General features: G+C 57.2%; 1 protein-coding gene and 1 long non-coding RNA gene across 18 annotated transcripts; one reads left to right on the plus strand and one right to left on the minus strand.

Annotated features, from left to right (window-relative positions):
- The first annotated feature begins 6478 nt into the window (after nt 1-6478).
- Nucleotides 6479-43465, plus strand: ADGRB2 (adhesion G protein-coupled receptor B2). 17 transcript variants are annotated; one of them, XM_055254877.2, is made up of 31 exons: nt 6485-6626; nt 13707-14523; nt 25830-25913; nt 26204-26368; nt 27551-27715; nt 28318-28482; nt 28568-28735; nt 28810-28911; nt 29056-29162; nt 29998-30192; nt 30361-30429; nt 30505-30613; nt 30897-31224; nt 31596-31701; nt 31903-31946; nt 32207-32333; nt 32776-32879; nt 33005-33107; nt 33813-33963; nt 34146-34215; nt 34643-34709; nt 34871-34956; nt 35255-35353; nt 37402-37573; nt 37933-38028; nt 38392-38431; nt 39121-39740; nt 41948-41983; nt 42301-42399; nt 42500-42556; nt 42977-43465. In XM_055254877.2, exons 2-31 carry the CDS (start codon nt 13722-13724, stop codon nt 43160-43162), a joined length of 4722 nt encoding a protein of 1573 aa, XP_055110852.1. In that variant the 5' UTR covers nt 6485-6626; nt 13707-13721; the 3' UTR covers nt 43163-43465. The 17 variants fall into 17 exon arrangements, with proteins under 17 accessions (XP_063481261.1, XP_063481263.1, XP_055110853.1 ...); XM_055254875.1 differs by lacking the exon at nt 6485-6626 and adding an exon at nt 13236-13317; XM_055254876.1 differs by lacking the exon at nt 6485-6626 and adding an exon at nt 13236-13317 and having other exon boundaries at nt 42304-42399.
- A 4799-nt stretch (nt 43466-48264) lies between these two features.
- Nucleotides 48265-55280, minus strand: LOC129469033 (uncharacterized). Its single transcript, XR_008652895.2, has 3 exons — nt 55202-55280; nt 49036-49403; nt 48265-48440 (listed from the first exon to the last, which is right to left on the minus strand). It is a non-coding gene; the product is annotated as an uncharacterized lncRNA (long non-coding RNA).
- Nucleotides 55281-60948: the final 5668 nt, after the last annotated feature.

Genomic DNA, 60948 nt, shown 5'->3' on the forward strand with positions numbered 1-60948 from the left:
CTCAGCAACTCTGATTGCCTCCCCCAAAACCTAGGTGTCCAGCCTCAGCCTCTTCTAGCAGGTGTCAAGCCCTGGGAGTCAGACCCCCACCGACCAAATCTCTCACCCCAAGGGAGCCGGTCTTCTTTGGGAGATCAACTCTAATCCCGAAATAAATTGTTTCAAAAGTTGGTGCTTGGTCTGTCCTCTGGGAGGTGGCAAGGAGGACCAGGCCAAGGCAGGATGAGGCAGAACCGAAGCAGGGCCTCTAGCAAACCCTGAATGGGGTAGAGGCCTGGCTCTTGTCTCAGTCTCTCTGTAAAGCAGCTTCCTCATCTGTGAAATGCGGGTGACCAGATCGATTGCAAGGGTTGTTCTGAGGGCTCATTTGAACAATAGGTGCAAAGCAGCTGGCACAGTGTCAGACCCACAGAGGGGCTTGGCTGGATGAGCCAGTGCCTCCAAACCTCTAGGTCCCTGCACCCCTGCCTGCTAAGCCCATGTGTCCTGTTTGGCACAAGCCCAGTTCAGCAGGATCCAGGTGGCACAGAGCCCAGGAGAGAGGACCTGGGGCATCCCAGGCAGTGGAACACACGGGCCCTCCCCCACTGCCAGCGTGCTCCATGCCTGCTGACAGTGTCCCAGCCCCTCCCTGAGGGATGCTCCTCACCCCCGCCCGTGGCAGGAAGCTGGGAGCAGCTCTTCTCAGGCGCCTCCGCCCCCTGAATATCCACCAGTCTCGGGTGTGGGTACAGGGTATGGTGCTGTCATCCCCGGCGGTCTGGAATGGCTGCCAGGGCTCGTTGACCTTAAGGCCTACAGCAGGGGAGTGTGGGATTAGAACTCAGGAAGAATTTACCAAGGGGGAGTGCCTGGGTTCCCTCCTGTGAGGGACTGTGTCTGACCTCAGTCTAGAGCCAGAGGTGATGGGACTAATAAATAAGCCAGACAGATACCCATTGGAGCAGAAAAATGGAGGGGGCTTGTGTCCTGGGGTTGTGTCAAGTGTGTATGTCTATGGACCAGCAACTGTGTCAGTGTGCAGATATGGCTTTATCTGTACATGAATGGTGTGTGTGTGTGTGTTTACACAGACATGGAAGGCTGAAAAAGAAGAGGAACTTCCAAATAAGGAGAAGAGGTGCTGCAGAGAAGTGGATCCAGATTCAGTTTCTCTGCAGGGATCCCCCACACACACTGTCCCCATCACACTGGCAAAACCTTGGCTCCTGCCTCCTTATCTGCAATGATCTCAGCAGAAAAGAGCTCCCGCTGGTACACTTCTCTCCCTTTTGGGGATATAGGGGCTGCTGGGAAGGTGTTAAGGTCAGGGCCCCAATTCCGAGTGATCTCTGTGTCCCCAAAACCTGGAACAGCCCATAGTCCTAGTAAGTCTGAAACGGGCCCACATTCATGCAGATGACGTCTACATACAGATGACATCTGGGCCTAGCACTGTGTGAGACACTTCTTCTTTTTCGTCTGATGTGACCCACATCAGCTCTGCTAAGTTGGAATCATTGTTTCCATTTTACAGAAGAGAAGACTGAGGCTTGGATATCATAAGTGATCTGCCCAAGGTCACACAACTGGTGAGGGACAGAGGCAGGAATCCAGATCTGTGTGGCTTCAGAGCCCGAAGTCTTCTGGTTCATCACATGGGAAACTGTGAACCAGTGTTTTACTGCACAAACATCAGTCAAGAGTCACAGATCGAAAGCTCTGTGAGGGCAAGATATCTGCCTGCCATTTCACCATTCATTCATTCAGCAAATATTTGGTGACTACTTACCTTGTACCTGGTGCTGGGTGCCACGGGCCCTAGCTGTGAATGGATGGACAAGGTCCCTGACTTCACGGAACTCACAGTCCAGGGGGGCAACAAGTTATATGTGTGTAAATAAACAACGTATTTTCAGAGCAATGAGTATTGCCAAGGAAATATAACAGGGGTATGGGATGAAGCAACTGGGGGTGGGGTAGGGCTATTTTAGAGGTGTGGTCAGGGCAGGCTCCCTGGAGGAAGTGACCTTGGAGCTGAGACCTTCTTGATAAGGAGTCAGCCGTGGGAATTGCTGGGGGAAGGGTTTGGAGTTTTCTAAGAGCAGCAAGGAGAACTGTGTGGCTGCAGCATGGTGTGGGGTGGGGGTAGGGGACTGGAGATGGGTCTGAGAGGCTGCTAAGGGCCAGGCTATGCAGGGTCTGGAAGGCCACATTGTCAAGTGCAGTGGGAAGCCACTAGCAGGCTTAAGAGGGGCCCTGATATACACTTTTAAAGAGATGGCTCAGTTCAGTGGGCTCCAGGAGAATGGACTGGGTGGGGGAGGTAGGAGTGGAAGCCCAGAAATTAAGTAAAGGAGAATCTGGGCACTGGATGATGGTGGCGTGGACTCCCCTGTTGGCAGTGGGGATGTAAAGAGTGGATAGATGTGGGATATTTTGGGAGGTAGAAGCAACAAGACTTGCTGATGGCCGGGATCCCAGTGCCTAGAACATAGTAGACTCAATAAATATTTGTTGAATAAATGAATAAAGGTGCCAGGCTCTATATACGCTTGTGTGCATCCTCTGGTATGAGGCACGTATGTAAAGATCACCCAAGACCCTAAAGGGCTGCTCTATCCTCTGCCCTAGGGGCCAGGGGCCAGAGAATGCAGGTGCTGCTCAAGGAGTTGCACACAAACCAGGCATTTCTGGGAAGATTTGGCTAGCGAGCAAGGCATCCTCCCTTCTTTCCCCATCTGCAGCAGCAAGAAAATGACAAACACCCAACCTGGGTTGCCCCAGGCTCCTAACCCCTTTGGCATCTGCAGCAGGAAGGATGGAAACTGGACATGAAGGATTTCCCACAGGCAGAGAGGGCCAGTCCACCTTTTCCAGGATGGCCTCCAGGATGAATGCCATTCAGAGCTCTCAGGTGTTGGTCACAGGAACTCTGGGGCAGAAGATTGTCACATGGATTTGGGTGTCTTTAGGGACAGGTTATGAGTGCCTGACAGGTGTATGGGGTAGGAGCGGGACTGGAAGGAGACCTCGGCACCCGCAGCTTTGGGTGGCCCTGGACGGTGCCTAGTTGAATGGCAGTGGTGAACAGGGCTGAGTGAGGGGTGCTCCTAGGTCCCACTGGCTGGAGGGAAACCTGCCTAGTCTCTGGGCCAAATAAATCACTGGGAAGGGAAGAAGAACATTTTCTCATCTGTTTAAAGGGCAACGAAGCATAGCAGCGGCCGGCCCAGCGGGAGGCAAGGCTGAGGCCAGGCGGGTGAGGTCAGGGGCAGCTCCCTTCCTCGACACACCATCCTCCCCTGAGCAGCCCCACTGGCTCAGCCTTGAGGGCTGTCTGCCTTCCAGCTGGGCCATTGGTGGTTGTTATTGTTGACAAAAATATTAATTAATTGGTAATAAAATAATTACTTACAAAGGCCCCTTCAGGGACATAACCCTTGCTAATCCATCTTTTATCTCACTGGATCCCAGGCTGAGATCATTTATACCATTTCCCAGGTAAGGAAATAGAGGCCCAGAAAGCTGAAGGGACTTTGTCAAGGTCACCTAGCATGGCAGGGTGATAGCAAGGCAGTTGCCCTTGTGGAGTGGGTCCCCATAATCCCATCAGAGGTTCCAGAGGGGGCCCCAATGGGGCTAAAGCGCTGAAGTCATTGTCTTTGGTCCAGCTTAGGGGGTTCAGAGGGATGTCCCTTTATTCTGCTCAAGCCCTCTGTGCTCAAGCTCTGGCCGGTGCCCCTTCCCACACCCAGTCTCTGCCCCAGGCTCCCTGGAGGCCCCTCCTGGGGCTAAGACTTGCTCTTCTCACCCCCGCCTGAGCATCAGAGAAGTAATTTATCTTCAACCAGCTGGATTTGAATATGGAAACGATTTGTAATTACTCCAAGTCCTCCTGGGCGGCATTATTACCAGAGTGAGTGTGGAAGGGCAGGGGCTCCTGGGAAAGGAGGTGGGGAAACCCTGATGTGGAGAGGTGCCTCCAGGGAGAGCCTTCCAGAGGTCAGCCCTAGTCTCGCCTGCTCACTCCTGCACAACCCCGGGGAGGTCCTGCCCTCCCCACACAGCTCCCACAGCCCCTTTGCCTTGCTGACCTCCCCACCTTGCCCTTAGTGAGCCCCCGGGTATGGGACGCCATCTCTGTCAGTCCCTCACCCTGTCTACCTATGCTTCCTTGGGCGTACATTTTTGTGGCTGATAGAAGGGGTCAAGGAGTCAGAGGGCTACCGAGGAACAGAGAGACAGACAAAAACGCTGCTGTCGATCTGGAGCCAGTCCCTCCCATCACCTCTCACCCAGCTGCGTCCTGGGGAAGGAGGAGGGGGGCCTCAGGGATCCAGCTGCATCACATTTGCAAGAGACCTGCCTAGGTTTCTCTGGGTGCCGGGTCTCTAATATGCTAATGATCATGAATATTCATAAAGAGGGAAGCAAGCTCCCTGTAGGAGAGGAGGGGGCTGGAGCTTTGGACAGGGTCCTGGAGATTTCTAAGCCCATGTCTCCACCATTTTCCCCACTTTTGCCCACCTCCTTGAAGCCCCAGTCTCAGCAACCCCATTGCCCCTCCCAGTGCCCATGTAAGGAGGGGGCCCGGATTTCCCACTGCCCTGGGGTGGCTTTCAACATGCTTTGCAGCTGGCAAGGCACGCCTGGCCTGGCAAACCCTAGGAGCCTTGCTTGCCAGTGCTAGGCCCAAGGCACAGACCTCCTTGGGCATCCGCAGGGAAAGGGAAGGTGCCGGCCCAGCCCTCCTCCCTGCCTCATAAGGCCTCATAAATTCTCTTAAGGTGACAGGTGAGATTCCTTCATCGCCCCTTATTACCTCCTTCCATTAAAGTCGATAATCTCTCACAATCACTCACAACAAATGTCACCGAGGCTGCTGGAGGTGGGAGGGACAGAAGGAGGGACAAGAGGGCGGTTCTCTGCCTCTTCCTGGTACTGCCCCTGGGAAGAGGTAGGCTTTTCTCTTCTTGCCCCATCTCGAGGGTGACACAACTTAAGGGGCATCAGTGGAGAGGTGGGGTTGGTATTTGCTGAAATGAGGACTTCTTTGCACTGAAAATTTGGCCCTTCCTGGCTAGTGAACCTTCAAAAAGTATGGTCCTGAAACCACCCCACCCTTATTGCAAAGCTGTCCCCTGCTGGTTTCTCCTCTGACCAAAGCCATGGGATTAACCTACTTGTGTTGGCTGCAATGGCGTGTCCCTGGTCGGCCTACCTTACTGATGGCAACATGCCCAGGCCACAGACTGCCTGACCAGAGCCCTGAACCATGGGCATCTCCCTGTGTACCGCCTGAACCATGAGGGCTCAGGCCCCACCCAACTGTTCCTGGGCTCAGTGCCAAGATGGGGAAGGGGTGGGTCTGTACATCTCTGCTGCTTCTACACAAACAGATGCAACATGGGGGCGCCCCTGGCACAGGGAAAGGCACTTGTGGGAATAGACAGGGACTCAGGAAAACATGTAACATACTGCACACGTGTAGCATCCCCGTGCGTAAGGACGTGCAACATTGCAGTTTACAGTATGCATCAAACATGTCACATTGCAGTATACATATGTGGCTGCTACATATGAGTTACCCACAGTCCTCAGCACACATGTGGCACCTGTAAGCTTGCATACATATAGCATCCCTGGGCACAGGAACAAGCAACATGCATTCAGGACTTGGGCACATGTTAATACACCGTGCATGTGTGTAGCACTTGCATGCAGCTACCCAGGCAACATGGCAGTGCACACTTAGGGCACCTGTATGCATATGCAAAGTTCAGCGCACATGACTGGCACCTGCATGCATAGGGACATGCAATATGCAATGCACATGGGAAGGTGAGCAAATACTTCAGCCCGCAGGGCCCAGGAGACCCTGGCAGCGCGACAAGCCTCCGGCGTGAGTGTAGCTGGAGGGGCGTCGCGGATCGCCTCATTCTGCGGTCCAGGAGGCAGCGGGCGGGGCGGGGGCTTACCCAGGGCTTCTCCCGCGCCGGCGCCTGGGGCCCAAGGCGGGGAGGTGGGGGGCGCGATCGGCTCGGCTGGCGCTGTTCCCCCTTTAACAGGAGGCGGCGCGCGTCGCCCCCGCCCCCCGCCCCCCGCCCCTTCTCCGCGGCTCCTCGCGCCCGGCCCGGCGCGCGCCCCCTCCCGGGCCCGGCCCGCGCAGGCGCCGCGTCCCGTCTCGGCCGTCACTCGGCCCGGCGCGCGCTGCGGGCAGCGGCCGGAGCGGCCGGAGGAACCGGGTTCGGCGGCAGCGGCGGCGGCGCTCAGAGACCGAGGAGGATGCGGCACCGGCTCTCAGAGCCCGGGGCTGCGGCCGCCGCCCGCAAATAGGAGGCGGCGCGCGGCGCGGGCGGTGCTCGGGGCGGGGGAGCTGGGGAGCGGGGGGCGGCGCGGCAAGGAGGCGGCGGCGGCGGCGGCAGGAGCCCGCGCCCGGCCCGGCGCCCGCCCGCCCGCCCCGCGCTGCTCCGCGGCGCCTTTTCTGCACCCGCCGCCCGGGAGAGCGGGAGCCTCGGCCCTCCGCGCGGCTGCAGCTACCTGCCCTGCGCCCGGCCCGGTCCCCGACTTAGGGATGGCAAACTTGCGCCCCGTGGCCGCCCCCGCCAGCGCCGGCCCCCGCTCCTGCTGCTGACGGCGCCCAGGTGAGTGCTCGGCCCCAGACCCCGACCTGGCCTCGCACCGAGCCCTGCCGGCGCGGTCCCGAGTTTCCGCACCGGCCCGGACTCGGGGCGCTCTCCTAACCCGTCTCTGCTGAATTCTCCCCCAGCCCGAACTGAGTTCGTTCAGCGTTCGCCCACCCCCATCTTCTGGGGAACTCCCAAACCTGCGGCCGAGGCCCCCTTAATCGCTGGTGAATCTCTAATCTCGGCCCCCCACCCCCCCCCCCCCAGCCTGGACAGACCCTCTTACCCATCTATGCTAAAGTCTCCCCCTCCAGAATTCTGACACAGACTGTGCTTGCTGTCTCGAGTCTTTCCCTATCTCGGCCTGGATCCGGGCAGTGCGCCCCCCACCTTTATTAGAGCCCCCCCATTAACCTGCAGCTCAACTGTGTCTCCCCTCTATCTCCCGTCACAGTCTGAATGCCGGACCCTGCTCCTCTCCTCCACTTCATCACTGCCCGGAGTCTCTTCTGTCCCCATCCATGTCTGCCCACAGTTTCTACCCACCCCCGGGCCTGTACCCCACCATGCTGCTTCTCTATTTCTGCCCCTAGTGCCCCCTCCCCCATATCTATCTGCCCGGAGTCCCGCCTTCCCTCGCCAATCTTGCTGCAAGTCCCCTCCCCTCAGGTTGGAATTGGGGCCGTGTCCCCCGTGTCTGCTCCGCGCCCCCTCCCCTCCAGCTGAGATCCCGACTGGACCCGCATCCCTGACTCCCGTGTGTCCATCTTTGGCCGGAGTCTATCTGTCCATCCCCCATCCCTATCCTCCCACCCCTGGTCATAGAGCCGGGCACCAGACGCACCCTCCCGCAGCCCCAGGGCCGGCATGATCCGGAGGGGGTTGTAGGCTGTGAAGTTGGGGGCCACTCCCGCAGTCAGCTTGGTCCGAGGGCACAGCCGGGGGAAGTCCTCTGCGCCGCGGCCCGTGCAGAGCGGGCGACGGGTCTGTTGCCCGCGGGGGGGAGGGGCGCCCGGGCCGAGAGATGCCGCCTGCCTGCCCGCCTCGCCAGCTGCCGGCCGGGCCCCTGGGCGTCCTCTGGCGCCCCCTGCCCGAAGCCCGAGACCCGCCACCCCTTCTCCCGCGGGCAACCCCGGGTTTCCGCAGCCACAGCATCAGCGGTGGCTGCAGGACTGACGCTGGGAAGTCCCTGGGGAGGAGATTGGTGGGCCAGGCCAGGTGCCTCCTCGTGCTAGCCATGCCCAAACACTCCTGGTTGTCAGGCCATATGTTCTGGGGGTGGGATGGGTTGGGGTGGGGTGGAGGGCTCACCCCAGCAGCAAGTCAAGAGTCCTTTGAGCCTTCACGCACAGACCAGCAGTATTGGCCGCGGGCTCCAGGACGCCTGGTTGGGCTTGTTTGTGCTTGGTCAGGTGTCGCCAGAGAGCCTCTACCCCATGGCATTTCCCATGGTGAGGGCTGGGGGCAAAGGTGGGCTCTGCCTGGCTTGCGCATGGAGTCAGTTGTGGGGGAATCCACCTGACCCTGGGACAGAGCAAGCACCTGGGGAGTATCCTCTGCACTGCTACTGGGGTGAGGGGCAGTGTGGACTCTGCGCAGGCTATGTCCTGGTGATGGTAGTGGGGAGGTTAGGGAGGGTCTCCTTTGGACCAAGATTGAGAGAAGAGATCTTCCCCTCTTCTTCCCTCTCTCCTCCTTCCGCTCTCTCTTCTGCCCCCTTTCTGTATCACTCTTCAAAAGGACATGTCTAGTCTGGGGTGTGCGTGCGTGGTCTGCATTTCTGTAACACAAAGTGAGGTTCCATCTGGTATCTGCCCCCATTCCTCCCTCCCTTCCCACCCCCAGGTAATGAAGCTGAGTAAGTAGTTAGGAACTCAGCTTTCGGTCAGACGACCTGTGTTCAAAAGCTGTGTGACATGGGCAAGCTACTTAATCTTTCTGAGCCTCAGCTGACCCTCTATAAAATGGGTCAGTGATCACTGCCTCATATAGCCGTTGGGAGAATGAAGTTAGGTTGTTTGTATAGAGTGTCTGGCACCTAGCAATGCTCAATGTTGATAGGGGTGTGGGGCCGTTTCTGTTCAAGGCCAAGGTCAGGCCCCTCTCCACTCCACTCCTAATCTCAAAGGAGAAAAATGAAAAACAGCTTCCAGTGCCTTCACTCCAACCCCTAGTATAATACAGACAGAAACACCTTTAGCCCCCAGTCCCCACTTTTCCCCCAAAGTATGGGTGCAGGGGGAGCCAGTGACTGTCAGTTTCCCTCATCTCCTCCCTGGTCCTGCAACTTCCCACTACATTTCTCTGGGATCAGCTCTGGCCAGAGGGATATTAGTGAAAGCCAGGCCATGGTCTCTGGGGTCTTGGTTCAAGTGTAGAGGCTGCAGAGGTGGCAGAGGTACAGAGAAGAAACCCCAGTCAGAGTCCCCGAAGGCAGGCAGCCTGTTGGGGGAGCCCAGGTGGGAAATCACTCAGCCACAGAAGAGCCTCTACTGACCCCAGGAGGTCAGACACCATCAGGAATTTCCCAGGGCCCTTTGCCTGGGGTCAGAGTTAGCAGGGCCACTGGGCCTGAGGGCCTGAGGAGTTTGAAGAAAACTGGCTTTAGCCTGAGTGGCTTGGGGGAAGGGAAGGTGGCGCGGAGGAAGGGGACTCGAACCTGTGATGGCTGGAAGTCCTCTGGGTGGTGTGGCCGGACCTGGGTCCCACTGGGGAGTGGCAGCCTCCTCATCACCCGCTTGCCCCGGCAGCCCTGACATTGGGGAACAAAAGCATTCGGTTCCTGTAGCAACGGCGGCTCCAGCTGCTGCAAAGTTCCGGGGAGGCGGGCGGAGGGCGGCTGAGTCACCGCCCCCTCCCCCGCCGCCCGCGCGGCACCGCCCCCAGGGGCCGAGGGCTGCCCCTTGTCCCCCTCCCAGTTCTGCCCGCGTTTTCCTCCTTAAGGAGGAACCCCCTCCCCTAAGAGAGCGACCCTCTCTGGCAGTCGGGGCGGGAGGGCTGCACAGAGGGGGTCGCTCCCTCCCCTCGGCCCAGTCCCCAGCTCCGGAGGCAGGATGGAGGGTGTGCGTCCCCCAGGGCGACAGAGCTCCGGGAGAGCGGCTCCTGAGGACCCTGTCCTCGGGTCCGAGCGCTGGCAGAGGACCCAAAGGCACTGAGTTGGGGGTCACCGCCTGCGTGGCGGCCTGGGCAGGTCGGGCGGCGAGCGCCCGGGAGGCGAAGGGTGAGTGACGGGCGGGCGAATTGGAGCTGCCAGGTGGATAAACGCGACGGATGTGCGCGTTGCCGCGCCCCTTCCCCCAGCCCGCCCCTCCCTCGCCACCCAGCGTGAATGGGAGTCATCCTGGGAATCTCAGACCGGCCCTGGGCCTGAGACACCCCTCTCCCGCTGCTCTGCCCCTTAGCCCACAGTCTTGCCTTGGCCCTTTCAGCTGCCGAAAGCCTTGCATTCCTTTATTGGTGCAGAAGGGAAGCTGGGGAGCCCTGAGGGGTGGAGAGAAAGGGGACTTGAGTGTGTTTGGGCAGACTGGGATTCTTGGGTTTGCTGGGGTCAGGGACTGTGGTGAAGGCAGCCCCCAGCCCCCTAGAGGAGGGGCCTTGGTAGGGTTAAAAGTGAGAGGGAGACTACTTCAGCCAGCTCCGCACCCATCTGAGGCAGGAGGCCTTTTGATCCTCCTCTCTATCAGCCACCTCTGGCCCAGGAAGTTCTTCCTCAGAGCTGACTTTGGTACCTCTCCTATCTAACTCTTGTGCAGGGATGGGTCTGTGGTCCTCCTGGGTTTGGAGGTAGCCAAGCCACTTATGGTTCAACCCAAAGAGCCTTCCCAGAGGCAGTGCCCTGTACCTCAGCAGGCGAGAGGGCAGCGTTTATGAGGTCCTGAAAAGACGGAGAGGAGACAGGGCTGCGGGCCACGCTCTGTGCTGGGAACTTGTTGGGAGGCTGATGAGGTGTCTACCATCCCCGGGGCAAGGCTCATGGTCTGCATTGCACAGAGAGGGAAACTGAGGCTCAGGGGGTTAATCATGACTAAGAGCCACTTGGGCTGCCTGTGAGGCGAGGATCATCCTTCTGGGTCCCCTTCCCGGGTGGCTCAGGGAGAGGCCTCTGGGTCGTCAGTGCCCCCAGGAGGACAGGCCTGGCTATACACAGGCAGGAGGGTCTTTCATGAACCAGTGGCTCTCTGTGACCCAGCTTGGAATTGGGTCTTTGCCTTATTTTGAATGGTGGGAAGTAATATAAAAAGGTGCCCCAAAAGGTCTTGTGTCACAGCCGGCACAGTGAGGGTCACGCATGTCCAGGACAAAATCCCAGAATGTGTGTGAAGGTGTCTGAAGGAGACTGAGGGGAGGAGAGGGTTGGGCTGGGTTAAAAGTGGCTCCGTTCTGGAGAAGCCAGCCTGTGGCTCTGAAGGATGTGGAGCTTGTGCTTCTTGACAGGGCGGGGCTGTGGAGTAGGGAGCAGCAGCCCAGGAGCGGGGTAGGGGAGGGAGGCCCAGCTTCCGACACTCAAAGGAAGGCCCCGAAGAGGAACCTGCCTGACACTTAGCTGTCTTATGCTGAGCCTCAGAGGGCCAGATACTCATGTATGTTCTCACTTGAGAATGCGTGTGCACCTCTGTGCACGTGTACAAGTGTGAGCCTCTATACCCCTGTGTGTGCGTGTTAACTCCTGAGTGCATGTGACAGCATGAATCTGTGGGTTTCACCTGTCTGTGTGCATGTCCGTGTACATATGTATCCGTTCGTATGCAGAACTCCTGTGAACATCTGTGCCCTCATGCTTTGGTGTGTGTGTCCTCAGGGCATAAGGGTGTTCAAACCCATGTGTGTTGGTGTGTGTGTGTGAGGGGAGGTTCCCTGAGCTGCTGTAAGTGGGGGAGGCGAGGCCGGTTATAATGAGCCCCCACCTCCCCTCCACTGAGCCGCAGCCATGGCCTGAATTTTGCAGCTTAAAAATAATTGGGGGCAGCAGGGGGATTGGATGTCACTCATCATCAGCCGCTGGCTTGGCTAGTGCCACAGCAGGTGGGGCGGGCTCAGCAGTTTGGGACAGGTATGATGTAGGGTGGGAAAGACCAGGGGTCTGATCCCTTTTTCAGCTCTGAGGAGGAGGGTGGGTGGGTCGGGGGAGAGGCACAGCCTGTCTGGCTTCCGCCGAATACCTCCATGTGGGTCTTGGGAGCAGGCTGCGGTGGCTCCTCTGCAGTGAGTAGGTCTGCCTGGAGCTACTCCACCATCTCCCCCAGCCCCTGTATGGCTGGGAGGGGCAGATGCTTGCTTGGGCCTGGCTTGGAGGTGCAGCATGAGGGGATGTGGGATCTGGGGCAGTGGAGAGCTCCATGGATGCTACACAGGGACTGGAAAGTTGGGGTTCTAAATCCTGTCCCCCCTCTGCCCGCTGTTTAGACTCCTGAAGACCCAAGGGGAAGTCTGTTTCCTGGGAGCAACTGTGTCTTGGGAGAATCTAGTCATACCTGTGAATTGTCCTGTGTTTCTGATTCAGTCCCCAGAGCTAATAGCTGGTCCATCTGGCCCGAAGCCTGAGCAGCAAGCATAGGGAAGGAGCAGAGGGTACTGGTGGAGGGAGACGGGCCTGGGCTGGGCCTCAGATCCTGGGCTTGAGTCCCCTCTGGCCACCTTTGTGTGATCTGGAGCGGGTTGTCTCCCTTTTCCTAGCCCCATCTTTTCTCCTCTGATGAGGACCAACTGGGCTCTAGGGACCCATGCAGTGCTGTGAGCTATCCTGTGGCATGGAGGAGGGAGGCCGTGTGGATTACTTGAGGGGTAGGATTGGAAGTGGGGCTGATTCAGACCACGCGCTAGGTTCCATTTTCTGGGCAATTGGGTACAGGCTGGGCAGGCTGTGGGTAGTGACACAGCCCTGGCCTGGTGGGTGGGAGGGCACCTGCAGCTCCCCCCATCCTCAGCCGCGCTCTGGCCTGACTGCTCTGTGTGTCTGTATGGGTCGGGCTTGGGTCCTAGGTGCCCACCCACACCTGCAGTACATTCACACCTGTTGGGAGCTCAGCTTAGGGCAGCACTTTAAGGGAAGGTAGAAATCAGCAAGCTCAGGTCCCCACTCTTAGGAACTGGAAGACCCATGAGCTGAATGAACTAGCCTTGGGGAAACAGTATAGGAGAGAGGTCATGACTGGCTGGTGGCTTCACAGGGTCTGTAGTGGGGCGGGGGGGCGCGGGGTAGCAGGTCCTGAACCAGGCCTTGGAAGATAATCCCATGGAGCTGGAGGGGAAGAGGGAAGTAAGAGGGGAATTTCTGCACCCATTTTACAGATGAGAAAACTGAGGCTCATGAGGGTCACCCAGCCAGCAGGTGGCTGGCTGGGTTGGGGCTCAAGCCCAATGTCCCCTTGCTCGGTGCCTCTCCCCCTTGTTCCAACCAGGAAATCCACAGCAGTGATACACGTGATGTCCACACTGACAGTGCCCTGCTGTGGGCATGGCTCAGGTTGTGCACGGTTCCTGGCACATTGACTGTAACTCCACCCCTTTCTCTCCCTCTCAGTAAAGCAAGTGAGTGAGAATGACATTGTTCCAGGAATAACCTCAAAATGCTCTAACTTATAAAAAAGCAAATCGTAATCAAACATCACCACTTTGACAATTACCGCAGGATTACGCGGTGACATGCCTCACAGCTGATCATGACACTCGGGGACGGAGAGCAACAGTTATGGAGAATACAGGTTGGATGGTGAGGCTGGGGCTGGATCTTTATGCCAGGCGAATATGCTTGTAGTTGATGGGCTGACTCGGAGGAAACAGAACGATGGCAACAACAGCTACTGTTTCTTCAGGGCTCACAAGATTCCAGGCACTCTCCAGAGTCCTTTCCCTTACTGATCTCATTTCACCCTTGTGGGAAACTTGTGAGATAGGTACTATCACTGGTCCATTTTACAGGTAAGGAAACTGAGGCTCAGAGAGGTCAAGTCCCTTGTCTAAGTTCACACAGGTGGACCCGGGTGACACTTCAAAGACCACGGTCTTAACTAGGAGGCTGACTCCTGCAGCTCACCGTAGGAGGTTCAGAGCCCACGCTGGCTGTGCCAGGGGCCCGCTGACCACTGTCTCTCTCCACAGGGCAAGGGACATAGGATGACCCCAGCCTGTCCCCTCTTACTGTCTGTGATTCTGTCCCTGCGCCTGGCCGCCGCCTTCGACCCCGCCCCCAGTGCCTGCTCTGCCCTGGCCTCGGGTGTGCTCTACGGGGCCTTCTCGCTGCAGGACCTCTTTCCTACCATCGCCTCGGGCTGCTCCTGGACCCTGGAGAACCCTGACCCCACCAAGTACTCCCTCTACCTGCGCTTCAACCGCCAGGAGCAGGTGTGCGCACACTTTGCCCCCCGCCTGCTGCCCCTGGACCACTACCTGGTCAACTTCACCTGCCTGCGGCCTAGCCCCGAGGAGGCGGTGGCCCAGGCTGAGTCAGAGTGGGGGCGGCCAGAAGAGGAGGAGGCGGAGGCGGCAGCGGGGTTGGAGCTGTGCAGCGGCTCGGGCCCCTTTACCTTCCTGCACTTCGACAAGAACTTCGTGCAGCTGTGCCTGTCGGCCGAGCCCTCCGAGGCCCCGCGCCTGCTGGCGCCCGCTGCCCTAGCCTTCCGCTTTGTCGAGGTCTTGCTCATCAACAACAACAACTCCAGCCAGTTCACCTGCGGCGTGCTCTGCCGCTGGAGTGAGGAGTGTGGCCGCGCTGCCGGCAGGGCCTGCGGCTTTGCTCAGCCAGGCTGCAGCTGCCCTGGAGAGGCGGGGGCCGGCTCCGCCACCACCACATCTCCAGGCCCTCCTGCTGCGCACACCCTGTCCAATGCCCTGGTGCCCGGGGGCCCAGCCCCACCTGCTGAGGCCGATTTGCACTCGGGAAGCAGCAATGACCTATTCACAACCGAGATGAGATATGGTGAGTCTGAGCAGGGCCTGGGTGGGGCGGGGTCTGCAGGGGCTGACAGTGTCTCTGGTGTCCATACTGGCAGATCCTCAGCCATGCATGTAGCTGTTCACTGATGTCACCCCTCTGCTGAGCCTTGTCCAAATGTTGCGGTCTCCAAAATGCATGGCAGTGAGACCTCACTCTTGAAGAGTTTGCAGACTGGCTAGATGAATGGGGGCACAGATCAGATAATGCAGGGTGATATATAAACCCAGGGAGGGACCTCCTAACTGGGCAGCCAGGGGAGGCTCCTTGAAGGAAGTAATGCAGTAACAGAGACCTGAAGGACAAGCAGAAGCGAGATGAGGGCATTCTAGGCAGAGGAAGAAGCACAAAGGCCCAAGGCTGGGAGTGATCGTGGCAGGCCCTGGCGCTGCAAGTTGACAAGTTTGCCTGGAGGCTGGAGTAGGCAGGGAGCAGGGATGCATTCCTGTCCACACAGGTCAGTGAGTTTTGGCAGTTGCCCCAGGGTCAGGGCAGAGAGAGGCAAGGAAGGGTGTCCCTGGGTGAAGAGGCCTGAGCTTCCAGGCTGCCTCGGAGGGCTGGGCTGGCTCAGCTCCCGGTGTCACTTGTCTCCCCCCTCAGGGCCCATGTCTTCTGGGACCGAGGCCGCCAGCTGCTAGAGCTTCCTGCTGACTGGGCAAAAGCTCTGCGAGCCCTTGAGTCCTGCCTGCTCCCGCTCCCACCCCAGCTCCCTCAGCCACGGCTGCCTTCTACAGACCCCGCTTCCTGCAGCTTCAAGGCCCTGAGGGCCTCAGCTGGATCCTGTGTGCCCGCCGAACAGTGCTGGGCCAGGGACTGACCGGGAGACCTGGAGGAAACAGGGACCGACCACATGGGGATGGGAAGGAGGCAGGTCTGGGGTCTGGTCTGCAGCTCTGGTACCGACAGGGAGGCCTCTCCTCTCTCTGGGCCTCAGTTTCCCCATTTGGGATAACAGGTGCTGGCCTATCCTCATGAGGATCAAGGATGCAGGGATAGAGGATGGAAAGGGCATCTGGATTTCACTGGGAGAGTGTTTACAAGGAGATGGGGTATCGTGTGAGGGCTGCTGGGAGTACTGGAGGAGTGTGGCCTGTCCCCAGCCCTGCTTTGCTGGCTAGAGCCCTGGAGTTGGCCTCTACCTTTGACTGTTACCTGGAGTTGATCCCTTTACTTTTGGTGGGCAGTGGTTTCTTTGTAGAATGGGGAGGTATCCCTGAATTAATTAGAGGGGGTAGTTATCTTGAAAGTAGCCTGACCCAGTACTTTGGATGGGGGCCTTCTTGGCTTCTCCAGTGAGACATCTGGCATCGTGCCCATCCACGGCAAGTGCCCAGTGGCCTTGCTGTGGCCTCTCTCCCAGGCTAGCTTGGCCTCTAACGGTGGTCAATGAAGCCGTCCGAGTGACAGCCGGGCCGCGGGTAGGTTACAGGCCCTGGAGGCTGGTCTGGGATTTGGTGCCTGTAGGAAGAAATTGAATTTCGCTTCTTTGTTGAACATTGGCGGAGAACGCCAGGCGTATATCAGGAGGTTTATGGCTCTTCCTGCATGGCCGCCACTGCCTGTCACTCTGTGGGGGTCTCCCCCATCGTGCTCAGCTGCAGGCGGGTTCTTTTGTCTGGCTTTCCCTGCGGTCCATCGGCCCAGTGATCTGCAGTGGACGGAGCAAGGCTCTGCCCTCACGGGCGGGCACCATCTGGGCAGGCTGCCATGTGGAGCACAGAGCCAGGAGCAGCCAGCTGGGCTTGGTTGAAGCCGGAAGCAGGAGTTGGTTGGTAGCTGGGGTGTCTTTGGGGATCGGAGAGGGCCGGCGATGGGAAAGGCACCATCATCAGAGCCTCTGCGGAGGTCTCTGGGGCTAGAGATGGGTGGAGATTGGATGCCTGATTATTCCTGGGCATGAGGCCAGGTGTCTCTCTGAGCAGGGAGCCCTGAGCTGGGGCTCCCAGCTGTTCCCAAGCCTGACCTCTGCTCTTGCTCCTTGTCCTACTTGGCATGTTTCCTTGGGGTTGCTTTTCAGGGAGGGCCCCTGTAGGGAGTTGGCATGGGATGATGTGGCATCAGCTGTCATAAGTGGGTTCACATGGCACACTGGTGCCCAGAGCTGGGCTGGCACAGCCCCTTCCCCTCCCTTGGCAGGCAGGAAGCTCTTCTATTCTGCCATCCCCTCCCTCCTGCCCAACCTTTCTGGTGTGAGACACAGCAGGCACATGACTGTTTGTTCCACGTGTCAGGGCATGTCTGAGGGTCCATGGCACTGTCTGTGCCTCGTGGCAGCACCACCTTTGCCAAGCCTTTGGCCCCCTCCATTCCTCCCCTTGTCTCCTCCCCACTGGGCTGCAGGAGAATGGACTGGCACCTGCAGCTGCCAGACTGAGAGCAAGATTCGTGGGGATGGTAGTGAACAGGAAGGGTGAGACCCTTGTCCTGGCCCCTCTCCCAGGCACCAGGGCAGGGAAGCTGTGTTCATCTTCTCTGGGACACCCCTGAGGAGGATCCACAGCAAGGCCTAGCAGGGTGGGCTTGGGCTGGTACCGGAAGAGCACTGGGCTGGGGGCTGGTGGGCAGTGACTGGGCGGTGTGCCTGGGACGCCTCAGAGCCGAGTGAGTTTGACAAGAGGGTACAGGCGCCTGTTAATTTCACGCAAACTGCCTTTGATAGATCTCTTGTTATTTTTGGTGAGTTGAGCCATAAATTTGTGCCATCTTGCTGCCGCAATCTGTTAAGTGGGGGGAAAGGAAGAAAAGAAAGGCAGGCAGGAAGGAGCTTGGTGGCGGACTGGCACAGAGGCTGGCTGAGGCCAGGGCTGGAAGGCGGGCCGCAGAGGTAGTGCCAGCTGTAGGGCTCAGCTCCTGACGGCCGGTGCCAGCCTGCAGTTCCTGCCCACTGACTCTCTGATCCTGAGGAGGCACTGGGCAGTGGGAATGGCTGTGCCCAGCGACACTTGGGAGAAAGAACCCCGCCTCATGCACGCCTCTTTCCTTGGCCACAATCCCTACCGCCCCTGTGGGCGCTGGCCTGCGCCTGGCTGCTTGTTGCAGGCTCACCCTCCCCACCATCAGGCTCCATCCTTGCGGTGTGGCCACCAGGTGAACCTGGGGTCTCCTGGGAGGCAAGAGTGGGCTCAAACCCCCACCTGCCACTGCTGCTCTGTGACTTGGACAAGGTGCTGCCCATCTTGGGGCGTCAGAACCCCCAGCTATCTGTGTGTCACCCCCAATCCAGCCCCCAGCAAATCCCCAGTGCTACCGAAACTCCTCAGCCTGGTGTTCAAGCCCCAGCCGGGACCTAGCTACCACCTGCTTGTCAGCCTTCTTTCAAATTCTCCCCCGCCCTTTCAACCAAGGCTACTCGAATGGTGTTTGCCCTTGGTTATCCAGAACTCCTGCATCCTTCTAAGCACTGCTCAAGCCCTGTCCCCTCTAGGAAGCTGCCTCTGCTTGCCCAGCCCTGTCCTAAGATTGGCATTTCCCTCCCAGCGCTCAGATCCTGCTGCTCTCTCTTGGCCATCCTGGTCTGGCAGCAGGAAGTGGGGGCCTTCCCTGCCTGTTGGGGGCCCAGGCAGTGAGGAGGCAGGGTGGGGGCGGGGAGACCCAGCACACATGGTGGTGGTATTTCCTGGAAGGTCCTTCCAGCCCAGATCTGTGCTGGTGGGGTTCTGTGTGCTCTACCATAGGGTGGGGAGCGGGGCCCGGACGTCCCCAGACATCTCAGCAGGGACTGAGTTCCAGCCAATCCCTCACACACATCTTCATGTCTTTATCAGAGTAGAGTTTGTGCCAGGCCTAGGGCTGGCTCTGAATGAGATAGGAGGTGAGCTAGGCACACTGTCTGCCCGCTGGTGGGGGAGAGAGAGCACTAACTAGGACAGCGGTGGTCAGGGCCACAGACTGAAGTCGCCCAGTCCGGGTTCAGTTTCGGACCTTCCCGCTGACTAGCTGAGTGACTGTTGATAAGTCCCTTCACTCCCACTTCATCACCTGTAAAGCGGGGGTAGTGAGAGCTATTCCACAGAGCTGTGGGGAGGGTTTAGTGAGAGGATGAGAGTAAGTGCTCAGTGACTGGCACACGGTAGATGCCTAACAAAGTAGTAGCTGGGTCATCATAATTTAGTGTAATAGGTATGACTGTGACCCTGCCAGATGTCAGAGGAAGAGGAAGAGTAAGGGATTAAACCACAAAGGGGAGGAAGGTAGTCTAAAGAAGGTGATTTGGAGTTGACTTTTAAGGAGTGAATAGGAATTCACTAGCCTGTGAAGTTTCTCTTTCAATTGTATCATTTTTTAAATTTACTATATTAAAAATAAGTTTCATATCCTAAATGGAAAGAGTTACCATTTATCTGAAATAGAAGATAACCAAAGAAACCACCACAGTGAAAACAAAATGCCGTTATTAACTTCCAGCTGGATGCTTTTCCTACCTCTCCATTTGTTAGAGAGAGGAATTAGCACACATTGGGGATGTGTTAAAGTCTGGAGCTGCACAGGCTTTATCTCTCATGCAGTTGGAAGGATTAAAGTGACCATGTAACTTATCATCTAAACTGTGACACATCTGAGGTTATGAAGGGGAAGAGGTGGGTACCATCAATTACATCAGGACAACAGGCACAAACCAGACTACCCCGTACAAACTGATGAAGAGACCTGGGAGAGCCTGACATCCTCAGTCCAGGATCCAGTGTCATTTAATGGCACATTTGTGAGCCGCCCCAAGTCATCTTCCGCCCCATGCTTTGGGGAAGCTCTCAGGAGGAAGGGCTTTCGAGGTAGAGGAAACAGCCTGTGCAAGGGCGTGGAGGTGTGAACCACCCTGGGGGTAGGAGCTATAAAGAGACTGGAGCTGCTGGATGGTAGCCCTGGTAGAGGGAGACGGGGCCAGGGCTTTGACTGCCATCCCAGGATACTGGGGCCTCATCGTCTTGGCCAAGGGCTTTATGGCAGCAAGAAACTGGGCGTCTTGGGGGAAGCAGGCTGAGTCAGACACAATCCCGGCTCTCGAGGAGCTTCTGGCCACATGGGGGAGGTGGCAGGGACCCAGCTATCTGTGGTGGGAGGCTGAGTAGATAGGTCAGCAGCCTGGGGAAGAAGGATTATTGTGGGGGAGGTCTGGCATTCTGGCTAGGTTCATGATCTCATAGGGGTACCCAGTTTCATTGGACTGCAGGGGCAGAGGCTGCACCTTTCAAAAGCCACCTCTTTCCCCCACTGTGCCCTGTGATTCTGATACTCCGTGGGGTGCAAGAAGCACTGCTGGGGATGGGGTGCCATGGAGAGGCATGACAGAGCGTGTGTCAAGGGGATCAGTCGGCTCCTGCTCAGGGCTCTGGGACCAGCCTCAGGAAGGAAGCAGGGAGCCCAGGGAAGGGGCGATTGCTTTGTAAGTCACAGTGCTCTCTCCCCGTGGAAGTGAGGATTGTTGTGGTTATTTTAACACATTCATACCATGGTAGGCTGAGGGCACAGGACTGTGTGGAGTTTGGGGGGCGGGGTCTGTGAAGCACAGCATAGCAGGTATCTGCAGTCCTGTGCAAGTGACAAAGAGCCTGTGCTCACCCTGCCTGCTGGCACCGGGGGTGAGGCAAGAGGGGCCTCTCTGTGGTTGGGGTGGAGGAACTCCCAGCAATATCTGGCCCATGTTTGCTGAATGCCTGTCTTCCCAGAAGCTAGGCCCTCTGAGCAACAGCGGCATGGGAGACTGAGACCCCTCCTCAGGCACCACAGGAGGGATGAGCCCAGGATCCTCACAGGTATAGAAGAAGGTGGCCTGGGGACTAGGCCGTAGAAAAGGGGACCAGCATATCCAAACCACTGTATTGTCAGTCTAGGAAGGCTTCCTGGAGGAGGTGGCAACTGACATGTAGATGATTTTGGCAGATTGCAATACAGGGAAGGATATTTCAAGGGCAGGGAATAGTGTTAGCAGATGTGTGGAGGGAGGAAAGCATTTGTACATTCTATGGATAATGAAAAGGGGTGACATCTCCTTTTCTTTCTTTCTTTTTTGTTCTTTTTCCCTTCCTTCCTTCCTTCCTTCCTTCCTTCCTTCCTTCCTTCCTTCCTTCCTTCCTTCCTTTCTCTCTCTCTCTCTCTCTTTCTGAGACAGGGCCTCCTCTGTCTTCCAGACTGGAGTGCAGTGGCACAATCATGGCTTACTGCAGCCTTGAACTCATGGCCTCAAACAATCCTCCCACCTCAGCTTCCCAAGTAGCTGGGACTACAGGCACATGCCACCAAACCTAGCTAAAATTTTTTTGTATTTCTTTGTAGAGATGGGGTTTCACCGTGTTTCCCAGGCTGGTCTTGAATTCCTGGGCTCAAACGATCTGCCCTCCTCGGCTTCCCAAAGTGCTGAGATGGCAGGCGTGAGCCACTTGGTTCAGCTGACATCTCCTTTTCATTGAGAGCGGATTGTGCTCCAGGCAGTTCACATCTCTGGTTTCACTGAATTCTCACAATGAACCTATGTGGTAGAAAGTGTCCTCCTTACCTTCAGAGAATCTGAAGCTCAGAGAGATGAGGTGTCTTGCCCAAGGGTACACAGCAAGACTGTGGCAGAACTGGGAATCAAACCCACGTGTGTCTGGCTCCAGAATCTGTGCCTTTTCCACAGGTCCACATGGCTTTGCAGTGTGCTTGGCTGCCCAGTGGGGTGTGGGAAGCAGTACTGGACAGGTCAGCAGGGGCTGGAGCATGCCAGGCTCAGAGTTTCACACTCTGGCTGTAGCAGTGGAGGAGCCACTGAAGATCTCCTCAGCTGGGGAGTGATGTGGTTGGGGCTGGGGTCCCCGAGGCTCACTTTGGAGGTTACACAGAGGAGAATCAGGCTCACTTCAGGGGAAAGGGGAACAGGGGTGCAAAGGAGCAATTAAACAGTAGCACGAAAACAGGATAAGAGGGGCAAGGACTAGGGGCTTAGATGGAGGTGGGGAGTGACTCGGAGTCCCATGCAAATTAGGGAAGGTGTCCCCGAGGAGGTCCAAGTTGAATGGCATTTTGTCAGAGCCGGTGCAGTACAGTGGAAAGAGCACGGCCTCTGGAGTCAGGCAGGCCTGGGTTTGAATCCCACCTCAGCCTCTCTCCAGTGTGAGACCTTGCAGCCTCCTTTCTCATTAGTAAAATGGGGGAAACCAGCCCTGATGAGGATGAAATGAGGTGATGCTGAGTGCACAGTGACTGGCATGTGGGAGTTGTTGAGTAAACATTGCCTTATTCAGAACAGAATAGTTATGAGGTCACCAGGTGGTCAAGTGGGGAAGTGTGTCCCAGGCAGCACATCTGTTTGTGCCCACGACTGGCAGCCCGATGGGAAAACCGATAGATTGCAGAACTGCAGGCCTTGGGGCACCTGATCCACAAGCCGCTGAGTTCACTGGGTGGAACACTGAGGAGTTCTTGGGGTACTCACGTCCCTTCTGGGGGCCCCTCCTTGTCCTCTTGGACCCTGCCTGGCTCAGCTTCCTCTTGGCTTGCCCTGTTCTGGCCTCAGGACTGGCTGGGGCCTGCACACAGTGTGTGCTGACTAAGTGTTTGTTTCAGTAAATGACACCTCTGCTCTTATCTGTCTTCTTCCCCCTCCACGGAGAACCAGCCTTCCCCTGTGTGGGAATGAATTGCTGGCCTCTCCTCTCCTCTGAGTGGGATGGGTGGGAATGGACGGGCAGGCAGGCAGTGTAGGGCCTGGCTGTGAGGCCTTGGGCTTGTACCTTCCCCTCTCTGGCCCAGTTCAGGAGGCTGGAAAAGGGATCCAAAAGCTGAACCTCGGACATGTTCTGATTTTCAAATAGGGTGGATTCTGGAAACCACTGACCCCAACCCCAACCCGCTTCACCCTCCCCCTCCTGTTACGTTGTGGGGCTGGCCAGCAGATGGTCCGTGAGTGGTTAGAAGAGGAGCAAGGACCACAGGAAGCAGTGTGAGTCCCCGACAAGAAGGTCAGGCTGGTCTCTCACGTGTCCGTGTTTGGTGAGCACTGGGTGCCAGACTGGTAGATGCCCCAGACATGATGATGGGCAGGAAGCCCACACAGGAGCTGGATGGGAGGACTCTCAGCTGGATTTGCACCTCCAAAGTGTTTGTGAATAAATAGGGGCCAGAGCCCTGTCTTTGAGCCTGTCTTAGTGGTCCCTTTGATGCAGGCTGGCATATCAAATCTGAATGCTGGTGCTGTGGGACGGAGCTGATACTTTGCATGGGGAGTCAAGATTACAAATGACCATTCCTCGTGAGCCCCATTGTGGGGGAAGCTGGGAACGATGTATTCATTGGTGCTTATTTCTTGGTATTTCGCTGGGCTGAGTTTTGTGCTGGCGTTCCCTGGGGGTCAACGGGCTTATGGCAGAGAGTGGGGGGTATTTCTGACAGTCAGAAGATGGACCTATCTGTGATGAAAGGGCACATAGAAGAGGGGGTGGCCAACTCTGCCTGGGGAGTTGACAATATGGAAGTCTCCATAGATGAGAGGTCATTTGAGGTGGCTTTTGAAGGTCAAGTAGGAGTTTTCTAGGCAAAGAGGGTGGGGAAACAAACAGGTAGGGATTTGAGAGGAGACGGTGGGCCTCTTGGACATGCCGAATTTGATGGTCAGGAGAGTTTCTCAGGAGGCAGGAGGATATCCAGGAATGCAGCACAGGAGAGGCAGGGCCTGGGGGTGATGATTTGGGAGCATTGGTTCAGAGGGGGCTAATTAAGCCTGGTGGGGAGCACGTGCAGTGAAAACAGGACAAAGCATGGACTCCTGATATGGGACACAGCAGGAAAATAGACCACTCAGGGAGGTGCGGACAGAGTAGCTAGAGAGGTGGGAGACCAGGAGATGCTTCCAGGGAGGACGAGTCAGCAGGACCAAATGCTGCTGAGGGGTCAGGTGAGACCAGGTCTGCAAAGTGTCCACAGGATTTAGCAACAAGGAGGGTGCTGATGACTTTATCAAGAGCACGTTCAGCAGAGAGATGTGGGCAGGAGCCAGACTGCAGTGGATTAACAGGGGAGGTGACATTTGAGGCAGGAAGTGAGTGTCAGGTGAAAAACCAGAGTGCCGGCTGCAGACCAGTCACTGATGGAGGAGGGAAGCCGAGGGTCAGAGGAGGGCCTCTCCGAGAGGGAAGGAGGCCTGGATCCGTTCCTAGGCTGCCGCAAGTGGGGAATGCTGACAGGGTGCTGATGAAAGGGGATAATGGGTGGAGCCCTCCTGAGAAGGCGGGAGGAGGAGGACGCAGGCCCAGGCCACAGGGCTGGCCTTTGTGGGGAGAAGGGCTGCAGGGAAGTTGGTCGTTGGAGAGGCTGGGCAAGATGTTGGGGGCTCCCGATGTCGAGGTCATCGCTGAGAGAGCGGGCAGAGATGAGCTTGAGGAGAGAGGACAAGGTGCAGTATGGCCACAGCAGGGAATGAGGAAGGAACGGAGCCAAGAAGGGCCACTGAGAAGTCCCGGGTGCCCAGCGGATGTGGAGCCCCTGAAGCTGTCACGGTGCCAGTTGGCACAGCCGTAGATTTCTTCAGCAGCCTGGGGGTGGGCGTGGAGAGGGTAGCTTGTCACAAGGCTCCAGGGCTGGGGACGGCTGAGCGGGCATGGCGGAAGGGCTGGGGGAGGGGATCGAGGAGCTGGCACGCCTGGCCCCGCCACCCCCTCTGTGGTCCCAAGAGAGGCAGGGGCCAAGTGGAACTGCAGATGCTATTCAGAGGGAGTAGGCTCGGGTGGCACATGAGGGGCTGGAAGGGGTGGAGGCTGTGAAGAGAAGGGAGATGATAAAAATAAACGAGAGTGACTGTCTTCTGAGCACTTGCCGTGTGCCAAGCAGGGTGCTGAGGGTTTCAGGGCCCTCCTGGCAGGGGGTCCTCACGTGAGTCCTGGGGGCGGAATATAATGAATGTTGTTCTCCAGAGGATAAAGCAGGGTCAGAGAGGTGAAGAGACGTGCCCGAGGCCACGCAGCTGGTCAATGTCCACACCCCATTTGGGATCCAGAGTTAACTCACTCCAGAGCTCTTCTGGGAGTCCAGGTTTCAGAGATGGAGAAATTTCAGGGACCATGTGGATCAGGCCCTGGGGCTGGTGACTGACGTGGAGGGAAAGGCCCCAGAGTGGATGAGACCAGAGGCTGGGCTGGGTGGCAGTTCCGAGCCCCCAGGCAGCGGATTTGCTCAGGGTGGCGGCTCCTCATGCTTGGTGAGAAAGAGCTTCCTCTCAGCTGCAGAGCCTGGGCTGGGCAGCAGGGGGCAGGAAGAGGCAGCCCTGGTGGGTCCCTTCACACTCAGTGCGCCTGTCCCGTGCTGCGGGCTTTTAGAGATAGGAAGGAGCCTGGAGGTGGGGGAGAGGAGCACCTAATAGTCTGGGGATAGCATGGGGCGAGCCCGTCCTCAAAGGCTCTTCCAGTCCCACCTCCTCACGTAGAGGCTGCTGGGCCTTTCCCTTCTGCGCCCATGTCTGCCCCTCCCTGACACCCGATTGTGGGAGAGGGCCCTGATGAGTTCATGTCTGTCCAGGAGGGCCAGGCTTTGGAGAATGGAAGCCACCAGGGCTGGTGGTAGTGCTTCCAAGGCCTAGCCCAGACACATAAATCAGGGCAGCTGAGAGCCTGGTGAGGCCAGGGTCAACGTAGCCTGGCCTCCTCGAGCACCTGCTGCTCTCCTGGCCTCAGGGCCAGCAGGAGAAAGGTCTGTTGGATGTGGGCACCTGCCCTAGGCCCCTTGGGTCTCAGAGGAGTGGGATTCTGACCTGTGCCTCCAGGTCACTCTCCAGTGCTGCTCGGGGAACATGAACTGTATCTCAGAGACAGGCTCGGGGCCAGGGTTGCAGCAGCTCAGCTTGGATGCTTTTTCAGCCCCTAGGAGTCAGTCCAACGGAGGAGCAAATGCAGCTGTGTGCTCTTGGACAAGGCACTTCCCCTGTCTAGCCCTCAGTTTCCTCATCTGTAAACAGAGATGATGGTTCTTCTTTCCAGTGAGAGGACTAAAGGAGAGGGGTATGGGCCGCACTTGGCACAGAAGCATTCCCAGAGCTCTTTCATGTGGGCAGCCATGCCCCTTCCATCTCCCCCACATCTGGCTGAGGCAAGAGGTGGAAAAGATGGCTGCGAGGCCAGGGCCTAGTCCTGTGTAGCCTTCTGAACCTCAGTGTCCTTGTCTGTGAAATAGTGGTGGTGGGGCAGAGGGCAGAATGTGATCCTGAGAGAGCATCATGCAGTTGGTTCCAGGCCCTCAGGCGGAGGGCAAGCAAGGCTGCCTTCACTGTGCCACTGTAACAGAACCTAGCTGGCCTTTGCTGAGCCCCTGCCGCCACCTCCGTGTTCCAGGTGAAGAGCCGGAAGAGGAACCGAAAGTGAAAACCCAGTGGCCAAGGTCTGCAGATGAGCCTGGGCTATACATGGCGCAGACAGGTAACTCGGGCCCGCCTCCCTTCCTCTGCGGCGGGGGCCCGGCTGTGTGTGTCTGGTGGTGTGTGTGCTTGGTGTGTGCCTGTCTGTCTCTGTCCTGCAGTTCAGTCGCGTCTGTGCCACATGAAGCTTGTGGGAAGGGCTGGGGGGCCTCCTGAAGAGCCTGTTACTTGGGGTCAGGGTAGGAGGAGCCCTCTGATGTCTGCCCCCACCTTACTGCCACTCCCCCTACCCCTATGAGACGGAGTGCTTAGGAGGTGCCCCCTGCCGCCGACGCTGTCCCTCTCTCGTAGGCGACCCGGCGGCTGAGGAGTGGTCCCCGTGGAGCGTGTGTTCCCTGACGTGTGGGCAGGGTCTGCAGGTGCGCACCCGCTCCTGCGTGTCCTCCCCCTATGGGACCCTGTGCAGCGGGCCCCTGCGGGAGACCCGGCCCTGCAACAATTCAGCCACCTGCCCAGGTAGGCCCGTCCTCCTCCCCACCCCATCTGCCTGCAGGGTTAGGTCCTGCCTGGGACTCGGGCAGATTAATCTCCAAAATGGTTGGTTGCCTCCTCCTTTCATTCAACAAATGTGGCTGTTCCCCACACCATGCCCAACTCTGCGCACCATGCCAGCCCGGTGCAGGGCACTGGGGGCACAGATGGATCAGACCAGGGCCCATGCTACTGGGCCCGTTTCTGGGCACATCATTCCCCCAGTGCCTGCATCCTGGTAACCAAGGCTCGTGTTTTTACCCGCTCCGCTCCGGCCATATTGGTAGCTTGCACACTTTCCCACCTCCCTGCATTTCCTGATTCTTGTCCTGTCCTTCCTCCCCGACCTTGGCTATTCAAATTCAGCCTGTCCTTCAAGATCTAAGACAAACGCCACTTCCCTGACCTTCCCCTCCCTCCTTTGGGCACCCCCTAAGGGAGCCTCCCCTAAGCCTCCCTCAGTTGAGTGTGTAGTTGTTAAAGAAATGCATGTGCTTGCTTGAGACAGCAAGGGCAGGGCAGTCTCAGCCAGTCCTGCTCCTTGCTCCCTGAGGGGGTGAAGTGGGGCCTAGGCCATGCCAGTGGTGCTGTGGATTTAGAGCAGGGCCTGCCTGGGAAGGGCTCTTGGTACCTGGGGGTGTGGCAGGAGTTTGCAAAGGCCTGGGGCAAAGCTGTGTTCCAGCGTGTGAGCTCGGTGTGTCGGTGTCCGTGTAGAGGTCCATGTTTATTTGTGTGTCTGTGCGCTTGGGGCTGGGAAGGGCGCTTCTCTTGCCCCCGGACTGCTGTGTTGTATTCAGGCTCTGGGTCTAGGGGTGGGTGGGGAGGGGTGGAATGGCATGGGTCCTGGGTCCTTTCCTGAATTTTCCTGTGCCCTCAGGGGAGGAGGACCCCTGGTTCGCCTCCTGTTGGTCCTGGCGTCCTTGTCCAGGCATCCACAGGGGCTGTCCTATGTGAATTAGGACCAGAAGGCTGTGACTTGCACATTCCTTCAAAGGGTCGCACCTTGGTGGGGCCCTGGGAGATCCCCCTGGCAACAGAACCCGGGGCAGAGCCAATGAGGAGCAGCCGCAGAGCTGCGGAGCTCCTGATTGGTGGGCGGATGGGCAGGCACTGGTGGTGGGTGGGGCCATGGTGCCGCCCAGCCACCGGCCACGTGCTTCCTTGCAGTGCACGGCGTGTGGGAGGAGTGGGGGTCCTGGAGCCTGTGCTCCCGCAGCTGCGGGCGGGGGTCCCGGAGCCGGATGCGGACCTGCGTGCCCCCCCAGCACGGCGGCAAGGCCTGCGAGGGTCCTGAGCTGCAGACTAAGCTCTGCAGTATGGCTGCCTGCCCGGGTCAGTAGCGCCCGTGGGCTTCCATGAGGGCGCTGCCCAGCCCGGTGGGGGGTCGGGAGACCTGGGGAGGCAGTCGGGTCCAGTGACCTGCCCCTGGGGGCCCCTTAAACTTTGACCAAGCATGGGGAGACTGGAGAAGTGTGCCTGCCTGTGTGCGAGGTGACCCCCTAGCCCTGACATGAGTTAGTACCCTGTGACGCCATCAAAAGGGGACAGCTCTTTCTCCAAGCCCTGGGCTGCCCTTGCATTTTGGTGCATGGCCAGCTGGACTGTGAGAGGACACAAAGCTGGGCTGAAGTGCTGGCAAAGATCAGAAGACACTCCTGCAGCCCCTTCCCTTAGCCAGAAGTGAGTTGTGCCTGGTGCTAAGAGGAGAGGTGTCCTGTATTTCTGGAGCTGGTGGCAGGCAGGCAGCATGAGGCCCAGGCACTATCTGCTCACTCCAGCCTCCCTCATAACCCCCTCCCCTCCCCACTCCAGTGGGTCTGGCCTGGCTCAAATCTGAATGCCTAGCAGGCTCTGGGTCTTCCTGTGGTGCTCCACAGCACCAGCCCTCACACATCCCGCTCAACAGCTTCCCCTGCTTGTGTCTCCCCATGCAGTGGAAGGCCAGTGGCTAGAATGGGGTCCCTGGGGCCCATGCTCCACGTCCTGTGCCAATGGGACCCAGCAGCGCAGCCGGAAGTGCAGCGTGGCGGGCCCAGCCTGGGCCACATGCACGGGTGCCCTCACTGACACCCGGGAGTGCAGCAACCTCGAGTGCCCGGGTGAGTGCTTGGCACAGGGGTGGCAAGTGGCAGCTCTGACCATGGGGGCACCTGGGCCCACTCATATGCCTCCCCTCTCCCACAGCCACTGATAGCAAGTGGGGGCCATGGAATGCATGGAGCCTGTGCTCTAAGACGTGTGACACAGGCTGGCAGCGCCGCTTCCGCATGTGCCAGGCCACGGGCACGCAGGGCTACCCCTGCGAGGGCACCGGAGAGGAGGTGAAGCCTTGTAGTGAGAAGAGGTGTCCAGGTACTGCCCTAATGACCCTGGGGGCTGGGGGCCCCATGTAGGGGCCCAGCTGAGCCTTACCCCTGCACCCACAGCTTTCCATGAGATGTGCAGGGATGAGTACGTGATGCTGATGACGTGGAAGAAGGCAGCTGCTGGCGAGATCATCTACAACAAGTGCCCCCCGAACGCCTCAGGTAAGGGGCGGGTGGCTTTCCCCACCACCACCACCCCTGCCATTCTTATTGCCCCCTTCTGCCCCCGCAGCCTCTCTGAGATATGGAGGAGTGTGGGTGAGAGCTCGGCCCCCGTGCCCAGACCTCTGTCCTATTGCCCTGCAGGGTCTGCCAGCCGCCGCTGTCTCCTCAGTGCCCAAGGCGTGGCGTACTGGGGGCTGCCCAGCTTTGCTCGCTGCATCTCCCACGAGTACCGCTACCTGTATCTGTCAGTGAGTGCACCCTGCTGGGCTGGGGCACAGCAGAATCTGTCTCAGACTCTGCTAGGGGGTGGAGGGAGCGTGATTCTCACTCGTTCCCACGTGCCTTGGCATATGCTGTGCCCACTTCTGCCTGGCTGTGCCTCTCCTTGTCTGGCAAACTCCTACTCATACCTCAAGGCCTGACTCTCAAGTGTCTTCCTTTGTCCTTGGTGCCTACCTCTGCGCTCCTGCAGAATGAGCCCCTCAGTCGTTAGGTGCTCATCCAAGTGTCTGTGTGTGCGGCTAGACTGGGGCCTCCCTGAATTTATTTTTGTGTCCCCAGCATCCAGCCCAGGGCCAGTCATGGGGTAAGAGTAGCGTCAGTGAATGTGTGTACATGTTTGACTGTAATTGGGTATTAATTGTGTGAATGCATTTAGAGCTTGTGTTGAGAGAGAGTGAGAGAAAGAGAGACAGTGTGTGTGTGTGTGTGTGTGTGTGTGTGTGTGTGTGTGCGCGCCCACACACACGCTCATTACACTCCAGAATGTACGTGACCCCTTTGGGATGGGGAGGTACCCTGTTCCCATACTGTGCTTATATCTTTTATATGTACATCTGAACACCTTTTTTCTCTAGGTGTTTCTATTTCGGTCTTTTTTAAAGTACCCTTTGGGATTCTCTCTCTCTTTATGAGTCTCTTTCTCGGACTCTGTCTCCCCTGTGTGCCCCTTTGAGCCTCTCTGACCTTTTCCCCCTTTCTCTCCCCGTGGATGCAAGCAGTGGGTGGACTGGAGTGGGATGGGCCAGGGTCTGGTTCCAGCTCCTGACACTTCAGTGACTGTGGCCCCCTCGTCACCTACAGCTTAGGGAGCACCTGGCCAAGGGGCAGCGCATGCTGGCGGGCGAGGGCATGTCGCAGGTGGTGCGCAGCCTGCAGGAGCTACTGGCCCGGCGCACCTACTATAGTGGGGACCTGCTCTTCTCTGTGGACATTCTGAGGAATGTCACTGACACCTTTAAGAGGGCCACCTACGTGCCCTCGGCTGATGATGTGCAGGTACTGCCTAGGCGGAAGGAGGGCGGAGGGTGGAGAAGGCCCAAACTGAAGCGGGAGGCCAGGCCCCTAGGCAGAGTCTGCTGTAGAGGCGGCAAGTGTGGCTATAGTGGGGGAAGCCCCCTGTCCCCTGGGGCTAGGACCCCCTGCCACTCATTGCTCTCTCCCCAGCGCTTCTTCCAGGTGGTGAGCTTCATGGTGGATGCAGAAAACAAGGAGAAGTGGGACGATGCTCAGCAGGTGCGGGGCACAGCTGCCAGCTTCTCCTCCCGTGACCCACCCTGCCTTGGACCCTTACACACTCTCTGTCCCTAGGTGTCCCCTGGCTCTGTGCACCTGCTCCGTGTCGTGGAGGACTTCATTCACCTGGTGGGCGATGCTCTTAAGGCCTTCCAGAGCTCTCTGATTGTCACAGATAATCTAGGTAGAAGGAGTCAGGCAAGGGAGGGGGTCCTGAACGTGCCAGAACTCAAGAGGTTCTGTCTTTACCTAACCCCGTATTTGTATCTTTCTCTCCACATTCTACCCTCTCCTTCATCTGTGTGTGGTCTGTTTCTCTGTGTACATCTGTCTGTGTTTGTACCAACTTCGGTGTCCACACCTACCTTTCCTGGTACATGTTTCCCCTACATCTGTCTCTTCCCCTGGTCTGCCACCCTTTGTCTCTGCCCGTCTGTCTGTCTCTGTCCACCCTCCTCCCACTGCAGTGATCAGCATTCAGCGAGAGCCCGTCTCAGCTGTGTCCAGTGACATCACGTTCCCCATGCGGGGCCGCCGGGGCATGAAGGACTGGGTGCGGCACTCAGAGGACCGCCTCTTCCTGCCCAAGGAGGTGCTCAGCCTCTCCTCCCCAGGGAAGCCAGCCACATCTGGGGCAGCAGGCAGCCCTGGCAGGGGGAGGGGCCCAGGAACGGTGCCTCCTGGCCCGGGTCACTCCCACCAGCGCCTCCTCCCAGCAGACCCCGATGAGTCCTCCTACTTTGTGATCGGTGCTGTACTCTACCGTACCCTTGGCCTCATCCTGCCGCCTCCCAGGTGAGTCCTGGGGATGGGTGGATGGGGCTGCTGAGGGTCCAGGAAGGCCCAGGTAAGGGGAGGAGGACTGAGCTAGTGCTGGCTGCAGAGAGATCCATGGCAGCCTCCTCCACCTTCAGGAACCCCCTTGCCTGGCTCTGGACACACGCTTCTCAAATGTAGCCGTGCTGCTCCCAGACGCTGGGCTGCCACCCAGGGGGTGATGGGCAGAGCTCTAGACCTCACCCGAAGTCCTGGACCCCACTGAGCTAGGACTTCCCCTGGGCCTTGGCTCCTTAGAAGCCTCTGCACACCCATCCAAAGTGGCTTCAGGGTTTCTGATTGGGGCTGGCACCTGCTGGCAGAAGCTGACTTCGGTACCTGTCCCCCAGGCCCCCACTGGCCGTCACATCCCGGGTGATGACAGTGACTGTGCGCCCCCCTACCCAGCCTCCAGCTGAGCCCCTCATTACTGTGGAGCTCTCCTACATCATCAATGTGAGTGGAGATCCTTGCAGAGACCCTGGGTGCACCTCAACCTGGGTGGCCAGAGGCCTGTCTGGTGGGCAGCACTCTGTCCCTGATGGTGGGCTGAACCTTGGACCTGTGTGGGAGTTGCTGTGGCCCCCACAGCATGGGCAGTGGTGGGGTGTGGTGAGCTTCCCTCCCTAGACTGCACTCATGTCTTCTGCTCCCCAGGGGACCACGGATCCCCGTTGTGCCAGCTGGGACTACTCCAGAGCGTGAGTTGGGTGGCTCCTCTGGGTGAGGAAGGGAGCAGCCCTAGGGCCCTTTGCCAGAAAGGGGTCTCCTGCCTGAAAGACAAGAGGGATTTTTGGTGCCATCCTAGCCTAAGGGGTCAAGAACGTATCCTGGGACTCCCTGCTGTTGCCTCGTGGATGTGGCCTTACTGTGGATTTAGCCTGTCCTTGGGCAGTGGCCAGGACTTGGGGCAGGGCCACGTAGCTGGCCTGGGGCTTACTGAATCTCTCCCCTACCCAAGAGATGCCAGCTCAGGAGACTGGGACACTGAAAATTGCCAGACCCTGGAGACCCAGGCAGCTCACACCCGCTGCCAGTGCCAGCACCTGTCCACCTTTGCTGTGCTGGCCCAGCCACCCAAGGACCTGGTGAGTGGAACAGAGGTGCCTGTGCTGGATAAGGGAGGAGGCCCTGGGCTTCCAGCAGCCATCAGTGATGGTGTTGGCAGGCGCCTGGGTAATCCTGAATGTGCATCTGCAGGTGCGCTTGTGGGATTGTACGTGGATGTCTGTGCCCCTGGGATTGTGCTCACAGCAATGATATTTGCCTGGGGGTATGCGGCAGTGGCCAGTTGTGTGTGTGTGTGCACATGTGTGTGTCTGGTTGTGTGTGGAAGAGTGCAGGTGACTGAGCATAAATATGTGTCCACATGGATACCCGGGTCTGTTCTGTGCATGCGTGAGTACGACAGCAAGAAGGTGTTGCCCTTCTGCCTGTGGGTATGCCAGTCTGCGGTAGAGGAGGGGACAGGGCACCCCTGCAGCTCCCGCCTCCCAGCAACCCATCTGACCGTCTGCCCATCTCCCCCAGACCCTGGAGCTGGCGGGTTCCCCCTCGGTCCCCCTGGTGATCGGCTGTGCGGTGTCGTGCATGGCACTGCTCACCCTGCTCGCCATCTATGCCGCCTTTTGGAGGTAGGTCTGACACCTGGCTCTTGTGGCTGGGAGGCGGGGGGGGGGGCAGGTACGGGAGGTGGCCAGCCACACCAGGTCGGGTGGGGCAGCCAGCGCCTCTGTCCCTGCCTGCTGTGCCCCGGCAGGTTCATAAAATCTGAACGCTCCATCATCTTGCTGAACTTCTGCCTGTCCATCTTGGCATCCAACATCCTGATCCTCGTGGGCCAGTCCCGGGTGCTGAGCAAGGCAGGTGCAGGCTTCCAGGGCTGCCAGGGGTGTGAGTGGGGTGGAGGGGTGAAGGTGGAGAGCGCAGTGTGTGTGTTTGCTTGTACGTCCATTAGTGGTGGTGTGTGTGCGCCCCATGTTGGGATTAGAGTGTGTATGAAATAGTGTGTGAGACCATATGTGAGGACATTGGAGAGGGGGTGTGTACTCAAGTGAGGAACTTCTGTGAACATCAGTAAACGTGTGTGTGAGCTGAGCGCTGGGTGTGTGTTGGGCAGGTGGCATTGGGCCTCCTTGTGTCTGTGAGTGTGTGGAAGCCTGAGTGAGGCCTCCTTTTGCCACCTACCTGTGGACGACCTGTGCAGACTGTTCCCTATGCCCCCTTGGCCTTCTCTGCACAGTGCCAGCACCATGTATGCCAGGCACGGGGCCTGCCCGGTTGTGACGTGGCAGGTACTCATGTCTGTCCCCCTCCCTGCCAGCCTCGTCTGTGCGTGGGCAGCCTGCCCACTCGCCTCCCTGGATGCCGAGTGCTGTGTGTGTGTCACCAGGCCCGTGTCGTGCTGTGTGTGGGTGCAGGAAGGCGGGGGTGCCTGGCAGGGCTCTGTGGGGGGCGGGGCTCAGGTGGGCGGCCGTGGCAGCGCCCAGCAGCGGGTGTGGGAAGCCCGGCGCCTCCTGCCCTGGCGGCTGCTCAGGGCCACTCCCTCCCGTTCCCTCTCCCTGCAGGGCGTGTGCACCATGACGGCTGCCTTCCTGCACTTCTTCTTTCTCTCCTCCTTTTGCTGGGTGCTTACCGAGGCCTGGCAGTCCTACCTGGCTGTCATTGGGCGGATGCGCACCCGCCTCGTTCGCAAGCGCTTCCTCTGCCTGGGCTGGGGTGAGCAGGGCCAGTGCTGGACTCTGCTGCTGGGCCTTGGTGGGCAGGGGCAGCAAGAGAAGTTCAGTTTTGGCCCTGGCCCAGCTCTCTGGGCACAGCGGTCAGCTGGGATGGGAGTCTGGGAGAACAAGGGGTCCCTGAAGACCAGCAACCGTCTCACTCTGGCGCCCCCGCTCCCCCAGGTCTGCCTGCCCTGGTGGTGGCCGTGTCTGTCGGCTTTACCCGAACGAAAGGATACGGTACATCCAGCTAGTACGTGGGCCTCCCGTGGTGGGTGGTAGTGGGTGGTGGATCTGTTAGGGAACTGGACTGGGCAGCTGGCTGAAATCCTAGTCCATGCCTGTTGTGGGTCTTTGGGCAAGTTCCTCCCCATTTCTGAGCTTCAGTTTCCCTGACTGAGGGAATGTGTTAGGACCGGGTAATCCCTAAGGGACTGTTTAGGTCAGGAGTCAGCCTTGCTTCATCCCCATGGGAGCACTGGGGGATGAGCCTAATGTTCTGGACTTTTGTTGGAGGGGAAACCGAGGCTCAGCAGGAGCCAGTGGCTCACTCTCACCGTCTGGGGCTCAGACGGCGCTGGCGATGAGGGCATGGCAGCCTGGGAGGACTGAGGGATGGTGTTTGGGGGTGGGGAGGGAGGCTGCTGGGTGTCTGACACCCTTCTTCTCCCCCACCCCAGCTGCTGGCTCTCCCTGGAGGGCGGCCTGCTCTACGCCTTTGTGGGCCCTGCAGCCGTCATTGTCCTGGTATGTGCCCGTTCAGCATCTTGGAAGGGGCATGGCCCCAGAGGGTCATCCTGTTTCTCCCTCTACCTCCTCCCTGCACTCCAGCTCCCACGTGGGGATTTCCCTGCCAGGAGGGCACCTGGTGATCCTGTCTCCCCCACTCCACTCTACTGGGCCCCCAGGTGAACATGCTCATCGGAATCATCGTCTTCAACAAGCTCATGGCACGCGATGGCATCTCCGACAAATCCAAGAAGCAGAGGGCCGGGTAAGGGGAGGGCCTCTGAGGCTTGGCCTTTCTGGAAATGGTGCAGGGAGGGAGGGACATGGGTGCTCTTGGAGACTCAGGGCTCGATGATGCGACCGGGGCTCCCCAACCTTGGTGCATCAAGGTTGCAGGCAAGGTGGGCACCCGGAGTGCTCAGCTGCAGCCCCTCACCCACCCTAACCCAGCTCTCTCTCTCTCGTCTGCCCTCCCCTCCCACCCCACTCGGGGCTCACTCTGCCCCGTCTCCCGGCTTCCCATGTGTTTCCCCCCCTTCTCCCATGTCTGTGCCGCCCCCGAGGTCGGAGCGGTGCCCCTGGGCCAGCCTGCTCCTCCCCTGCTCAGCGTGTGGAGCGGTCCCCAGCCCCCTGCTCAGCTCAGCCTCGGCCAGGAACGCCATGTTAGTCGTGCCCCCTGGGGGGCGGTGGGGGTGGGTGGGGCAAAGGAATTGGGGGGGGCAGTGCCCATGGTGGGGGGAGGAGGAGGGATATCAGCCCAGTGCCCTGGAAAGCTTGCCCTTTCCTGCCAGCCACCACACACTCTCAAGGGCTCGGCAAGAGGTGGCCAAGGCGATGAGGAGTGGATGTCTGTGCCTCCCACAGGTGCCCGGTTCCTTCGCCCACCCTTGGATCCCGCCCCTGCCCTTACTCCCAGCTAATGTTCTATCCTGTACGGCCCCACACCCCCAACCTACAGAGGCTCAGACAATCTTAAGCCTTAGAATTTTTGAGCTATAGAACCTTAGAATTAGAATGATAGAATCTTAGCATAAGACAATCAGGAGCTAAGAATGTTAGAATGAGTGAATCATCCAGTCTTATCATCTGTCATAGAATCTGAGACTTAGCATTTCAGAGGCATTGAATCTCACGCTCAATTGGAGACAGAGAATCACAGAGGTAGAGAATTATTTCACTGAGACCCCCGCCCTAGCATCTGAGAATCTTAAAATCCCAGCTATGCAAGGGTAAAACAAATCCACAAAGCCCTTAGGCCCAACCTCCCACCCAGGTCCGGAAATCCATCCGAGCCTCCATGCCCAGTGAGGTCCAGCTTTATCTTGCACACCTGCAGGGTCAGGGAGCTCAGGGCCTCTGGAGGCAGCTGGCACCGTCACCACGAAGCTCCTTCTGTCTTGGGCTGCCGTCTGCCTCCCTCACCCTGTCTGCACTAGCTGTTTCAATGCTTGGGCTTTGGAGTCGGTCAAGCTGTGTTTGTGTCCCAACTGTGCCTCTCCCTGCCCAGCTGGGCACACTCCAGTTTCCTCATCTGTAAATTGGGATAATAATCCCATGCCTGTTAATTGGAGTTGTTTTGATCATGATTTGAAGTAATATATGTAAAGTGTTCAGTGTAGGGCCTGGTAGAGAATTGGTGGTTAATCAGCGTAGCTTTTATTACTGTGATTAGACCCTCTCTTGGTCTTGGCTCCACCTCTGGGGGCTTCAGAGCCCATTGTGGCTGCCCCCTGCCAGGCTGAACAGCCCTGAACTGTACTTCCTAGGGCAGGTCTTGGCCCCCTGCCTATCTCTCTGCTTTGGCCTCCCCCAGCTGTCTCTGTGGAATGGTGCCACCCTCTGCCATGCCTAGAGCTGTGCCTGACTCTCCCACCGGGGGTGTTTGCAAAGGAGAGTGGGCTGAGTGTGGCACCTGGCCCGGGAGGGTATGTTGGCCCCGCTGTCCCTCATGTGCTATAGCAGGTTAGGGAGGAGTGGGAATGGCTTGGATGCCAGGCCCCATCTGCTTTTTTTCTGCCCTCCCCTGGCAGGGAGGCCAGGGAGGCCACAGAGGTGTAGGCCTGGCCCCGACCCCATCTTTTAGCCCCAGTTCTGATCCTTCTGCCCAAGGCTCTGAGCAGTCCCTGGGAGCCTGACGTCTTCTCTGTATGTGGGGGGAGTTTCTGCTTCACTGCTCCTGGCCCCCCGTCTTCTCCCTGAGGATTCGTGCTCTGGATGAGCCCCGTGTGCTCTGCCTGTTTGATCTTTCTGTCTGAGTGTCTCTGTCGCATGCGTCTCTCACTGTGGTTATTGTTGCTTTGTCCCTCCTCCAGTCCCCCTCCCCAGCCTACCCAGTTAGGCTCTGGGGATGCCGTCCAGGCCCCGTGCATTTTTAAAAAGCTCCTCAGGTGATTCTGTGCGTCTGTCTACCTTCTCTTCCCTCTCCCCGTCCCTTTCCACGGTCTGCGGCTCAGTCCCACTGTGTCTGCGTGTCCATCCCCACCTTCCTGGTCCCTGTGGTGACCCTGTAGTTCACTGCTTTCGGTCTCTGTCCTGTTTCTCTGGCTCGGCTCCTCAGCCCCTCTCTGCTTGGGGACATTCCTGAGGCCCTGGGGTTTGGGGCCCTCCCAGTCTTGGGCAGCTGAAGAGTTCCAGCTGAGTGGAGGCCTAGGCTCAAGCCATCCTGTCCCCTGGAGTGTCACTCTGATGGGCTCTGCCACTGTCCCCTCAGGGCCTCACTCTGGAGCTCCTGCGTGGTGCTGCCCCTGCTGGCGCTCACCTGGATGTCTGCCGTCCTGGCCATGACAGACCGCCGTTCCGTCCTCTTCCAGGCCCTCTTTGCTGTCTTCAACTCCGCGCAGGGCTTTGTCATCACTGCTGTGCACTGCTTCCTGCGCCGAGAGGTGGGGCTGGGCCTCTCCCGCCCCTGGGTGCCCACCACACCTGCCAGGCCCCTGGCTTCTCCTCACTGTGCAGACCGGGAGGATCGAGGCCCCGACCAGGGTGCTCCAGGCCCCATCTGGGCAGCCCTTACTGTGGAAGCTGATAGGCCTGGATACCCACAACTGCCTCTCATGCTTGTCCTTGGCCTCCTGGGTCCCCTCCTCCCCTTGCACCCTGCCCAGGTGTCATCACCTTCCCCAAGGTTGGATGTGTTGCCTTCCTTCTACACTTGCCTGGGCATCTGGGGTGGGAAGCACAGCCATCTGTGGTCGGGGGCCCTGCAGTGGCCTCAGGCCCAGCAGGCGCCCTCTGTCCCCAGGTCCAGGACGTGGTGAAGTGCCAGATGGGGGTGTGCCGGGCTGATGAGAGCGAAGACTCCCCTGACTCGTGTAAGAACGGGCAGCTGCAGATCCTGGTGAGTTAGGGGCCTGGGCAGGGCCTGGGCAGATTCTGGGCACCCCCCACCCCAGTCCTTCTGCCCTAGACCATTTACCTCTCCCATCCATGGCAGGGTTGGGACAGGGATTGGGTTTGATTCAGGCTCAGCCACTAACACCTGGGTGGCATTGGGCAAGTCCTTCCCCGACTCAGTTTTCCCAGCCATCAGGTGGGGCTGGGGTAGACCATGCCTGGGCTGTGCTGGGCCATGGGCTATGGGGCCATGGGCAGCCCTCAGGCAGGCAGAGTGGGCAAAGCTGGCTGGAGGGGCCTGAGCCTCCTCCCACCCTGATACATTAATCCTCCTTCTGCCCACCCGCCCCTCCCTTTCCGCCTATAGTCAGACTTTGAAAAGGACGTGGATCTGGCTTGTCAAACAGGTGAGTGTGCCGTGGCCGAGCTGAGAATGGCCCTGGGGTTGGAGAAGAAGGGGAGGCCCTGAGCCCCATCATGGGAGGCCCTGATGGAGTTCTGGCTGCTTGAGTCCAGCTTCGAAGTTAGACAGCCCTGAGTTGGACGCAAGGCTGCGAATGTCCCTTACTGTATGACCCTGGGCAAACAACCTGCCTCTCTAAGCCTCAGTTAACACACCTGTAAAGGAGAGAATACTGTCCTCCCAGGGCAGGTGGGAGGCTTAGGGGCATGAATTCGGGGACGTCGAGTTCCTAGCAGGACCCACGGCACAGAGTGTTACGTTATTGTATCATTTCCAGATTCTTAGCAGAATCTTTCCATTTCTGTCTCCTGGGGAGCTGATGCACAGGGAGGTGGGAAGACAAAGCCCTTCGACAGCCCTGGGGCCATGGGGTCGAAGTCGGGACATGCACCAGGACATTGGGAGCTGGGCCTTGCCTTTGTTTCTTGCCCTGTCTCACTGTGGGGACTGCAGTCGTTGTCTTCTTAACCCCTCTTGTATGTGAGAGATTACCAACCACCCAGCCCTCTCTCCAGGACCTGGTTTCCTTTCCTGTCCAAGCGCAGACGCTTGGCACCTCCCCCACCTGGGCAAGGGCGTCTGGAGGTTCCTTCTCCTCAGGACTCACCCCCTCCCTCCCACTCCTGCCCCCAGTTCTGTTCAAGGAGGTCAACACTTGCAACCCGTCCACCATCACGGGCACGCTATCCCGCCTGTCCCTGGATGAGGATGAGGAGCCCAAGTCCTGCCTCGTGGGCCCTGAGGGCAGCCTCAGCTTCTCGCCACTGCCTGGGAATATCCTGGTGCCCATGGCAGCCTCACCAGGGCTGGGGGAGCCTCCGCCCCCACAGGAGGCCAACCCTGTTTACATGTGTGGGGAGGGCGGCCTGCGGCAGCTGGACCTCACATGGCTGCGGCCCGCTGAACCAGGCTCTGAGGGGGACTACATGGTGCTGCCCCGGCGGACTTTGAGCCTGCAGCCTGGCGGTGGGGGTGGAGGTGGTGAGGATGCCCCCAGGGCCCGGCCCGAGGGGACCCCCCGGCGGGCTGCCAAGACAGTGGCCCACACTGAAGGCTACCCCAGCTTCCTGTCCGTGGACCACTCGGGCCTGGGGCTGGGCCCTGCCTATGGATCTCTCCAGAATCCCTATGGAATGACCTTCCAACCGCCACCGGCGACACCCAGCGCCCGCCAAGTGCCCGAGCCAGGGGAACGCAGCCGGACCATGCCTCGCACCGTGCCCGGCTCTACCATGAAGATGGGCTCCCTGGAGGTGAGGGGCTGTAGGGAATGGGGTGTGTGTCTGAGACTGTGTCAATCACAGGCTGCTGCCAGGAAGGGACAGCCTCAACCTCCCCAGAGCAGCCTCGTAAAAGTCACTGGGAGTGGGTACACCGAGCATTTCTCCCTGTTTCTGCTCACGGCAGCTCCGTGGTGTCTGTGAATCCTTCAGACAGGCTGGGACGCCACACGGTCGAAATGCACTTCTCAACTCGTTCGCACTTGCTTTAGGGCCTACTTGGGGGTTACTGGTTAGGATGAGTCCTCATTTCAGGAAACTGTGGCTCAGGCAACGTGCTACGCTGCTGGGGAAGCCACATCATGGGGTGTGAGCCTGGGCCTCTGCATCGTGCAGGTCTGAGTTCCAGTCTGGACTCTTGATTGGCAGTGAGATCAGTGAGCCTTCATTTTCTTGTGTGTAAAGTGGGGATAACATAGCAGTATCTTTGTAGAGTTGTTTTGAGGATTGAGTGATGTAAAACATTTATGTGGAGCAAGTAGACAGTGCTAGATAATTGGGGATTGCTGCTGTTAGCACCCCTGAAATCAGCTGCAGGTGCTGCCCACGGGCCTGTGATAACTGACCCTCTCTTCCTGAGAAAAGCAAACCCCTCTGGGTCCCTGCCTGTGTGTGTTCTGTGAGTGCTTCACCTTCACCTTCCCGCTGGCCGCCTCAGGTCTGCTCCGTGCCGAGGATCACTGGGAACAAACAGGCAGTAGTGGCCTGCTGTGGAACTCTAGAACGTTCTGCAACTTTACTGGAGTCACGAAGGGGGTGTGGTTAAGGAAAGGGGCAGGAGTTGTTCTTAGCCACAATTGGCTGTTCCTGCTCGGCCTCAGAAACCCACTCCCCATCCTCCACACGACGAAAATTAAGTTAGTAGCTAGGAGGGGGCTCACAAGTTGAGTTTTTCTCCCAAAATGTTTCTGGAACATTTGGTGCCTGCTCCTGCCACAGATGGCAAAAACAGGAAGGCGTAACAAAGACAACACGCAACGCCGCGTCGGAGAAGGGTGCGCGTGGCGTCATGGCGGGGTTTGTTCTGTGGACACCTGCCTGCCGGCCACTGATGAGGGCGGACATCAGGCTCCTTGTGTGGGAGGCAGCAGTAAATGCAGCAGCGCTTTGAGGGGTCAAGGATGACATCCAAAATTCTGGTGTAGGCAACTGTGACGGGTGGAGGAGCAGGTTTGGGCAGGGAATTACAAGTGTATTCCATTGGTGTGAGCTGCATGTGCCGTGCCTGTGGGGCATCAGACAGGGAGAGGTGTCGTGTTGCCCCCAGAAAGAGAGATGCGGCCGGGATGGGGAGGATACACGTGTGTGTGGTAAAGGCAGGAGAAGGTGCCAGGGCAGAGTGTGATTGCCTAGTATTAGAGAAGCCAGGGTGGGCAGCGGGGAGAAAGCAGGTAGGGAGAGGAGAGGAAAACCAGGAGAGTGAGTGCCATGGGCCCATGGTGGTGAGCATGCCCACAGGCCTGGGAGATCCAGATGGTGGTCCTAGCATCACCTTCGAAGACCTGGGAGCAATTCCTGTCACCTCCCTGGGTCTCAGTTTCCCCATCTGTAACCTGGGAAAGTTGGCCTTGGCTTCATTGGTTTCCCTGTGCCAACATTTTAAGACTCTCAGGCCTCTTTCTTGAGTAGCACTGGGTACAGTACAGCTTACTGGGGCCTTGAAAGTGGTCTGGGGCGAGGAGGGCCAGGAGAGGCATGAGGGGGCAGAGAGGCCAGGGAGGCAGCGCCTGGTTTGGCAGGAAAAGGGGCAGTGTGAGGTCAAAGGAAGGTTTCTGAAAGCCTGAATCCCTGTCTTTGCAGGACAAGTAGAGGGTTCCAAGGGGAGGGGTAGCCATGGCTGGCAGAGAGAATGGGGGCAAGATGGGGAAGGATGCAGGGTGGGCTCTAGGGCACAGAGAATGGGCATTGGCTCCGATTCCATGTGGGCATCTGGGCCTGTCATGTTGGAAGTCCACTGCATGCCATTTGACCCGTGTGTGTGTGTGTGTGTGTGTGTGTGTGTGTGTGTGTTCAGTGAGGCCTGAAAAGCTGCCCCATGAAGGTCCCCAACTTCTGGGCCTGGGCTGGGGGGAAGGTACAGCGGGCAGACCCCTGGGATGCCAGGCTTCCTGTCTCTAAAGCCCCTGCCTGTGGTAAAAAGCTTTCTTCTCCTCCATTGCCTCCTTGTTGCTCCTTCCCAGCGAAAGAAATTACGGTATTCAGACCTGGACTTTGAGGTAAGGGCCATGTGTGTGCCGGGCGGCGGGACATCTGGCTGTGGTGTCTGTCCCTGGAGGGCTCGCTCCTAAAAGTAGTCCGAGCTCTGTCGCAGAGCCTGTCCCCAGGAGCCCAAGCCCGTGGGTTCTGTGGGATCTTCCCATGATTCCCTCCCTGCCCAAGCCCATAGCACCTATGTGAAGAGAGAACTAGGTCTTGTCCCAGAGGAGCTGGCAGCAGGGAGGGATGTGGGGGGCTTGGGGTGCTGAGTGCCCTGGGTAGGGGGGATCATGGCGCTGCCCCGGGGAGCGACCCTCTGACGCCCTGTGGCCCCTAGAAGGTGATGCACACCCGGAAACGGCATTCAGAACTCTATCATGAGCTCAGCCAGAAGTTCCACACTTTCGACCGCTACCGCAGCCAGTCCACAGCCAAGGTGAGGCCTCCTCCCGTGGCTGCCCCTGCCCCGAAGCTCAGGGCCTGACCTAGTGCAGCGGCCCCTGGGGTTGGAGCCTGACCGGTGGCCCCCGTTGCAGAGGGAGAAGCGGTGGAGTGTGTCCTCGGGTGGGGCGGCCGAGCGGAGCGTGTGCACCGTGAGTCCCCCCGGGCTGGGTGGGGCGAGGTGGGCCTGAGGGACCCTTGCCCTCCCTGCCCTCCTGCCCCTCCCAGGCAACACCAGCCTGTCTCACCAAGGGTCTCCCCGACGGCATGGGCAACAGTCTGGGGCCACCTGGGGGTGGGGAAGGTGCTGCAGATGGCGAACAGGGGTGGAGGTCCTCCAGGATTGGGAGGGAGAGCGGTCAGCAGGAGACATGTCCTGGGGGCCACTGAGAACAGGGGTCAGGAGCCCCACCCCGGAACCAGGCAGGTCTGTATTTCAACTCTGCGTTGACACCTGATTGCTCCATAACTTTGGGCATTACCAGTCCTCTCTGGGCCTCCTCCGTTTGTTCGTCTGTACAATGGGTAAGGATATTGGCCCATCTCCACGGCCCCTCCTGCTCCCTCCACAGGACAAGCCCAGCCCCGGGGAGCGCCCCAGCTTGTCCCAACATCGGCGCCATCAGAGCTGGAGCACCTTCAAATCTATGACACTGGGCTCGCTGCCCCCCAAGCCCCGAGAACGGCTGACTCTGCACCGGGCAGCAGCCTGGGAGCCCACAGAACCACCGGATGGTGACTTCCAGACAGAGGTGTGAGTGCCACGCTGGACTGCCCACTGCATATAAATATATATATCTCTCTATTTTCACACTCCACTTTGGAACTACCCAGGAGCCAGCGCCCTCTCCCCTCTCCCGAGGGCTGGGCAGGGAGGCGCTGTGGACTCAGCCAGGCTGGGGGAGCGGGACACGGCTTGGCCTGGGGGCCCAGGGCCCTTCCTTGTTTCTCAGAGGCCCCTCAGCCAATGGAACCCCATCTTCAGTCCAGCCTGTCCATCCCTGTCCCGGGCTGGGGAGGGGGGAGGGGAACTTTGTTGGGAATAAACTTCACTCTGTGGATTTTGCTGCTGGGCTGTTTGCTTTCCTCAGGTCAAGGCCCAGCTCTGGGACCCCGACTTTGTTCCTGTCTCCTGGGTTGAACTCACTTGATCTCATCAGATTATGTGATGAGGTCGGGCCAGCCCTGCCTGGGAGGGGGCGGCCTAGGCTGTAGCCCCATCTTTGTCCCTGACTCTCCGGGTGACTCATCCTTTCCCCGATCTGGGCTGGGGGAAGCAGATTGGGAGTGTGGGAGGGAACCTCTTACCTCTGGCCTTTCCTGGTGGCTGTGATGGTCGTGGCTGCCATTCACTGGGGCACAGAGGCCTGACTGCCTGGGCTAGAACCAAGACAGAGCTTAGTGACCTTGGTTCCACATCTGTGAAATGGGGATGGTAACGGTGCCCACCTCACAGGGTTGTTACAGGGATGAAACAAATTCCTATTTATAAAGTGCTCAGCAAATACCTGGGACAGGATAAGCTCTCGAAGGGTTAGCTGTGACCACATGGCACCAGTCTCATGCAGTGCTCTAAGCTAGGAGCTTCACACACATGTCCCCTGGCCCCTCACAACAACCCTGTTGGAAGGTTTTAGGTTGCCCATTTTGTGGATAGGAAAATGAGGCCAGAGATGGGCAGTGCCCTGCTCAAGGCCACAGTCAGAGGCAGAGCTGGGACTTCAAACCCATGCTTGATGGAGGTGGGGCTTCAGCTCAGCTTCCTGGAACTTGACTATGGCTGCAGGGGAGCAGCAGGTGCTCGGTTGTGGTGGAGATGCAGGTGTTGGGCCGGGCCAGGGCTGGGGTGGGGTGCGGGAGCCAGGCTGGCTTGGTGCCAGGGGCTGGAGGCTCATGCTGAGTTGCATTCATTACATGCCTGAGTGAGCGGATCCTTGCTCAGTTTTCAGGCCCCCAGAAAGAGGGGGCACAGGATTACATGTGGAAACATCTTCTGGAGTCAGGCGGCAGCTGGAGCGGAGGCACAGTTAGCGGGGTCACAGGTCCTTGCTCGCCTGGTCATTTAGCAACATGGGCGCCTCTGGGCCCCTTCCCAGGGACTCGGAGACACAGACACAGGTCCCTGGAGAGCTGAGGGAGGGTTAGGTGCTGCAGCAGCCTAGGTGGGAGTGACAGAAGTGACTGGCTGCCAGGGTAGGGGGTATCACAGATAATGGCCTGCCCAGGGGTGCTGGAGGAGGGGTGGAGGCCTCTTCAGAGTTTTGCAGGCCTTGATGGCACAGGCTTGCTCTCGGTCTCATTCCAATCCTGCCTGCTGTGAGACCTGGTCAGAGGAGCCGTGCGGGCAGAGTCCACTCAGGACTGTGCTCCTAGACCCGTGGAGGTCCCTGCGACTCACTCCTCCGCCTCCCTCCCTTCGGGCAGCCCCAGCACTTAAGTGTACACAGAGTTCACTCAAGCACTACCTCATTTGATTCTTCAAGGTAGGTATCGTGACTGCCCCATTTTGGAGATGAGTAAATCGAGGCCTGGAGAGGGGACATGACTTGCCCAAGCTCCCACAGCCCAGCTTGTGACTGGGACTTGTGGCTGGGAGTGGCAGAATCCGATAGCAGCCAGCTTAGGCACCTGGGAGCTTTGTTCATCCAGGAACGCACTGCCGCAAGGACAGCAGTGGGCAAGTGCAGCTGGCCTTGGTGATGGGACCTGGGATCAGGAGTGCCACCGCATGTTTCATCCTCTCCTGGCATTCTCTCGAATGTGTGTCGGCTTCATTCTTTAAGGCCTCTTCCACCTGGGCCTGCCAGGCCTCCTCCTCCCGGCTCCATCACTCAGCATTGCCCCTAGAGGGGAAGAAACTTTCTCTCTTGAATTCCAATTAGAAAACCCCCAAGGAGGGAAGAGCTCTGGCTGGCCCCAGGCAGGAGGCTGGGGCACTGTGATTGGCAGTCCCATCAGGAGCCATGGGGGAGAGGGAGAGGGAGAGGGAGCAGGTCTCTGAGAAAGGGGGGCCTGTTCCTAAAAGGGGATTTGCACAAACAAAGCCCCCATCCCCGACTGTGTACCAGCAGACCCTACTCCACATTCCTTTGACCATCACCTAAAGTCCCTCTTAGTGCCTTGTCCTGTGCTTGCACCTCCCTCCTTCCTTGTCTTATGCTCCGCTGGTCACCACCTCTGGGGCCCCCTGGGGCTGAGGTGTGATGTGCACGTCCCTGCCCTCCTGTGCATTCTTGCTTTGCATCTGGTTGAACAGGAAGTTGAGTATTTACCTTGTTGATTCTGCTCAAACACAAACCACAGCTGCCTGCAGAGGCCTCTGCTGGCTTTGGGACCAGCCACTTAGCTTTCCTGGGGTGGGGGCTTTGTCCCTCCCTCGCCCTCAGTCCCTGCTCCCCCAGGCACTGACTTGCTGCGTGACCTTGGACAGGCCACTGGACCCTGTCTGACTTGGGTTTCCCTATCTGTAAAATGAGTTGGCCCGATCTCCCTTCCATTTGAGCTAATATCTAACAACCTGTCATTTCTTTCCTGGACTCAAATTTCTCACATCATTGCCCCCATTTTCTCTGCCTCCAGTCTCCAGCCCTTCATCCACATGGCCCAAGTGATCTTTCCAAAATGCAGATCTGGCCAGGCCACTGCTCAGATGCCTTCTGTGGATCCTGGAATTAGCCTAGAGTTCAAGGCCCTTGGTGATGTGGCCCTTGCCTCCCTCCTCTGGCCTATCTCTCTGACCTCCATGCCTGTGCATGCACCAGTCCTTCTGCCTGAAACTCCCTCCTCTTCACAGAGGGAAAACTCTCCTTCAGCCTTCCAGACTCAGCCCAAGTAGCCCCCTGTGTGATGCTGTCCCTGAACTCCCTGGCCCAGCAGTCAGCACTCGCTGGGCCCCCACAGGCCTTGGCATGCACTGTCACTACTGCACTGATCACACAGAACTGCTGTCATTTGTGTTGGCCTTGCTCTGGTTTGTGCACTCAGAGGCCCACATGAAGCAGGCATCAGTGAATCTTTAGTGGGTGAAGGGTGGAATACACAAATCTCCCCGAACATTGATTTCCTTATCTGCAAAATTGGGATAATGACAATCCCTACCCAGTCTTCCTCACTGGATATCCGGAGCATGACTTAAGATGATTCATGGGAAGCATTTTGTAGGTGTTAATCTACTCCTCCCACGGTTATTCCTTCCTCAACCCCAAGTGGGAAGCCAGCCCTGGATGCTGTCCAGGGTGCTGAAAGGGACTTGTCTTTTCCCAAAGGATGAGGAGACAAGGCTGAGAGGCCCACACAGGCTCAGCTGCAGCCTTTCCTTGCTTTCCAGACTGGCAGGGTCAAGGGTGAGCAGACCATCCCTACCTTCATGAGAACAGACCCTGGGAGATGTCCAATAAAAATACAATGTAAATGATACATGTAATTTAGAATTTTCTAGTAACCATTCTTTAAAAGTTTAAAAAGGTGAAATTCATTTTAATAATATATTTCATTCAATATATTAAAAAACGATCATTTCAACATATGATCAATATAAAAAATGACTGAGATATTTAACATTCTTTTTCTATATGGTCTTGGAAATCTTGTGTGTGTTTTATACATACAGTGCTACGGTGCATCTCAACTCAGTCTCACCACCTTCTGACTGCTCCGTACTCCCGTGAGGCTACCATGTCGGACAGCACAGCTCTAGGCAGAACAAAGGCAGTGACCTTGAGCAAGTGAACTCAGTGCCCTCTGTGAAAAGGAGGTACTTCCTCACAGCCTGCCTCATGGGGCCATGGAGAGGGCTTGAGGAGGTGATGGAGGGAAAGTTGCCAGCACAGTGCCCGCACAAGGGAGGTCCAAAGCCAGGGCTCCTGGCCTCCACATATCCTGGGGATACGGGTGGGCAGGGAGGAGGTGTTGGGGAAGTAGGGGAAGGTCCTGAGGAGACCTGTGGACTGGTATCAGGCCTCCCTCAGCAGCGCTGGGGGAAGGGTGCACCCTTACCCTTACCCTTACCCTCACCCTCACCCTCACCCTTACCCTCACCCTCACCCTCGCCCTCGCCCTCGCCCTCGCCCTCGCCCTCGCCCTCGCCCTCGCCCTCACTCTCACTCTCACTCTCACCCCTGCAGCCCCAGACTCTGGGAGAAGGGAAGCAAGTTGAGGCTAGACTGGAACAGACACGTTAAAACTCAATTGGGCTTAAGTCACTTCCATTAGGCACCAATTAAAAGGAAATTAGATGGCCTGAGGGAGGACCTGGGTGCGGGATGCTGCTGACTTCTGCTTCTCAGGACTCATTTCCCTTCAGGCTTCCTCATGCCCACCCTGGCACCTCATGGGGTCCTCCAGTTGGGGCTTTTCTAATCCAGCCCCCAGTACCCATCGTATTCCTCCCTCCACTCCTCCAAGGCCACTGACTCTGGGAAGACTTCCACCCTCTCAGGCCCTCAAAACACATGCTAAGTGTCCAAGGCAGAGGAGACTCCATCGAGGGTTTTGGCCTTTAAGGAGAGTGGGAAGCTAAGGAAGAGTGTTGAGCAGGGTACTGGCATGATCAGATTTCTATATCAACACGATTTCTCTTGAGTGGATGGAAAATGGATTGGTGAGGGCAGGGACACTGAAGAGTGAGGGTGGAGAGAGAGAGACCAGCAAGGAGATGATCTGCATGAAGGAGACTTCAGAGGGTGCTATGGAGGAGGAATGGCGTTTCTATCTATGTAGTGGTAGAATTGTCAGCACTCAGCACCTGGTGTGGATTGGGTATCAGAGAGGAGCCAAGAATGACACCTGGGCTTCTGTCTCACACACCTGGATGGATGACCGTGTCATTGGCATAGAGGTACAGGAAGAGGACCAGCTTTGGGGGAGACAGTCATTAATTTGGCCTTGGGCATTGTCTTAGTCCATTTTGTGCTGCTATAACAATACCTGAGACTGGGTCATTTATAAAGAACAGAGATTTATTTCTTGCAGTTCTGCAGGCTGGGAAGTCCAAGGTTATGGGGCTGTCATCTGGCAAGGTCTTTTTTGTTGCATCATCTTATGGCAGAAGGCAGAAGGGTGAGAGAGAGAGAGCAAGAGATTGAATTCAAAGACCCAGGCTCTTTTATAATCAGTTTTAATCCATTCATGAGGGTGGTGCCTTCATCACCTAAACACACCCCCCCATTGACCCCATCTCCCAACACTTGCGCTGGGGATTAAATTTCCAACACATGCTTTTTGGGGGACACATTCAAACCATAGCAGGCATGTTAACTTTGAGATGGTCAATGGGAGATGTCAAGTAGAAAGTAGGTAGTTGAACACACGGGGCTGGAACTCAGAATGAGGGGCTGGGCTGGAGTCATTACTATGGGAGGAACCAGCATTGAGGTGGGTTGTAGAGTGGGGTGGGAGGTGAACAAATCAAGGGACTAGAGACAGTTCTTAAAGTGGAGCTTTGAAAAGAGGGAGACTCCTTTGTTCAGGACAGGTGAATACAAGAGAAAAGAGGGAGAGAAAGCTCAGGGCTTACTGTAGTCTCTGAAGGTGAGTTAGCTGGAGAGGATAATGGGAGATCTCCATGAATAGAGAGGCTGTCCCTACCTCCTCCCCAAGATCCTACATAATGATCAGAAATAACCAGCCCTACCATCTTGGGAGGCCGGGTCCTGAGACCCAGTAACGGTTATCGTCACAGAGATGGATTCTGCTCATTTGTTCCACTTCAGGTTAGCCACAGTTCCTGGAAGTGGGAATGGGGTTGGGGGGACACTCAACAAGGCCTGGACTCCAAGACCTTCTGGGAGGATGGGACTCTGGACTCCAAGGGGAAGGTGGAGAAGCAGGCACGGTGCTCCAGGCTCCCTGAAGCCCTCACCCTTCTTCTCCTGAGCAGGCGGAAGCAAAGGTGAACCCCTCCTCTCCAGGCCTCAGCTTCCCTGTGGACCTGCTCCAGGCTGTTATGTCCCCATCCCCTGTGGTGGCATGGCAGAGCCTCAGCCATCAATCCAAGCATCCCTAGAGTCAACCAAGGAAGTCAATATTTAATTTGGGCACCATGTTAATGCCATCGATCGCCAGCGCCCCCCTCTTTCCTCAGGCTCATTTGTCACTCCCACTCACTGGGGGCGGGGTGGGGTGCAACCTAGTAGAGGCAGAGCTCAGCCTGGACTTGGCCTCGGAAAACTGGCCTGCATATGGAGGTGCTCCCCTGAGCCACCCAGCTTCCAATCCCCCGAGAATCACTGAGCTGCTTTGTCTGAGTTTCCTAAGCGCCGTCCCTGGGGAGGTCAGTGAAGTGGGGAGGTCAGTGAAGTGGGGAGGGGAGGTCAACTTTTCTCCCAGGCCCCCCATTGAGTCTAATTCCTTTCTGGGGCCATACATAGAGCAGGTGTGGTTGGGGGTTGACTGAGTGAAGGAGGGCTAGCACCTGTGACATAGGCCACTGGGAGAGAAGTGAGAGCAAATCTTGAGACCCAGCTTCTGGATCCTTCCTGGGTGCCCAGTTCTGTGTCTGTGTGATGCTGTGGAAGCCACATGGCGGCCCTGAGATGAGGTCCATCTCTAGGACCCAGAGAGGAGGCTGAGGGAGCATTGACCTTAGAGGTTTAGAGCTCAGCTGGGTAGTGAAAGAGGGACTGGGGGAAGGGCAGGTCCCATTTAAAGGCTTGGCTGGGTCCAACTTCCAGTTTGTTCCCATCAGTTCTGTGGATCCAGATAGGGGCCCCTCAGCATTCTTCCCCAGCCTGGCTCACCCAGGGAGGGAATGCCTCCAATCTGCTTCAGGGGCCAGACTTGGGTCCCAACTGCAACTCCATCTCCAACTTGCTGAGTGACCTTGGACAAGTTAAGTAACCTCTCTGAGCCTTAGATACCTCCTCTGAGAGGTCTCTTGGACCTTGGTCACTTTGTACTGTTTTTAGAGGGTCAGGGATGGACAGGAGCAAGCCTTGATGGTCCAAGGAGGGTTATTTCCCAGAGTTCTCACAATGAGCAGCTCCCAAAACCTGCTGACAGTGCTACTGCCTTCTTCCTACCTGTAGGGCTGCTTGCTGTCAATTAGGCCTGGGCCACAAGAGCACCCTTGGTCCTCCTTGTTATCCAGAGTGCACAAGCCAAGGCCATGTCACTGAGGGGATGGTTGGGCAAGCCTTGCCATCTAGCACTGGGTGACCAATGGGCAGACTTGAGTTCAGCTTGGGATGCCAGCAAGACAGTAACAACACGTGCACACACATATAAGCAGAAAGAAATTCTGAGGCCGGGTGCGGTGGCTCATGCCTGTAATCCCAGCACGTTGGGAGGCCGAGGCAGGTGGATCACCTGAGGTCAGGAGTTTGAGACCAGCCTGGCCAATATGGTGAAACCCCGTCTCTACTAAAAATACAAAAATTAGCTGGGTGTGGTGGCAGATGCCTGTAATCCCAGCTACTTGGGAGGCTGAGGCAGAAGAATTGCTTGAACCCGGGAGGCGGAGATCACGCCATTGCACTCTAGCCTCGGCAATAAGAGTGAAACTCCATCTCAAAAAAACAAACAAAAAAAAAAAAAGAAGAAGAAGTTCTGCTTCCATGAACTAATCCAGAATTTTGCAATTGAAAATCCAAAAGGAAGTGGTTTTCATTCCAACATGTGCATAAAGAAGTATGCTTCATGGATCAGTATTATTTCTATTGTGAATGATGTATGGGAGTGCCAGACTCTTCCCAATGGATGGCATGTAAATGTCTTAATCTGGCCCAGTTGACCTACTCTGAGCCATTGAGTCAAGCCTTGAGCCAGGAAAACTTGATTGGTCATTTATTTATCAGTAAGTGGTGTCTGATGTCAACCCCGTGCTGGGCCTTGGGATGGGCACCAACAAAGTAAAGATGAGGAAGGCATAGTCTCTAAGAAGGCTCCCAAGATGGAGGAGCTGGGGGAAGGGATGGATATTGTTTCCAGGGGCTTCCCATTGCTCTTTGACTAAAACAAAAGCTCTCACTGTGGCCCAGGAGGCTTGGCATGCTCTGGTCCCTGCCCATTGCTCTGTCCAAATGTCCTGCCAGTTGCTCTCACTGACTAAGCAGCTCCATGGCCTCCTCCCTGCTCCTCAAACACATTTCATGGATTCTCCCTTCCCAGGGCCTTTGTGTTTGCTGTGCCCTCAATTTGAAAGTCTCTTCCCTGGCTGTCTGCTTTGCGGCTCTCGTCTTTTGATGAGATGCCACCTCCTCAGAAATGCCTTCCTTGGCTACCCCTTTCCCCCACCAAGTCATTTTTTAAAAATCACATCACCTAATCCTTTCCACAGTATCATTTCTCCTGATCTGAGTTTGTATCACTTGTTTCCTACTTATTGTCTGTCTCCCCCACTGGACTGTGAGCCCCTGAGGGCAGAACAGGGTCATACATTCATACTGTTGCTGGGACAGGATAGGAACTGCATAGATATTGCTGAATGAATGAATGAGGAGACATTGGGAGGAGGCTGTCCAGGAAGCAATTAGAGCTGAAGGTCTAGTTCTCAGTGCCCTGCCGCAGGCAGACTGTCTGAGTCTGTGCCTGTGGTGGGGTGGGGAGGGCTTTGCTTGTGCAGGCCTGGGAAGGGGAGAGCCCCGTAGGACACCAGCCTCAGGGCATGCATATTGCAGAAGGCTCATTCCTTGAATATTAACTCACTGCCAGACTGGCATCCCTGACTGCTGCTGAATTTTTCACTGTCAGGGCCAGTGGTTGATGGGGGATGGGGGTTGGGAGGACGGCACATCCACGTCCAGAGGGCCACATGCACTTTTGTGTGACATTGTCACGTGCAGCTGTTTGGACAAGGGCTTGCTCCCAGGTGGCCATGCATGGATGCTATGGGCAGCTCTATGTCTGAGCATGTTCTGCCCTTAGCTGGCCTGCCGTGCACACAGGTGAGTTGTGTTTTACATGCTCTCATTTCCAAGCTCAATGGAGGGAAGAAAGGGCCCTTAGAGAACATTCAGTTCCACTCCTCCCATTGTGCAGAAAGGAAATCTGAGGCTCAGAAGGGAGAGGTTGCTCGAGGTCACACCATGAGTCCTTGGAGGATCAAGGCTAGAGCCCAGTGAGTAGTGAGCATTTATCGAGCGCCTGTGGTGTACCTGGCACCATGCTGGGCATGGGGGACTCACTCTACTAGAGAGGCTCACAGTCCAGGAAACCAGGCTTGGGGAAGAGGGAGACAGACATGGGCCTGAGCATCAGGCTGCAGAGCAGGAGAGGTTTCCTCTGCCTTCAGAAGAGGGTGTCAGGGAAGACAGGGCAACACTTGCACTGAGGTCTGAAGACTAATTGAAAGCTCAGCAGGCAGAGAAAGGGGAAAGGGCTCTCCAGGCAGAGGGCGCCTCATGGCATGAAACAACTTGGCAAGTTTGGGGAATTGCAAATAGTGCAGTTCAGCTGCAGAGGATGGGCTGCGGATATGGGGCAGTGAGATCACAGTGGCTTTGTGGGCCATCATCGGGGTTTGGATTTTATTCTGAAGCAGACTTAGGTTTTAGAAGGATTTCTGTAGCTACAGAGGAAAAGCGAATTCAACCGATACATTCTGAGCAGTCGATATATGCCAGGTACCACGCTGGTGCTGAGGATACAATTCTGAATAAGGCACATACAGTCTCAGCTCTGCAGTGTATTAAGAGACACACAGACAGGTGTAGTAGGGAGGAAGCTTGGCACGCAAACAAGAAATACCCCGTTTCTGTATTCACTTTAAACCAACTCGTCTGACTCACTCTAAACGCTTTCCTATGAGTTGGCAAAAAATTTAATCTCAGCCATCACTGAGGCTCCCTCCCACCTCTCCCACTGGCGTGTGTGAGGAGCTGCTGGCCCTCCCTGCACACGGCACAGAAGAGGTGCCTCCTGTCTTCAGTCTACATCGGTCACACAGAGATGCCCATTGTCCTAGTAGTCCACATGGTCCCTTGAGGCTCGGTGACTAAGCTGTTCCCCTGCTACTTTGGAGCACTGAAGCTGGTTCCCCAGTGTTTGCACTCCAGCCACCCCAGGTGCGTTACCACACATCCCCACAGCTCCTGTCACCTGTCAAGGGAGCTACCAGCTGTCAGGGGAGCTAGACATAGGTCCCTACCACCCAAAGGACCCCCAGCTTCTGCACCCTCTGCAGCTAGCTTCCACCTCTCATTTCTCTGTCCTCTTCTCCCCATCCCTTGGGAACACCTGGCACGCCTGCCTCCAGAAGTTATCTCTTTCCAAACTCAGGACGAGCCATCAGACTTCAAGCAGCTTTTTGCGTTCAGCCCTGCACAGTTCCCTGAGGCTAGAAAAATCAAAGGGCTTGGCTACCAGCTTGCAAGTGGGAGGGGAAACTACAGGAGAGCAAAGCAATTAATATCTCAATCAATTGTCCTGCCACGGGAGTGAACAAGCCATTAGAGACCCAGGCAGTGACTGCTCTGAGAGAGGCAGGCACATACTGGGGGTTGTGGGAGCTCAGACAAGGGGCACCTAACTAAGACCTGGGGTTCAGGAAAGGCCTCCCAAGAAGGGGAGTCTCTGCCAGACTAAGCCCTGAAGACAGCAAGGATGAGGCCAGGGAGGGCGTTCCTGGAAAAGGGATGAGGAGCTGACAGTTCCCCTATATGAGTGGAACGCAGAAAGCCGCAGAGAGGGACTGGGGCTGAGGGAGGTGGAGCTGGATGATGAAGAGCTCAAGTCCCAAGTCAAGATTTGGAGTCTGTTTGGACCATGAGATGCCATTGAATGATTCTAATCAAGAAAGTGACACAACCAGGTGTTCCTGTTTAGAAACACCGCATGGCGGCCGGGCGCGGTGGCTCACGCCTGTAATCCCAGCGCTTTGGGAGGCCGAGGCGGGTGGATCACGAGGTCAGGGGATCGAGACCATCCTGGCTAACACGGTGAAACCCCGTCTCTACTAAAAATACAAAAAATTAGCCGGGCGTGGTGGCGGGCGCCTGTAGTCCCAGCTACTCGGGAGGCTGAGGCAGGAGAATGGCGTGAACCCGGGAGGCGGAGCTTGCAGTGAGCCGAGATCGCACCACTGCACTCCAGCCTGGGCGACAGAGTGAGACTCCGTCTCAAAAAAAAAAAAGAAAAGAAAAAAGAAGAAACACCACATGGCTATGAAAAATGGATGGGGGAGAGGGTAAAACTGGCGGCAGGAAGAGCAGTTGTCAGGTGTTCCAGGGACTGGAACGGGCAGAGGCAGCTCCCAGGGATAACTGCAAGGAAGAAGGGACGGGGATGGAACCTGGAGATTGAGCGGGCGTGGGGGGAAGAAGGGAAGATAGATGTTAGAATGACTCCCCTTTCTATCTGGGGCGAATCCCAGAGATGGAGCGGACGGGGCAGGATGGTGGTGGGTAGGCGCCAGTGGGACTTCCACGGAGAAAAAGGAGCCCAGGCGCGGTGGAGCCCTTTCCGCACCCCACCTCTGCGCTCCGCGGTTCCCGAGCTTCCCGCTAGGTGGAGGGCTGGTGCCCCGAGCCCGGCTCCGCCTCCCCTCCTCCGCCCCTCATCCCGGAAGGATGGACCTTGACTTGGGGCTCCCCAAACCCCGCGTCCCTGTACTCGCCACCAGAGCTCATGGGTCTTGAGCCATCAGCTGCCCCCACTCCAGGGCTCCGTGGCAGGGGCATCGTCCTAGCCACTTCTGCCCAGGCGTCTCCCTGGGCCTTTCTGTGCCCATGTATACAGGGTTGTTCAATGCTCGGGGCGGCCTCGGCCACCCCAGCCTCGCAGACTGCCGGGTCCCCGCAGCTACGTCCTGCAGCCTGGAGGCTTCCCGTTCGCGGCGCCAGGAACGTTCCCTCACCCCCTACCTCGACGCCCTTCTTCTCCCTGACCCCACGCAGGAGGAGGGATCCACGCCTCTCAGTGGCAGGCTACCCCTCATCTAGGCCTCTCTGGACCCTGGGACGGGATCTAAGGTTGGCCAGGGCTGGGCGGAGCCGGACAGGAGGGAGGGCCTAGGGCGGAGTCAGGGAAGGCGCCCCGGCCACGAGTGTGGTCCAAAGGCAGACCAGTGGCGTGGCCAGAGTGGGCTGGAGGCGTGGCCGCCGGTGGGGTGGGGTCGGGATCCCCAGAACCTGGCAGCTTCCTCTCCTCTCCCACCCTAAGCCAGTTCTGCCGCCCAAAGCCTCGCCCGCCCTGGCCCCTGGTCCAATAGGCAGACAGAGCGACCCTCGGGAGGCTCCTGGTCCCGCTTAACGGAGGTGGTTATTTGGGAGGCCGCGCCCAGTTCTCTGGAACTGCCAGGCCTTGTGGGGAAGGGGGGCGCATTCTCCGGGCCTGCGCCGCACACCCTGACGCCCACCCTCCATGCGCTTCCACCCTTTTCCAAGTAGACGGCTGGAGGGCCTGGGGCTTGAGCCCCGAGCTGGAGGTGCTGGTCAGGCGCCTGCGCCCCCCACGGGGCCCCCCTTCCCCCCAGTCTGCGCTCAGGCCCAGAGCCGGCTCTAAAAATAGACCGGGGCGCAGGAACGTGCCCACCCAGGAGCGGGTCAAGGAGGCCTGAGTCACCGCGTCGGGAGAGCCTCCTTCTTCTCCCCCACGCCACCTCCCACCTCCCACCTCGGGGGCTGAGGACGCCTCGATGGCCGGGCATCACTCCGGCTCTGCTGGCCCGACTCTGCGCCCTTGGCAGGGCGGTGCCTCCCCTCCCAGGCCGGGCAAGCGGTAGCAGCCACAGCCGGGAAGGATTAGGAGTTCCTGGGCCTGATTTATTTGGTTGTTTTCGTGCGTCTGGCGGCGGCGCCCCCGCCTGGCAGGACAGTCACGTCTGCATTGCCCTTCTCTCCCACCCAAGCTCATGGGTCTGTCCTAGACTTCGGGGTGGGGACCTGGGCTCACGGCAACACAGAGTCCCGACCTGGATATTAGCGGTTCTGGAGCAAACACTGCTATTCTATAGATGAGAAAATCGAGTTCCAAAGACAGGAAGAGGCTCATGGCACAGTAGAGTGCCCTGTGACAGCTCTGGATTTCATTCCACTTCCTAGGGCCTGTTTCCTACTGTAAGTGCCCCACCCGAGGATGGCACTCAGGTTTATGGCCCATTCCCCTGCCAATTGGGAATGAGACATACTTGGGATTGTTCTAATGATTGAAATAATTTTTTTTTTTTTTTTGAAACAGAGTCTTGCTCGGTCGCCCAGGCTGGAGTGCAACGGCGCAATCTCAGCTCACTGCAACCTCCACCTCCTGGGTTCAAGCGATTCTCCTGCCTCAGCCTCCCAAATAGCTGGGATTACAGGTGCCCACCAACAAGCCCAGCTAATTTTTTTTCGTGTTTAGTAGAGACGGGGTTTCACCATGTTGGTCAGGCTGGTCTCGAACTCTTGAGCCCAGGTGATCCATCCGCCTCCTCAAAGTGTTGGGATTACAGACATGAGCCACCACACCTGGCCGAAATAATTTTTTAAAAAGCAGTCGTGGCATATTGGGAGTCACATACACCTGGCTTCAGTCCCGCTCAGCAAGTTACCATCTCCAACACCTATTTTTCTCCCCTTCCAGAGGAGGATTAATGGATGTGGTGTGGTGAGCTCCTCTTCCTGGAAGGACTTAGCTAAGGTGGTACAGGGAATGGTCACAGGGTACTCGGATGGATCTGGAACACGTGGTAAACTGAGGCATGTAAGAGGCCTGAATTGGGGGTGAGGGGGAGGGTGGTACCCTGGCCCTCACACAGATCTGGCTCACTTCACCCCACTCCCATTCCCCTTCCCCATCTCAAGGAGGGGACATGTTTGGATCATTACAGGCTTAAGACCCTCAGACTTGGGAAGAATGGAGTGGGCTCGAGAGTCTCCAAGTTCAGCCTTCCCTTGTTTCCCAAGGACGAGAAGCCTCCTAAAGCCAAACAATGCATTGAGGCAGACCTCGGCCTTGAACCTAGGCCCCCAGTCCCCCAGTCCCCCAGTCCCAGGCTCTTTGTCCCACTCTCGCACCAGTCCTCTTTTGTTCAAACACACCAGTGTCAGGCCTTTTCTGAATGGTCGAGGCTGACAAACAAATACTCCAGTTGGTTTTCTTTCTTTACATATTATCCTTTAGGCCACTTCACGGAAAAAGGTCTTATGTCTGTCAGAAATGTCACCGAGCTCTTAAAGCTACATGAAACCAGCTATGTAAATAATAAAATGGGGGATCAGGAGGAAATGTCAGAGATGAACATGGGTGTAAGGTGCAGGACAAAAGTCTGCTCAAATAAAAATAAGGTACCTAAGAACGAGCATTGTTGAATGTTCCCTAAGAACGAGCATTGTTGAATGTTCCCTAAGAACGAGCATTGTTGAATGTTCACTATGGGCTTGGCACAGTTTCATGCATTATCTCATTGAATCCTCACAATTTCATGTGGTTAGTGTTATTACTATCACCCCCTTTTACAGATATGGAAACTATGCCTCACAGAGGTGAAGGAATTTGCCTAAGATAACAAAGCCAGGAAGTAGCAGAGCCAGGATCACACCCTTTCTTGATCTCTGATTTATTTTCTGCTTTGGTGAAACAGTTGGGGTTTCTCCCTGAACTTTCCCTTCCCCTGCGCACTCCCTTAGCCTCCTTTCTAGCCAGGTCATCAGGCCTCTCCTGCCCAGCCCCAGCCCAGGCACTGCTGGGAGGAGGAGGAGCTGGACAGCTGCCAGAGCTTCTCTCCACCCAGAGATTCCAGGATTCGAAGAATTTATGAGACCAACTGTCTGAGTTTCTTGCAGGCAAAGAAAGAATCTGGGAGTCCTTGAATACGCCCCTCATCGCCAAGCACCCCCCAGGAGACTCCTTGGTTTGTACTTCATGGAGGGGAGTTTGTCCTCAGAAGGAGCTCGACCCCCTCTTTCATTCATGCAGCAACTATTTTTAAAATGCCTAGTCTCTGTCACAGGCTCTGGGTAGAAATGGTAACAAAAGCAGCTCCTTCTGTGGCTTCTGGTTTAGCAGGACACAAAGAACGCTCAAGCAAATCAATGGCCAATAATTGATGACCCTCCTCCCTCCTCCAAGCTTCTGCCCAGATCTACCCCCTCTGGGGGCCTGTTCCCAATTTCCTCCCCCACCTCCAAGTGGGAAGGAAAGTGAGCATAGCCTCAAAGCTAAACATTGAGGGGAGGGAAGCCCGCCAAGGGACTGTGTGTGTTGTGGTGGTGAAGATTACATACTCTCTTTGTGGTGGCAATGAGGGTTACACACTCTCATTGTACGTCTAGAATAGCTGGTGTTCATTGAGTTCCAGGAACCAAGCTCAGCACTTTAAATGACCTGTCACAGGTAACCCTCACAGCATCCTTGTGAGGGAGGGACAATTTTGTTTCACCAACGAGAAAACTGAGGCTTACTCCAGGAGGATGGGGTAGTTTGTCAAAAGTCACACAGCTAGTAAGTGGTACAGGCAGGATTTGAACCCAGTTACCTTGGAACTAGAGTCCCCTCGCCCCTTCCTTTAGCCACTATGCTGAGGTCTTATTTGCATTTTTTTTTTTTTTTTTTTTTGAAACAGGATCTCGCTTTGCTGCCCAGGCTGGAATGCAGTGGCATAGTCACAGCTCACTGCAGTTTTGACCTCCTGGGCTCAAGAGATCCTCCTGCCTCAGCCTCCTGAGTAGCTGAGACTACAGGCATGCACCACCACACCCAGCTAATTTTAAAAAATTTTTTTGTAGAGACAAGGGTCTCACTATGCTGCCCAAGCTGGTCTCAAACGCCTATGTTCAAGTGATCCTCCTGCTTGGGCCCCCCAAAGTGCTGGGATTATAGGCATGAACAACCATACCTGGCTCTTATTTGATTATTACAGGTGAAGAAAGTAAGGCTCAGAGGAGCTTAGGGTTTCACTCAAGGTCACACAGCACAGCAGGACTGACTTGTGTTGGTCGGTGGCCAAAGGGATGTTTGGATAAGGGTGTGGTGGTGGCAAGCTATGCCATTCTTACCCCAAAAGGCTAGGGTCATTAGGTGTGGGATTGGGTCTGGAGGAAGTCTGGGGGCAAGGCCAGTCTGGGGGTTCTCACTGCTGACTATGTGCCACCCTCACCTCTGCTCCAGGAGAACCTGTGCTATGGGGCAGGAGCCCCTGGGAATACCTAGGCAGACGTGAGCAACATCCCACTGCCCCGCCTGGGCTATGTCACATGGCATCTCGTGCCTTGCTCTGATTAGGCCTGGAGAGGTATCTGATAGGCAGGAGAAGAGGCTGTTTTAGTTCTCTGCCCTCTGGGAGCTTCTTCTATTTGGAAAGGGGGAGCGTTGCCTGGGTTGGGGATCCCAATGCTGGTGAGCGCTTCTGAGAGTTCACTAGGTGCCAGCATCCTGTGAGGGGCTTTCTCTTTGTCACTATCTCCCTTAATCCTTCCAGCAACCCCAAGTGATAGGCACTGCTGTTATCTCTGCTTGCAGAGGAAGAGGTTAAGTGATATCCCCAAGTCATAGACTCAGTAAGGGCTGGAGTCAGGATTTGAACCCACATGCAGCTAATCAAACATCATACTCTCCTGCAGGGGTTCTCAAATGCGGCCCCTGGGTCCACAACATCAGCATCACCTGGAAACTTGTTAGGAATGCAAACTGCTGAATCAGAAACTCCAAGAGTGGGGCCTGCCGACCTGTGTTTAACAAGTCCTCCAAGCTTGAGAATGCCTACCCTCCTGCTTTACAGAACTCGGGGGACTGCAGGTAACCTGAGTAAACTTATGGGCCCTGGTGTTACGCAGAGTCAAGTTCCAATCTCTGGCCCACCTGACTTTCTAGCCTTAAACCCTTTTTTTTTTTTTTTTTTTTTTGAGATGGAGTCTTGCTCTGTTGCCCAGGCAGGAGTACAGTGGCACGATCTCAGCTCACTGCAACCTCCGCCTCCCGGATTCAAGTGATTCTCCTGCCTCAGCCTCCCAAGTAGCTGGGATCACAGGTGCACGCCACCGTGCCGGGCTAATTTTTGTATTTTTAGTAGAGATGGGGTTTCACCATGTTAGCCAGGCTGGTCTCCAACTCCTGACCTCGTGATCCACCTGCCTCCACCTCCCGGAGTGCTGGGATTACAGGCGTGAGCCACCACACCCGGCCCAGAACAGGATTTCTCCCCTTCAGCACTACTGACATTTAGGGCCAGATAATTCGGATTGTGAGGGGCTGTCCTGGGCACTGTAGGATGGTAGGCACATCATTGGCCTCTGTCCTCTAGATGCCAGTGGCAACCCCTCCCCCATTATGACAATCAGAAATGTCTCCAAACATTGCTAAATGTCTCCTGGGAGCAAAGTTGCCCCCCTGTGGAGAACCACTGGGGTAGAATAATTAGGCCAGTTTCTTTCTTTCTTTCTTTCTTTCTTCTTTCTTTCTTTCTTCTTTCTTTCTTTCTTTTCTTTCTTTCTTTCTTTCTTTCTTTCTTTCTTTCTTTCTTTCTTTCTTTCTTTCTTTCTTTCTTTCTTTCAGACAGAATTTCACTCTTGTTGCCCAGGCTGGAGTGCAGTGGTGCAATCTCAGCTCACTGCAACCTCCACCTCCTGGGTTCAAACAATTCTCCTGCCTCAGCCTCCCGAGCAGCTGGGACTACAGGGGTGCACCACCACACCCA

This window comes from Symphalangus syndactylus, chromosome 12 (assembly GCF_028878055.3).
Source record: "Symphalangus syndactylus isolate Jambi chromosome 12, NHGRI_mSymSyn1-v2.1_pri, whole genome shotgun sequence".
Taxonomy (NCBI): domain Eukaryota; kingdom Metazoa; phylum Chordata; class Mammalia; order Primates; family Hylobatidae; genus Symphalangus; species Symphalangus syndactylus.

Coding starts and splice junctions, on each gene's coding strand:
- ADGRB2 (XM_055254875.1), top strand. CDS start 13,297: ATGGAGAATACAGGTTGGATG. Junction 31,947..32,206: donor AGCTGGGACTACTCCAGAGC/GTGAGTTGGGTG, acceptor CCCCTACCCAAG/AGATGCCAGCTCAGGAGACT. Junction 41,984..42,300: donor ATTCAGACCTGGACTTTGAG/GTAAGGGCCATG, acceptor TGTGGCCCCTAG/AAGGTGATGCACACCCGGAA.